At 40.4% G+C, this 72,089-nt stretch overlaps 2 protein-coding genes across 2 annotated transcripts; both read right to left on the bottom strand.

Moving 5' to 3' along the window:
* Nucleotides 1–37,789: 37,789 nt before the first annotated feature.
* Nucleotides 37,790–38,919, bottom strand: LOC138885605 (uncharacterized). Its single transcript, XM_070166568.1, has 2 exons — nucleotides 38,072–38,919; nucleotides 37,790–37,883 (listed from the first exon to the last, which is right to left on the bottom strand). Exons 1-2 carry the CDS (start codon nucleotides 38,917–38,919, stop codon nucleotides 37,790–37,792), a joined length of 942 nt encoding a protein of 313 aa, XP_070022669.1.
* Nucleotides 38,920–39,006: 87 nt separating this feature from the next.
* Nucleotides 39,007–39,825, bottom strand: LOC138885606 (uncharacterized). The gene has a single exon (XM_070166570.1). The coding sequence runs from the start codon at nucleotides 39,823–39,825 to the stop codon at nucleotides 39,007–39,009; it is 819 nt and encodes a 272-aa protein (XP_070022671.1).
* Between the last annotated feature and the right edge of the window lie 32,264 nt (nucleotides 39,826–72,089).

Raw genomic sequence — 72,089 nt, forward strand, 5'->3', positions numbered from 1 at the left:
CATAGTTTCACAGACGGTCTAAGAATACTACATACAAAGTCTGAAAGGTAAGAGATACACTATTTCTGAAATAAGTAAAGGAAACAGGATAAAGGAAAGATAGGAGGTGACGCCAAGTCCCGCGGACGTCTGCAGGACTACCTCGGGTCGCCTGTGTGGGCTTAAGCCAGCACCCTCACTGCGGTCCAAGAGCTCCGGTACCAGTATCTGCACACAGTACAGAGTGTAGTATCAGCATAACCGACCCCATGTGCTGGTAAGTGCCTAGCCTAACCTCGACGAAGTAGTGACGAGGCTAGGACCAAAATACCAAATAAACCTGTGCAGTTAAATCATATATAGCGGAAAAATAGAAGCAAATAATTACAATTAACGAAGGGAGGGGGAAAACATGCTTTGGAAAATAACAGATAACAATAGAAAATCAAGAGGAATATAAAGAAACCAACATCCAATTACTAACAAGGATAAGGAAAACAAATGCAGAATTCACTTTTATTTCACATCTTGTTGCAGGCGTGCAACCCGATCCCATTTCATGTATCTCGTTGCAGGCGTGCAACTCGATCCCATTTCATATATCTCATTGCAGGCGTGCAACCCGCTCCCATTTCATATATCTCGTTGCAGGCATGCAACCCGCTCCCATTTCATATATCTCATTGCAGGCGTGCAACCCGCTCCTATTTCATATATTTTCGTGGCGGTGTGCCACCCGATACCAGTTACAAATCAACAAATAACACAAAAGAAACCCGGCAAGGGAACACGAGCAATATAACTGTGAACACCTATTTTTGACCACACTCAAATTTTATACTAGTTTATTATAAATATTTCTTTTAGGTCTAATCTTAATATTTTAAAACTTTTATCTTACTTTTAATATGTTTTACTTTAGAAAAAAGGGTGAAAAGAAAAGTTAAAATAAAATAAATAATAAACTAACGGAAGAACAAGAATCAGTAAATTAAGAAAGATACAAAATAATATCCCTTTTACCCATGATCTCCTCAACTGCCCCGCGATCTCTCCTCCTAACTCCCATTTTTCCACTTCCTCATGTTAGTAACTTTCCCACTTCCTCATATTAGTAACTTCCCCACTTCCTCATGTTAGTGGTCATGTCCCAATCCCCACTTCCTCATGTTAGTGCTCACTCCCTCACGTCTCACATCATGCACACACACACACAATCACTGGCACACACACACGATCACATATATTTTTTAAAGCCATCGACATATCTGGATTCGGAACTCCGACATATGCAAAGATACAGAGCAAAAAATCTAGAGGCCGGATTACAAAGAGATACACAGATAAAGGACTGAAAATTCTCAAACGTTCTGCTTTCTTCTTCTCCAATTTTTCATGAAGACATCACGAAACAAATGACCCATCCCCATTCTAAACGTAGCTCTTCTTCTGGACAGAAGAGGCTCCCCCTCTCCTTTGATTCCCATATAAAAGAAAACACACTAGCACACGCATAGATATAGCAGGAAGTTTGCGGTGTCGTTGAAGGTTCTGTTTGTGTCGACCAATTTCCGGCTGCGATTCCGGCAGAAGTCCGCAGTTCCTGTTGCTCTGTTGCTTGTTCCACGTTTGCTGAAAGAAGCTGCCAAAGCTTAGTTGTAATCAAATTCATATATTGAAAGAAATTTGGTCATGAGGGCATGGATGGCAAAACTTTGTTAAAGACCGCTATTTTCCTATACTTAATTGCCATTTCGACTAGTAGAGGTAATCATGATTTTCATATTATTGTAATAATGAATGACTACTTTGACTAGATTTGTTTAGTTTCATAGGTGCTAAGTGTAGCATGTTTTTCGATTGGCTATTTTTCCATGCTTAATTTTTTTTTTAAAATTAAAAAAAGTAGTAGAGGTACATCATTATTTGTGATAACTTTGAGTCAATATTACTGATTGAATTTTATTTTGGTCTGTGTTAAGTTTTAGTATTCTTTTTTCTTGGATAGTTCTGCAATCCACTTGAAGATGCTTAAACTTAACTTTTAACTGATAGAGGTAATTATGAGTTACTACCATCTATTTGATTGTAGGCATTGAGCACATTAGGTTTTCTTGGATTTACTTTGCAATCCAATTTTATGTAATCGTGCCTGGATTGCTTAATTGAGTATAAATCTTGTAAAATAATATGAGGCATGCCATGCCAAATAAAATCCCTAAGCCCATGGCCTTCACAAAACTAGTTAGCTTTTATAGAAAATTTGAGGCGTGCCATTTTCAATAAATAGCCCATGGCCCTCATGTAATTAATTTTAACTCTTTATAAATCGAGGTGTGCCATTAGTTGAATTTTCCGTGGCCCTCGCAAACTTGAAAGTGCGTAGTTGCTTTAGGCGCGCTACTTAAATTAACTTTCCTAAACTCTGGTGTGCATTTATGTGACCCAAATCCAAATCTCAACAAATAAAATGTGTCATGGACCGCGGGAGTATTTATGTAGCGTAGCTTACGATGTGTTTTAAATAACTTTGAATTTTTTCTAAAATATTAAAAGCGGCTAAAATAATAGCACCCTTTTGCTTTTGCTTGTAAATTAGCAGCTCATAGTTCTTAGCTTATTATTTGCTATTAGTTGATTGTGCAGTAGTGAGAAATTTAGAGATAAATTGGTGTACCATTATTTTTTTTTGCCACAATTCCCTATTATTCTTGTTTGAAGTTCGCGTATCAAGTTTCAGTGACTCAACTCTGTTTTGCTTGGTCATGTTCGTTATTGGTTTATTAGCACACATTTTGCATGGAAATTCGGGGGTGCATTTCATGTGGCCCGATCATAACAACTTCAAACAATAATAAAATAAACATGTCGCGAATCGCAGGTGCATTTCATGTAGCGTGATTCGCGGTGTGTGCCAAAACGGCAAGTGTACGACAATCGTAACTTGTTCAAGAAATAATTTCATAAATCCTAAAAGCGGTATAAAATAATTAAAAAGTGGTTATAAAAGCTAAAAATGCATAATAGGTTTAAAACGTGTAATAAGTCAGATAATTAGGCTAATTTTAATAGTTTAAGCGACCGTGCTAAAACCACCGAACTCGGGAATGCCTAACACCTTCTCCCAGGTTAATAGAATTCCTTACCCGGATTTCTGTGTTCCCAGACTATAATACAGAGTAAATCCTTTCCTCGATTCGGGATTTGAACTGGTGACTTGGGACACCATAAAATTATCCCAAGTGGCGACTCTGAATCTAATAAAATAATCCCGTTTCGATTGTCACTTAAATTAGAAAAAACTCCCATATATCACCTTCGGGTATAGGAAAAAAGGAGGTGTGACAATAACAACATCCCGGCAAGGGAACAATAATATTTAAACAACATCCCGACAAGGGAACAATAATATCAAAACAAACATCCTGGTAAGGGAACAATAATATGTCAATAACATCCCAGCAAGGGAACAATAATGATAATAGCATGTGAAGCGCAATAAACCACAACGGAGTCATAACAATTACAATACAAGACTCGCGGGCATGCTTGACACTGATGTATAGATACTCGTCACCATGCCTATACGTCGTACTCCACAATTAACACGTAGCAAATAAGACACAACTCCTAATCCCTCAAGCTAAGGTTAGACCAAATACTTACCTCGCTGCCACGAACACAATTCAAGTCTCAATTATTGCTTTACCTCTTGATTCTACCACCAATTCGCTCGTATCTAGCCACAAGTTACTTAATTACATCAATAAACGCTAAATGAATCAATGCTAATGCATGAAAATAAGTTTTTCAAAGTTTTACCCAAAAAGTCAAAAATCGTCCCCCCGGGCCTACATGGTCAAAACCCAAGGTTCGAACCAAAACCCGATTACCAATTCCTCCACGAACCCAACTATATAATTTGATTTGAAATCGGACCTCAAATAGAGGTCCAAATCCCCAACTTTTTGAAAAACCTAGGTTCTACCCAAAACACCCAATTTTTCCCATGAAAATCATTGATTTTGAGTTGAAATCATGTGAAAAGATGTTAAAGATTAAAGAAAACTAGTTAGAAATCACGTAAAATCGATTTGGAGAAGAAGTTGCCTTTGAAAAATCGCCGTAGGGAGTTTATGTTTTGAGAAGATATGAAAAATGGTTGAAAATGCGTCTAAGTGTGAAGTTACAGGTCTTTGATGTCGCAATTGCGACCAGGGTTCGCAATTGCGAACCCTTCAGAATTCTGAGACTTTCGCATTTGCGAAGAAATTTATCGCATTTGTGACCTCCCCTTATTTCTAAGGGGTTCGCATTTGTGAAGCAGGCGTCGCATTTGCGACTGGGCCTTCCGCATTTGCGAGCCCAATGGTTGCATTTGCGATCTGGCCTGCCTAGGCCTTTGTTCGCATTTGCAAGCTCACATTTGTGAAGCATGCAGACCTGATCATACCAGCTGAAAACCTGCCATTTTTCTAAGTCCAAATTCCACCCCGTGGCCTATCCAAAACTCATCCGAGCCTTCGGGGATCCAAACCCAACATGTACACCAACCTAAAAACTTCCTACGGACTTGCTCGTGCATTCAAATTACCAAAATAACATCAACAACTATGAATTTAGCATCAAAATCATGAAATTACTTAAGAACTTCAAATTTTCCAAATTTCTCAAATAAGGTCCGATTCACGTCATTTCAAATCCGTTTCTTACCAATTTTCACAGGCTCAACACAAATCATATATAAGACTGTACCGGTATCTAGAACCAAAATACGGGCCCGATACCAATGGTTTCAAGCATAAATTCTTTTTTTTTTACTTCATAATTAATTCAGCAAAATAAATTCTTTCAAAAATTCATTTCTCGGGCTTGGGACCTCGAAATTTGATTCCGAGCATACGCCCAAGTGCCATATTTTCCTACGGACCCTTCAGGAGCGTCAAATCACGGGTCCGTGTCCGTTTACCCAAAATATTGAAATCAACTTAAATTCCTTTTAAAGTCAAAATTCATCATTTTTCACAGATTTTCACATATTAGCTTTCCGGCTACGCGCCCGGATTAAGCACGCAAATTGAGGTAAGACAAAAAGAGGTTTTTAAGGCCTCGAAACGCATAATTTACTTTTAAAACAAGTGGTTTATCACATTCTCCACCTCTAAAACAAACGTTCGTCCTCGAACGGACAGAAGAAGGAAGTACCTGAGTCGGGGAAAAGATGGGGATAACGGCTCCGCATATCGGACTCAGACTCCCAGGTCGATGCCTCATCGGGCTGACGTCTCCACTGAACACGAACAGAAGGAAAACTCTTTGATCTCAACTAAGGAACATGCCGGTCTAGAATAGCTACCGACTCCTCCTCATAAGACAAGTCCTTGTCCAACTGGACAGTGCTGAAATCTAACAAGTGGGATGGATCACCGTGATACTTCCGAAGCATGGATACATGAAATACTGTATGCATGGCTGATAGGCTCGGCAACAACGCAAGTCTATAAGCCACCTCTCCCACTCGATCAAGAATCTCAAACGGGCCAATGAACCTAGGGCTAAGCTTGCCCTTCTTCCCAAATCTCATCACGCCCTTCATAGGCGACACGCGAAGCAATACTCACTAAATCACAAACCTTGTGGTCGGCATAACTCTTTTGCCTGGACTGAGCTGTACGAAGACTATCCTGACCTTATCCAAGGCATCCTATACTAGATCCGTACCCAACAACCGAGCCTCCCCACGCTCAAACCATCCAACCGGCGACCGACACTGCCTACCATACAAAGCCTTATACAAAGCCATCTAGATACTCGACTAGTAGCTATTGTTGTAGGCAAACTCTACTAAAGGCAAAAACCTATCCCACGAGCCTCCAAAGTCAATGACACAATCTCGGAGCATATCCTCCAAAATCTGAATGGCCCGCTCGGACTGCCTGTCCGTCTGAGGATGAAACGTTGTGCTCAACTCAACCCGTGTGCCCAATTCTCACTGAATTGCTCTCCGAAAATGGGAGGTAAACTGCTTACCTCGATCCGAAATGACAGACTCGGGCACACCATGAAGATGAACAATCTCCCGGATATAGATCTCAGCTAATCTCTCGGAAGAGTAAGAGACTGCCATAGGAATGAACTGTGCTGACTTGGTCAGCCTATCAACAATAACCCACATTGTGTCGAACTTCCTCTGAGTTTGTGGTAGTCCAACAATAAAGTCCATAGTGATCTGCTCCCACTTCTACTCGGGAAGCTCAATCCTCTAAAACAAACCACTAGGCCTCTGATGCTCGTACTTAACCTGCTAACAGTTCGAACACCAAGCCACATATGCAACAATGTCCTTCTTCATTCTCCGCCACCAATAATACTGCCGCAAATCCTGATACATTTTAGCGGCGCCCAGATGAATAGAGTACCGGGAACTATGGGCCTCCTCTAAAATCAACTATTGGAATCCATCCACATTAGGTACACAAATTCGACCCTGCAATATCAAAACTCCATCATCACCTAAGGTAACCTGCTTGGCACCTTCGTGTTGCACCGTGTCTCTAAGTACCCACAAATGGGGATCATCATACTGCCGATCACATATACGCTCCAATAAGGAAGAATGAGAGACTGTGCAAGATAACACACGGCTAGGCTCAGAAACATCCAACCTCACAAACTGATTTACCAATGCCTGAACATCCAAAACAAGAGGTCTCTCACAGACTGGAATATAAGCAAGACTGCCCATACTGGCTGACTTCCTACTCAAAGCATCGGCCACCACATTGGCCTTTCCTGGATGATATAAGATGGTGATATCATAGTCCTTTAATAGCTCCAACCACCTTCTCTGCCTCAAATTTAGCTCCTTCTGCTTGAACAAATACTGCAAACTCTTATGATTCGTGAACACCTCACAAGCCACGCCATACAAATAATGCCTCCAAATCTTCAACGCGTGAACGATGGCTGCTAACTCCAAATCATGAACTGGATAGTTCTTTTCATGAATCTTCAACTACCGTGAAGCATAGGCAATGACCTTGCCACCCTGCATTAACACCGCACCAAGTCCAATACGAGATGCATCACAATAAACTGTTTGAGGCCCTAAACCTGTGGGAAAAACCAACACTGGTGTCGTAGTCAGAGCTATCTTGAGCTTCTAAAAGCTCGCCTCACACTCGTCCGACCATCTGAACTGGGCACCCTTCTGGGTCAACCTGGTCATCGGGGCTGCAATAGACGAAAACCCCTCTATAAACCGACGATAGTAGCCTGCCAAACCTAAGAAACTCCGGATCTTTGTAGCTGATGTTGGTCTAGGTCAGTTTTTGACTGCCTCGTTCTTATTTGGATCAACTTGAATACCCTATGCTGATACAACATGACCTAGGAATGCAACTGAACTCAACCAGAACTCGCACTTCAAAAACATGGCATACAATTGACTATCCCTCAAAGTCTGAAGAATCACTCTAAGATGTTGCTCATGCTCCTCCCAGTTACGGGAATAGATCAAAATATCATCAATGAAGACTATCACGAACGAATCCAAGGCCTAAACACTCGGTTCATCAAATCCATAAAAGCTGCTGGGGCATTTGTCAACCCGAATGACATCACTAGGAATTCATAATGCTTGTACCGAGTGCAGAAAGCTGTCTTAGGGACATAGGATTCCCTAATGCTCAACTGATGGTAGCCAGATATAAATCTTCAAAAATACCTTCGCACCCTGAAGCTGATCAAACAAATCATCAATCCTTGGCAACAGATACTTATTCTTGATTGTAACCTTTTTTAATTGCTGATAATCAATACACATTCTCATCGATCCGTCCTTCTTCTTAACAAACAACACCAGCACAGCCCAAGGAGAAACACTAGGTCTAATGAAACCCTTTTCAAGCAAGTCTTGCAACTGCTCCTTCAACTCTTTCAACTCAGGCGGGGCCATACGATACGGCGGGATAGAAATGGGCTAAGTGCATGGTGCCAAATCAATGCAAATGTCAATATCCCTGTCGGGTGGAATACCTAACAGGTATAAAGAAAATACCTATGGAAACTCACGAACAACAGGCACAAAATCAATAGAAGAAACCTCAACACTAGAATCACGAACATAGGCCAAATAGGCCAAACACCCCTTCTCGACCATACGCCGAGCCTTTACATAAGAGATAACACTATGGGTAGAATGAACAGGAGTCCCTCTCCACTCTAAACGAGGCAAACTCGGCGAGGCTAAGGTCACAATCTTGGCATGACAGTCCAAGATAGGGTGGTAGGGTGATAACCAGTCCATCCCCAATATGACATCAAAATCAAACATGTCCATAATAAGCAAATCTACACGAGTCTCAAGACCCCCAATCACAACTATACATGAACGATGGACTCGATCTACCATAATAGAATCACCTATCGGTGTAGACACATAAATAGGAGCACTCAAAGAATCACTAGGCATGACCAGATATGGTGCAAAATAAGACGACACATAGGAGTATTTAGATCCTGGATCAAATAAAACCGAAGCATCTCTGCTACGAACCAGGTCAGTACCTGTGATAACTGCATCGGAAGCCTCAGCCTCAAGCATGGCTGGAAGAGCATAACATCGGGGCTGGGCCCCACCACCCTGAACTACATCTCTAGGACCACCTGCTGCTGGCTGGCCTCTACCTCTAGTGGCCTGAGTTCCACCTCTAATACCTCTACCTCCACCTCTAGCACCTCTACCCCCACCCCTAGCTGGCGGAGTGGGCGGTGGAACACCTGGTTCCTGAACCATAGTATGAGAACCCTGCTGCTGAGAATTGCTCGGTGCTCGAGGGCAATATCTAGCAATGTGCCTCGTGTCGCCACAAGTAAAACAATCCCTCGGCTGTTGGGGCTGACGACCCTGGAAACTCTAAAGCGGTGGTGCACTAATAGGAGCTGGTGGTGCACTGTAGGACTGCTGATCAGAATACTACATATAAGAACCACGACCACCTGAAGCACCATGAGAAATCTAAAGTGCTGACTGAAAAGGCCTAAGAAGATGGCTCTACCATACGAATCCCTGCCTCCAGACGAAGTACCACTGAATCTGCCTGAGTGATGAGGCTTCTTGTCAGACCCCTGACCACCTCCCTACGATAGAACCATCTCAACTCTCCTGGCCACATTGGCCGCCTCTTGAAAAGAAATTTCACTCCCCGTCTCCTTGGCAATCTGAAGTCAAATAGGCTGGATAAGTCCCTCAATGAACCTCCTCACCTTCTCTCTCGGTGGGAAGTATGATAAGAGCATGACGAGCCAAGTCGATGAATCTGGTCTCATACTGAGTAACGGTTATAGAACCCTACTGGAGACACTCAAACTCCCTCCGATAGGCCTCTCTGAGTGATGGGGAGAAAATTCTCTAGAAATAGTTGAGTAAACTGCTCCTAAGTCAAAGCTGGTGATTCGGCTGGTGTAGCCAAGCAATAATCTCTCCACCAAGTCTTGGCGGATCCGGACAAGCGAAAAGTAGCAAAATCGACCCCATTGGTCTCCATAATCCCCATGTTCCTAAGAACCTCATGACAACTGTCTAGATAATCCTAGGGATCCTTAGAAGATGCACCGCTGAAAGTAGTAGTGAAGAGCTTAGTTAACCTATCCAATCTCCCCAAAGCATCGGTAGACATAGCTGCTCCATCACCGGTCTAAGCTACCACACCCGGATGAACTGCTCTAACTGGCTGAGCGACTAGAGTCTGAAACTGCGGAGCCACCTGCTACAGAGTGCGAGTAGCAGGAGTCTAAGCTCCTCCTCCAGCCTGAGAGATGGTTGGGGCTACAGGAAGTAAGTCTGCCCGGGTGACACTCTCCATAAGGCCCACTAGATGGACCAGAGCATCCTGGAGTACGGGAGTAGCAATAAACCCCTTTGGGACCTGATCTGGGCCCACCGGAACTGCTGGGGCTGGAACCTCATCATCAAAGTCAACCTAAGGCTTCGCCGCTAGTGCTGCTGCTTTGGGCTGAGCTATGCCCCTACCTCGGCCTCTAGCATGGCCTCGGCCTCACCCTCTGCCCCTGAGTAGAAATCCATTTAGCACTGAGAAACCAAACCGCACGACAGGAAAGAATAAATGTGAAGTTTTTCCTAACTCTGTAGCCTCTGGGGGATAAATATAGACGTCTTCGTATCGATCCCTCAGACTCTACTAACCTTGTCTGTGAACTGTGAGATCCATGTAACCTAGAGCTCTGATACCAACTTGTCACGACCCGGATTTCACGCCCTCAGGAGTCGTTATGGCACCTACTAATGTGAGCTAGGTAAGCTGACTGTTTGAACTAATTACCTTTTTACCCTTTTATATTCTTTAACAATTATAAAGCAATAACGTGTAGACAATGGAATTTACAACAACAACAACAACAACGACCCAGTATAATCCCACAAGTGGGGTCTAAGGAGGGTAATATGTACGCAGACCTTACCCCTACCCCGAAGGGTAGAGAGGCTGTTTCTAGGAGACCCTCGGCTCAATAAAAGCAACAGGAGCCGATATATTAGTACCATAAAAATCCATAATAAATAACATCAATATAAGAGATATGAAATACAGAATACGAAATACGAAATACGAAATAGATGGCTAGTATAGTAAAACTAGCAGGTAAAGCCCTGCATCAATAGACGACCAATGACATTCTTCGTCTAACTCCTAACTAGCTAGTCTCACTCTATTGTGCTGTAGAAATATTCACAACTTTCCCCTAACCTACAACCTTAATGCTCGACCTCCATAATTCCCTGTCAAGGGCCATGTCCTCAGTAATCCTAAGTTGTGCCATGTCCTGTCTGATCACCTCTCCCTAATACTTCTTAGGTCGCCCTCTACCTCTCCGCATGCCCACTACAGCCAGTCACTCACACATCCTCACCGGTGCATCAGTGCTCCTCTTCTGAATGTGTCCAAACCATCTGAGTCTTACTTCCCGCATCTTGTCCTCCATGGGGGCCACGCCCACCTTCTCTCGAATATCTTCATTCCTAATCTTATCCATCCTTATATGCCCGCACATCCACCTCAACATCCTCATCTCTGCTACTTTCATCTTCTGGATGTGTGAGTTCTTTACCGGCCAACATTCAATTCCATATAACATGGCAGGCCTAACCACTGCTCTATAAAACTTACCTTTTAGTAACGGTGGCACTTTCTTGTCACACAAGACTCCCGACGCTAACCTCCACTTCATCCACCCCACCCCTATACGGTGTGTGACATCCTCGTCAATCTCCCCGATCCCCTGAATAACCGATCCAAGGTACTTGAAACTACCCCTCTTGGGAATGACTTGAGAGTCAAGCCTCACTTCAACTCCCGCTTCCGTCGGCTCAACTCCAAATTTGCACTCGAGGTATTCCGTCTTCGTCCTGCTCAACTTGAAACCTTTAGACTCAAGAGCATGTCTCCAAATCTCTAGCCTCTCGTTGACGCCGCCTCGTGTCTCGTCAATTAGAATAATGTCATCAGCAAATAGCATGCACCATGGCACCTCCCCTTGAATATGATGAGTCAGTGCATCCATCACCAGGGCAAATAGGAATGGGCTGAGCGCAGACCCTTGGTGCAACCCCGTAATAACTGGAAAGTGTTCAGAGTCGCCTCCTACTGTCCTAACCCGAGTCTTAGCTCCAGCATACATGTCTTTAATCACCCTAATATAGTCAACCGGGACCCCTTTATCCTCTAAGCAGCTCCATAAGACCTCCCTAGGAACCCTATCGTACGCTTTCTCCAGATCAATAAACACCATGTGGAGATCCTTCTTCCTATCCTTGTACTGTTCCACCATCCTCCTAATAAGGTGGATAGCTTCTGTGGTAGATCGCCCCGGCATGAACCCGAACTGGTTGTCTGAAATAGACATCGTCCTTCGCACTCTCTTTTCTACCACTCTCTCCCAAACTTTCATGGTATGACTTAGTAATTTGATGCCCCTATAGTTGTTACAGCTCTGGACATCACCTTTGTTCTTATACAACGGAATTTACAATAAGCGAAAAAACAATAAATTATCTGAATATGTATCTAATACAACTGTTTGAGCATCGACTACCTAGAACTGGTGTCACAGTTTCACACACGGTGTAAGAATACTACATACAAAGTCTGAAAGATAAGAGATACACTATTTCTGAAATAAGTAAAGGAAACAGGATAAAGGAAAGATAGGACACTACAAAAAAACTGGAATTAGCTACGAACGTTATCGCTAATCTGTCGCTAAAACGCTCGTAGCTAGCAGAATCTTTTGATAATCCATCGCTAATCTGTCGCTAAATGAGATTAGCGACGGATTTTTCTGTTTAGCTACAGAATTTGTCCATCTCTAAAACTTGATTTTCTTAGTGGTGGGAGGTGACGCCAAGGCCCACAGACGTCTACAGGACTATCTCGGGTCGCATGTGTGGGCTGAAGACAACACCCTCACTGCGGTCCAAGCGCTCCGGTATCAGTATCTGCACACAGTGTAGAGTGTAGTAACAGCACAACCGACCTCATATGCTGGTAAGTGCCTAGACTAACCTCGGCGAAGTAGTGACAAGGCTAGGACCAGACTACCAAATAAACCTGTTTAGTTAAATTATAAACAACGGAAAAATAAAAGTAGATAATTATAGTTAAAGATGGGAGGGGGAAAACATGCTTCGGGGAATAACACATAACAACAGAATATCAAGAGGAATATAAAGAAACCCAACATCCAATTACCAACAAGGATAAGGAAAACAAATGCAGAATTCACTTTCATTTCACATATTGTTGCAGGCGTGCAACCCGATCCCATTTTATGTATCTCGTTGCAGTCATGCAACCCGATCCTATTTCATATATCTCGTTGCAGGCGTGCAACCCAAACCCATTTCATATATCTCGTTGCAGGCGTGCAACCCGTTCCCATTTCATATATCTAGTTGCAGGCGTGCAACCCGCTCCCATTTCATATATCTCGTTGCAGGCATCCAACCCGCTCCTATTTCATATATCTTGTTGCAGGCATGCAAACCGCTCCCATTTCATATATTTATGTGGCGGCGTACCAACCGAGCCCAGTTACAAATCAACAACAATCACAAAAGAATCCTGGCAAGGGAACAAGAGCAATATAACAACATCCCGGCAAGGGAACAATAATATTTCAACAACATCGCGACAAGGGAACAATAATATAAAAACAAACATCCCGGCAAGGGAACAATAGTGATAATAGTATCTAAAGCGCAATAAACCACAACGGAGTCATAACAATTAAAATACAAGACTCACGGGCATGCTTGACACCGACGTGTAGATACTCGTCACCATGCCTATACGCCGTACTCCACAATTAACATGTAGCAAATAAGACACGACTCTTAATCCCTCAAGCTAAGGTTAGACCAAACACTTACCTTGATGCCACGAACACAATTCAAGTCTCAATTATCGCTTTACCTCTTGATTCCACCACCAATGCGCTCGTATCTAGCCACAAGTTACTTAATTACATCAATAAACGCTAAATGAATCAATGCTAATGCTTGAAAATAAGTTTTCCAAAGTTTTACCCAAAAAGTCAAAAATTGCCCCAGGGCCCACATGGTCAAAACCCGAGGTTCGAACCAAAACCCGATTACCCATTCCCCCACAAACCCAAATATATAATTTATTTTGAAATCAGACCTCAAATCGAGGTCCAAATCCCCAATTTTTTGAAAAACCTAAGTTCTACCCAAAGTACCCAATTCCCCCCATCAAAATCATTGATTTTGAGTTTAAATCATGTGAAAAGATGTTAAGGATTAAAGAAAACTAGTTAGAAATCACTTACAATCGATTTGGAGAAGAAGTTGCCTTTGAAAAATCGCCCTAGGTAGTTTATGTTTTGAGAAGATATGAAAAATGGTTGAAAATGCATCTAAGTGTGAAGTTACAGGTCTCTGATGTCGCAATTGCGACCAGGGTTCGCAATTGCGAACTCTTCAAAATTATGAAACTTTCTCATTTGCGAAGAAATTTATTGCATTTGCGACCTCCCCTTATTTTTGAGGGGTTCACATTTGCGAAGCAGGAATCACATTTGCATCTGGGGGCTTCCGCATTTGCGAGCCAAATGGTCGCATTTGCGATCAGGCCTGCCCAGGCCTTTGTTCGCATTTGTGATGGAATTCTCGCATTTGCAAAGCCTGCAGACCTGATCATACCAGCTGAAAACCTACAATTTTCCTAAGTCCAAATTCTGCTCCGTGGCCTATCCAAAACTCACCCGAGCCCTCGGGGCTCCAAACCAAACATGTACACCAACCTAAAAACTTCATACGGACTTGCTTGTACATTCAAAACACCAAAATAACATTAACAACTATGAATTTAGCATCAAAAACATAATATTACTTAAGAACTTCAAATTTTCCAAATTTCTCAAATAAGGTTCGATTCATGTCATTTCAAATCCGTTTCCTACAATTTTCACAGGCTCAACTCAAATCATATATATGACCTGTACCAGGCTCCGAAACTAAAATACAGGCCCGATACCAATGGTTTCAAACATAAATTCTTTTCTTTACTTCATAATTAATTCGGCAAAACAATTTCTTTCAAAAATTCATTTCTCAGGCTTGGGACCTCGGAATTTGATTCCAGACATACGCCCAAGTCCCATATTTTCCTACAGACCATTCGAGACCGTCAAATCACGGGTCTGGGTCCGTTTACTCAAAATGTTGACCAAAATCAACTTAAATTCCTTTTAAAGTCAAAATTCATCATATTTCACAGATTTTCACATATTGGCTTTCCGGCTACGTGCCCGGACTGCGCAAGCAAATAGAGGTGAGAAAGAAAGTGTTTTTAAGGCCTCGAAACACATAATTTACTTTTAAAATAAGTGATGACCTTCTGGGTCATCTCACTTTAATTATATTATTATTGGCCCTAGTAAGTATCAAGTCGGTCCTCGTCACTATGTCTTCGAAGTTAGACTATATACTTACTGGGTACATATTGTTTATGTACTCATACTACGTTTCTGTACTTAATTGTATAAGATCTGAGGCAGGTGCATCTAGTTACCCGCATGATGCACATACTTGATCTTGGACTGAGACTTCACGGTGAGCTGCCCCCTTCCGATCCGTTCAGCAGCATGCCGGAGTTTCTCTTTTGCTGTATCTGTCTGTTCTATTTTAGATAGTAGGATAGTCATCTTTTATATATTCTGCTAGTTACCCACACACTTATGACACTAGATCTTGGCACATATTAGTATACTTGATTTTTGGGTTGTATTTCTATAATTACGGCTTCTTCTAGTTGTTACCATTTGCATGCCTAAAAAATCCATTATTTATCAGATGCATTAACTTTAAGTAAAGTTAAATATTGGGATTGTTGAAATAAAAATGGGAACTCACTAGTTGATTAGTGTTGGCTTGCCTAACAATAGTGTTGGGCACCATCACGACCTATAATGGAATTTGGGTCGTGACATCGTACATGCCATTTTATGATAATCTCCCCTTTCGCATTTCTCCGCCCAGATAATATTTTATCATTCTTCTTGTTGTTTTGATGCTTTATATATATTTGCACAGTATTTTTATGTAGGTATCTTGTCATAGACTCGTCACTACCTCATCGAGGTTAGGTGTAACACCCCGCACATTTGGATTATGTATGAATGAGTTAAGGGAGTAATAAGATTATATTTTGGACATATGAAGTCCTATCGGGGTGATTATGGGTGGAAATAGGTGTTTCAAAATCAAGATGGAAAGTGAGGTGCATAAGATTTGACAAAATCGACTAAGTTTGCAGAAGGTCCGTCTTCCAGAAGAGTTTAGTGAAAATGTGTAAGGAATTTGGAAAACTCAAAGCATGAAAGTTGTAGTCGTTGAAATAGCTTTCCAACGATATATTGTGGAGCCCAAACGGAGTTCTGTGTAAAAGGTTATGCCCATTTTACAGAATGGTGTGCAACCATTGCGGTTTTGCCGCGTTTTTACCACGACCGCAGTGGTGAGGCTGTGTTCCAGCGATTTATCGCGGTCGGGACCGCGGTCACGCCAACTGGGACGTGGTGGATGACTTGGGAAGTCATTTTTAGCCTTATTTCGTCCCCCACAGCCCCAAAACATAAAAACTTGTCGTAGAAAGGAAAGCTCTCAAAAACCCAACTCCATAGGGGTCCCTCCACCACCCAAGGTAAGTTCTAATGGTGATTCTATGTTTATTTCAATTCTCCAACATCCTATTAACATGGGTAAACCATCCATATCATTAGATATTCGATTGGGACATCATTGTTGAGAGAAGAAGCCCTAGAACTCGAATTTAAGAAGATTGAACGCCAAAAAGGTAATATTTTCACCCTCTAATTGATTCTATCATTGAATTAATGGTTATAGACTCTAGTTCATGAGATATGAGTTGATGGGTTTGATATAAAATCATGAACGGTTATAGGTTTGGGTTGTTGATTGGTTATTATTGGTTATGGGTGTTAATTACCTTATGGGTGATAAAGAATAATGTTGATTATAACCATTTGAGACTTTAGAATTTATTTAGGAGCAAGACAATGGGTTATTGGGTGTAGAAACACCACTAATAAGGACTATGAAGCTTTATGCCACCAAGTGTTTGAGAAAATGCCTAAGTGACCAAAATATGAGTATTATTGCTAATATGGAATCCCTTTGACTTGTATTGATACAGATTGAAGTTGAAAGGGGTGGCGAATGTTGTAATGCTCAAGAGCAGGAAGTTAAGGTATGTGAGGCTAACTATCTATATTTGGGAATGTTAATGATTCTCCATACACTACGTTTCTTTTACGACGTATCGATTGCCTCAGAAATATAGTTAAGCCTAGTTCCTTGAATAGTTGTAGAGCTTCTATTCTCTAGCTTCATAACTCGTTCATGACTTTCATTCTGAACGTTGTGAGTTCAGTTCGTATTCAATATAGACTTGGGTTCGATGTACCTACATCTCAGTATAGCTTACACATCATATCATAAACAGTTGAAGTTTCAATGTTCATAATCAGTTCAAGAATACATGTCTCATTCTAGTCCTATTCATTATTCTAGTATTATGTAACTTAGTATGATTCAGTATTCCAGTATTATGTAACTTAGTATGATTCGGTATTCCAGTATTATGTATCTCAATATGATTCAGTATTCCAGTATTATATAACTCAGTGTGATCCAGTATTCCAGTATCATGTAACTCAGCGTGATTCAGTACTTCACTATCATGTATTGCAGTATGATTCTCAGTTCTTGATTTTTAATCCCTGAATGTTGAACACCTGTATTTGGGCCTGAGGCCGTAGTTTATATGCTTTATGCATACTTGGGCCTGAGGCCGTAGTTTATGCTTTACGCATGTTTGGGCCTGAGGCCGTAGTTATGTATACGTATACTTGGGCCTGAGGCCGTAGCTTGTGGACATATATATTGGGCCTGAGGCTGTAGCTTATTCAGATAGATAGGTTGTTCATCATTCAGAAGAGGGAGTATTCATATCCTTACTTTCTTTGTTCAATTCAGTTATCAGTTATCATTTTAGTTACCAGTTATCAGTTTAGTTATCAGTTATCAGTTCAATTATCAATTCTTAGTTTAGTTTCAATTTCAGCATTTATAATTCTTTCTTTCAGTTGATTTACATACCAATGCAATTCAAATGTACTGACGTCACTTTTGCCCGGGCCTGCATCTCACAATGCAGGTAATGATTTACAGGTTGACGATTCAGAGCGCTAGGACTCTCGTATCAGCTGTTTGATGATCCCCAGTTCTTTCGGGGCATTATCATTACTTTACAGCCTTTCAGTATTCACAGATAGTTAGTGTTCTTACTACTTCAAAAGAGGTTTCATAGACTAGAGTAACAGTTAGACAGAGTCACAGGCTTTTCATATTAAGCTATGTTGGCTACAAATATGTTTTAGAATTGTATTAGTATTTCCGCACTTTGATTTATATCATCCAGACTTTTAATATATCAGCATGTGTTAGTTTATCTTCCGTATTTAGTATGTTATGATACCACATGTTGATTCAGCCAGCCAGTTGGTTTGCTCGGTAACATATAGTCAGGCACTGAATGTCTTGTTACATCTAGGCCCAGGTTTGGGGCATGACAAAGCTTGGTATCAGAGCACTAGGCTCAAGAGTCCTAGGGAGTCTATGAAGTCGTGTCCAGTGGAGTTTCCTTTATATGTGTGTGCCGGCCACTCATATAAATGGTTAACTGCCAAGACATCCAGGATTGTCTCATTTCTTTCTTCTCTAGATCATGCCATGAATCTTATAGCAAAATGTAACCTTCTCTTCATATCGAATTCCAAACGTATTGGATTCCCAAGCGACGCGCACGAGAAACGTAAGGTCAGAGGATAATTGCCCATTGGGGTATAATCATGGAGTACAGGTTGGTAAATATGAGACTTTAGAGGATGTTAAAAGTGGGATGCAATGGATAGTATTACAGATTAGAGCATAACCTTATCAGAAAGTACAAAAGTAGTTATCATATCTTATGGTTATCAGTTTACCTCAAATACCAGTTATACAGTCTTTCAGTTAGCAAGTTTATGGTTATTCAGTATGCCAGTATTCAGTTAGATATTTACCAAATATCCAATTTTCAGTGTATCAAAATTCTAGGTGACTTGTGAGTATGCAGTGATACCTATGGGTGCTAAAAGAAAATGTAAGTAACAATGGTTATAGCGAAATCTTTCGCCTATTTTAGGTCTGGATTAAGACAAATACTCACCGGAGGATGCATGAAGTGATTTATCAGATGATGGTATACTTTCAAAGATAAGTTTGTGCATGGTAGTGTATTCGTATGTGTTTTACCTCCTAGAACAACTTCATTTAATTCTTGTAAATGGAGCCTAAAGTTGGATGATGATAGTTCAGATGTCAGACCCTAACATTGGTCACTATAGTTTTGGACAAAAAAGAGCTTAAGGGAAATATAGCTAAGAATAATATGATGTACAAAATGAGAAGCAAGAGCAAGCAATATTGAATTTTAGGGAATGATTTTAAGTTGTTTAGATTTATACAATTCAGAACTAGAAGTACCACATTAGTAAGTTACTATAAGAAGTGGCTATTATTACGAGATAAAAGGTATGACAGTTTCCCTTCAAATGATGTGAATATTTGTTTAGGCCGAAGGTTTATAGTCTGAAGTGATTTTGAAGTATATAGAAAGTTTGGGGGTTAGATATTCCAATTTCGTTTAAGATATATGAACTTTCCCTATGTGTGATATATGTACAGAGTTCAAAAAAAAGGATACTATACGACCCCATAACAAGGTCGGATGATGAGGGAAGTTAGAATAACCTTATGCTTCACTTTAGTTATTCAAAGCAGAACATGAACACATGACACTAGCAGGTAGTTAGTAATAAAATAGTGAGTATGTTTGAGTAGATACAATGAATTAGCACTTTCAGCAGAGCTAGTAGAAGTACAATTTGATTCACTTAGCTAGGTTAACTCTAGTGAGTGGATGACAGTTTGAAATACCGAACGTGTGGTAGAACCAAAAGAGTTTAAGTTAAACTTGAAGTACAGTAGAAGAAAGGGAAATCATCTAGGTAGTGATAGAGCAAACTCTAGAAGAATTACCTTTAAGAGTTATCGAAAAGAGGTTTCCTTAAGATTGACAGTGTGGGTAGAGTTAAATCATTACGATTATGTATGATAGTTATGAAGACATAAGATTTCCGTTTATGTAAATAATTTAGTTTTTCCTAGTAAGAAAGATTTCTCAAAGGTAACTTGGGAGATGAGTCGTCATTGACGTAGAGTGCAAAGAGTTGCAGAAGATAAAAAGTTGTTAGAATTCCAAAAACAAAAGGAAGGATCCACAAGTACAAGACATTTGGTCTAAGGGGTAATGTGAAAACCATCAGTAAGTCCAACTGGAGATCTGAAACTCGAATAGTAGCATGGGATATGAAAAAGAAAATCAGTTTGGTAATGAGGGAATATTGTATAATTACCACAAGGAATATGCCTAGCATGTGTAAGAAACACAAGGTGAGTAGAATGATCACCGAGCTTAGTTATTAATGAAAAAGTGATCACGGAAAAGCTACAAAATCATGCCAGTTATGTACCACGAGGGTAGTGCCATTGCACGCGACTCTAACCTTTGGAGTATAGACTTAGCTCGCAATAATTCTATAAGTGTTTTTAGGAAGTTCTTAAGAATATAAAGTGTGGGAATTATAACTCATGATTTAGGTAGATACGAGAACTCTGGTAAAAGAAGTTCACCAGCCAAGATAGGAGTTCGACTTCGAACTCTAAAGATGATGGAGTTATTGTCTAGAATACGACTTGTTCCCCCCTTAATAGCTATTGAGAAGGAGAAACAATTTGATGATCCCTATGTGTTGTAGTTGAAAGAGGAGATTCACAAGTATAAGATGATAGCTTTTGAATAAGGGGGAGATGATAGTACTTTGAGGTACTAGGACATATTGTGTGTCCCAGACATAGATGGACTTAAAGAGAGAAGATCATGTTAAAAGCCCATAATTCTAGGTATTGTTTCCATCCAGGTTCCCAAATATGCATCATGACCAAGGACATTTATTGGTTGAACGACATGAAAAAGAACGTCGTAAACTGTATGGCCAGGTAGAGCATTTTATTTAAACAGTTGAGGATATGTCCTTGATGTTAAAAGTAATTGGGATGTTCACATACATCTCATGACCTTGCTAATAATAACACCTACCATTTCAGTACCAAGATGGAACCGTGCGAAACTCTGTATGGGAGAAGGTGTAGATCACCAATTGGTTGGTTCAAGTTGGTGATTGTGTGTTTCTGAAAGTTTCGCCTATGAAAGACATTATGATATTTAGAAATAAGGGAAAGCATAGTCTCTACTATATTGGTACACATAGAATCTTGCGAAGGATTGGTCAATTAGCTTATGAGTTGGAGTTGCCACCAGAATTAGTGGTGGTACAACCAGTATTTCACGTGTCATGTTATAACATTCAAGTTTCCAGCACTCAAATACTCATGTCAGTTTAGTACTCAGATACTCATGCCAGTTCGGTAATCAGATACTTATGTCAGTTCAGTACTCAGATACTCATGTCAGTTCAGTACTCAGATACTCATGTCAGTTCAATACTCATATATTCAAGTCAGTTCAATACTCAGCTACTCATGTCAGTCCAATACTTAAATATTCATACTAGCTTAGTACTCTGATATTGATGTTAGTTCAATTCTCAAATATTCGTTCCAGTTTAATATTCGAATATCCATGTTAGTTCTGTATTCATGTATCCATGGCAGAAGAATATTCATTCAATGCAACACTCATTAATTTCAGTATATCAATAGTTCAGTAATCATGTATTCATTCAGTTTAGTATGCAAGTGTTAATGAAAGTTCATGTTTGCACCAGACCAGTTTAAGGTCCGGAGTTAGCAGAAGTTACAGTCAGGACAATCATTCGAGGACGAATAATCCCAAAAGGGAGATAATGTAACACCCCGCACATTTAGATTAGGTATGAATAAGTTAAAGGAATAGTAAGGTTATATTTTGGACATATGAAGTCCTATCAGGATGATTATGGGTGAAAATAGTTGTTTCAAAATCAAGATGGAAAGTGAGGTGCATAAGATTTGAAAAAATCGACTAAGTTTACAGAAGGTCCATCTTCCAGCAGAGTTTAGTAAACCTGTCTAAGGAATTTTCGAAAACTCAAAGCGTGAAAGTTGTAGGGCTTTGGAATAGCTTTCCAACGATATATTGTGAAGCCCAAACAGAGCTTTGTGTAAAATATTATGCCCGTTTTACAGAATAGTATGCAACCACCGCGGTTCTGCCGCATTTTTACCGCGACCGCGGTGGTGAGGCAGTGTTCCAGCGATTTACCGTGGTCGGTACCGTGGTCACACCAACTGGTATGCGGTGGACGACTTGGGAAGTCATTTTTTTAGCCTTATTTCGTCCCCCACAAACCCAAAACATAAAAACTTGCCCTAGAAAGGAAAGCTCTCAAAAACCCAACTCCTTAAGGGTCCCTCCACCACCCAAGGTAAGTTCTAATGGTGATTCTATGTTTATTTCAATTCTCCAGCATCTTATTAATATGGGTAAACCATCCATATCATTAGATATTCGATTGGGACATCATTGTTGAGAGAAGAAATCCTAGAACTCGAATTCAAGAAGATTGAACGTCAAGAAGGTAATATCCTCACCCTATAATTGATTCTATCATTGAATTAATGGTTATAGACTCTAGTTCATGAGATATGAGTTGATGGGTTTGATAGAAAATCATGAACGGTTATAGGTTTGGGATATTGATTGGTTATTATTGGTTATGGGTGTTGATTACCTTATGGGTGAGAAAGAATAATGTTGATTATAACCATTTAAGACTTTAGAATTTATTTAGGAGCAAGAGAATGGCTTATTGGGTGTATAAACACCATTAATAAGGACTATTAAGCTTTATGCCACCAAGTGTTTGAGAAAATGCCTAAGTGACCAAAACATGAGTATTATTGCTAATATGGAATCCCTTTGACTTGTATTGATATAGATTGAAGTTGAAAGGGGTGGCGAATGTTGTATTATGCTCAAGAGTAGGAAGTTAAGGTATGTGAGGCTAACTCTCTATGTTTGGGAATGTTAATGATTCTCCCTACACTACGTTTCTTTTACGACGTATCGATTGCCTCAGAAATATTGTTAAGCCTAGTTCCTTGAATAGTTGTAGAGCTTCTATTCTCTAGCTTCATAACTCGTTCATGACTTTCATTCTGAACGTTGTGAGCTCAGTTCGTATTCAATATAGACTTGGGTTCGATGTCACTAAGTCTCAGTATAGCTTACTCAGCATATCATAAATAGTTGAAGTTTCAATGTTCATAATCAGTTCAAGAATACATGTCTCATTCGAGTCCTATTCAGTATTCCAGTATTATGTAAATCAGTATGATTCAGTATTCCAGTATTATGTAACTCAGTATGATTCGGTATTCCAGTATTATGTATCTCAGTATGATTCAGTATTCCAGTATTATATAACTCAGTGTGATCCAGTATTCCAGTATCATGTAACTCAGCGTGAATCAGTACTTCACTATCATATATTGCAGTATGATTCTCAGTTCTTGATTTTTAATCCCTGAATGTTGAACACCTGTATTTGGGCCTGAGGCCGTAGTTTATATGCTTTATGCATACTTGGGCCTGAGGCCGTAGTTTATGCTTTACGCATGTTTGGGCTTGAGGCCGTAGTTTATGCTTTATGCATTTTGGGCATGAGGCCATAGTTATATATACGTATACTTTGGCCTGAGGCCGTAGCTTGTGCACATATATATTGGGTCTGAGGCCATAGCTTATTCAGATAAACAAGTTGTTCATCATTCAGAAGAGGGAGTATTCATATCCTTACTTCCTTTGTTCAATTCAGTTATCAGTTATCATTTTAGTTACCAGTTATCTGTTCAGTTATCAGTTATCAGTTTAATTATCAATTCTCAGTTATCAGTTTAGTTTCAGTTTTAGCATTTATAATTCTTTCGTTCAGTTGCTTTACATACCAGTGCAATTCAAATGCACTAACGTCCCTTTTGCCTGGGACTACATCTCACAATGCAGGTAATGATTTACAGGTTGACGATTCAGAGTGCTAGGACTCTCGTATCAACTGTTTGGTGATCCCCAGTTCTTTCGGGGAATTATCATTACTTTACAGCTTTTTAGTATTTACAGATAGTTAGTGTTTTCAGTACTTCAATAGAGGCTTCATAAACTAGAGTAATAGTTAGACAGAGTCACAGGCTTTTCATATTAAGCTATGTTGGCTACAAATATGTTTTAGAATTATATTAGTATTTACGCACTTTGATTTATATCATCCAGACTTTCAGTATATCAGCATGTGTTAGTTTATCTTCCGCATTTAGTATATTATGATACCACATGTTGATTCAGTCAGCCAGTTGGTTCGCTCGGTCACATGTAGTCAGGTACCGAGTGCCGTGTTGCGTCCAGGCCCAGGTTTGGGGCGTGACATTAGGCTCGACAATTATGGAGTACATTAGGTCGGTTGTACTCATACTACACTTCTGCACTTCTTGTGCAAATACTGGTATCGATCCCAACGGTGCTTAGTGGCGCGTCGGCTCAGATCACTTTCATACGGAGACTCGAGATAGAGTTGCTGGCGCTTGCAGTCCTTGAAGTCCCCTTCCATATCCCACCTTTACTGTTTATCTTTTTCGAACAGTTGTATTTATTTCAGACTATGTTTGTAACCTCTAGTTGCTCATGTACTCGTGACTCCGGATTTCTGGGAGTAGTTAGAATCACATTGTTTATATTTGCATTGTGTTATATTTGGAGTTTATTTCTCGTTTATTGTCATTACTTGAGTTAATTGCCAAAACAAATTGGTTAATTACTTTATTAATGTCGGTTTGCCTAGCAAGTAGATGTTAGGCGCCATCATGGTCCCGAGGTTGGGAATTCCGGGTCATGATACATTTTCATGTCGGTTTCATTAGTATTAGTCTCGTATTTTCTTTTCTCATATCCGAAGAATTTTTTTACTTTATGTAGTTTCTTTAGCTTCGATTATTATATCATTTTTGCTTGCTATGGTTACTACTTGTTGTTTCTGCTTCTTTTTAGTTTTTTATTCTTTTGAGCTGGGGGTCTACCGAAAAAACCTCTGTGCCTTAGCAAGGTAGGGGTAAGGTCTGCAGACACGTTATCCTTTCTAGACCCCACTTTATGAGATTGCACTGAGTTTGTTGTTGTTGATGATGATGATATACATATATATATATATATATATATATATATATATATATATGTGTGTGTGTGTGTGTGTGTGTGTATATTGATCATATATAGTTATATACATATACATACATATATTATATATGGATTATACATATATTTTACATTCATCGACTATTTTAAATTTAAGCCCTTGGGTGAGCGGCTATTGACTCTATGACCTAAATTGCTCATGTACCATGAAAGATTGAACTAAAATGATGTTCTTTACTTTACTTCTAAAACTTCATCCTAAAGTGAGGGTCTTTGCTGGTATAATATTTAAGAAAAATCATAAGATCAAACCAAATGAAAAAATGGAGTCAATCGACTGCAAAAAAAAACTTTTGGTTGGTTTGACTTGACTTGATTTTATGTTGAGTTGAATAATGATATCAATAAATATATATATATATATATAACTTTATTTGGTGTTAATAAAAAAACATTTGAACCAAAATCAAATATCCAAACCCAACCGATAATGTGTGTGTAATTTGAATCCACTAATCATTAACAAAAATATAAAAAAAATACTAGGTCTATTTTATGTTGATAATTTGAGACTCATAAATAAGCAAACATAATAGATTATTTGAAAATTTAGTCCAATAATGTTTCCTACTGTTAATGGTGCTTTATAAACCTCTTTGTGAACCGCTAATGGTTCTAACAACGCTTTGAGAATGTAACGATCGGGCCGGCCATTTTTTGATAATTTGCGTCACGTTCCGCGGATTAAGGTCTCAAGAAGCTTCATATTATATGTTATGACTTGCGTGTGTAGTCGAGTTCGATTTTCGGATGATTTGGGATTAATTTGGAAGAGTGATTCTTGATTTAGAAGCTTAAGTAGTAAGAGTTGACCGGAGTTTTGACTTTTGTGTAGACGACTCCAAAATAGTATTTTGATGATCCAAATCGCGTTTTATGGTAATTTTGGACTTAGGCATGCGTACGGATTTGGATTTAGAGGTCAATAGGGTAATTTGAAGCATTTCGGCGAAAATTGAAAAATTGAAGTTTTGACAGGTTGAGAGGTTCGACCGGGAGTTGAATTTGGTAATATCAGGGTTGAAATGCTATTCCAAGAGTTAGATTATCTCTTTTATGTCATTTGGAACTTGCATGCAAAATTTGGCGTCATTACGGGTTGATTTTATATGTTTCGACACGAGTTTTATAAGATAGAAGATTTGGAAATTCTTTAGTTTGATTCATGGTGTGATTCATAGTTTCGACGTTGTTTGAACTGATTTGGGACCTCTAGCGGGTCCACATTAGGTTATGGAACTTGTTGGTATGTTTCGACGGGGTCCCAGGACTCCGGGCGTGTACTACAGGCCATTTCCTCATGTTTTGGATGGCTGATATGATATCTGGCGTCCCCTTATATGCGATCGCGAAGTTCAAGCGGCGTTCACGTAGGCTATTTTGGTGGATGGACTTTTTCCTATTCGCGTTGGCATGTTTCTGCTCGCGATCGCGTACGTGTGTACCATCCTTCATCGCGTTCGCATTCATAGTTTTGCGTTCAAGTAGCACAGCCTTGGCAGCTGGTATTTCCCTCATTCGTGATCGCATGTATTCGTTCGCGATTGCGTACTGCATTTTTTGGTGCAGTAGTTTTTCCCTTCTGCGCATTCGCATGAATTTGTTCCCAATCGAGTGGTACATCTTTGGGCAGTAGTCATTTCTTCTTCGCGATCGCAATTGCATTTCCGCGATCGCGGTGTGTAAATCGCTGGGCAGTAGAATATATTTTCCAAAATTAAGGGTTTGGCCAATTTTATCATATCTTGAGTTGTAGGCCTCGGATTTTAGCGATTTTTCGTGAGTTTTTCAAGCAAATCATTAAGGTAAGTATTCTTCATCCGGAATTTGTTATATTTGATGATTTCATTTTTATTCTTATCATTAAATTAGTGGTTTGAGTTGAGGAAAATGGGAAGTTTTGCAAAAATCTTTCAAAATATAAATGATGATTTGAAGGATGAATTGATGTCGGAAATTGATAATTTTGGTATGGTTGAACTCTTATCAGAATGGGTGTTCGGATTTTGTGAATTTTATCGGGTTCCGAGGTGCAGGCCTTTTGGGTTGACATTTTGGTGTTAATTAAAGATTGAAGCTTTATTATCCGGATTTGTTTCCTATGAGTTTTATTTATGATTTGAAGTTATTTTAGCTAGATTTGAGACGTCCAGAGGTTGTTTCACTAGAGAAGGTCATTTTAGAGTATTAGTCTAGCTTCTTTGAGGTAAGTATGTTACCTAACTTTGTGTGGGGGAAACTACCCCTTAGGATTTGAGTAATTTGTGCTAATTGTGTCGTGTGAAGGCTATGTATGCAAGGATGACGAGTGCGTGCTCGGGCTTATTTGTGGAAAATTGACCGTTTAGGGCTCTTAGGTTCTTATGTTCATTAAATATGAAGTTGTTTTGTCATGTTAAATCCCCCATTTACTTAATCCACCCTTACATGTCTTATTTGGAATTAATTACTTCATCTTCTACCCTTATTGCAGATTAAACTCTTACGTGCCTTAATTGAAGTTATTAGCATCTCTTCCGTAATTTGCTTAACCTTGATTGAAATTACTATTATCTTTTCTGTAATTGCTTAGCCTTAATTGAAGTTTATTATTCCTTCCACTGTTGACGCATTCTTATTTGGGATCATTGATTCATGCTATCTCTATTTTCGTCGAGTTGTACTTTTGTGGAGTCATTGTTACACATTATCTCTCCCTTTTTGAGCTATTCTTGTTGAGACCATTATTCCTTGTTGTGTCTTTCTTGTGAGATCGTTCTTCTAGTTTCTTTGTGTTCTAACGTCCTTATGATGATTTACTTGTCATATTCGCATGTTATTGTTGTTATTGTTGCTTATGTACGTTGTGGTTGAGCCGTGGGCTCCTTTTTGTGAAATTCTATTATTGTTTGGTTTCTCTAGCAAATTGTGATTTTGGACACTTGAGGTGCGACTTGTGATACATTATGATATTGATACGCATGCAGTGGTATAAGATCTGGATGTTGAAACGCATGCGGTGAGATAAGGTTGGCTTGATATATGTGGCTAGTAGGGAAACTATTGGAAGCCATGGGTGTGATAAGGTGGGATAAAATGTGGGATGCTATTTCGGGGAAAATGATTTTCAAAACTAAATATATAGGCTCTCGCGGTGGTATAAGGAAAGATTGCGATTCATTTTGTGATTTGAGACTACGAGGCGGTACCTCGATAGTGACTCATGTTGGCATTTCCCCATTCTTTTGTACTTGTCTTTGATCGTTGTTTCCTTAGCATACTATTAATTTTCTTTCTCGGTGTTGCACTATTTGCTTTATTCTGTGTAGCTAACCTTGTTATACTATTCATTGTTTCAATTTCATTACTGTCTTTATTACACTATACATTTTGTGGTGATCGTTCCTTATGTGCCATTCATTGTCTCTACTCTTACTAGTCTACTTGAATTGTGGTAGAACACTTGCACAAGAATACACGTAAATAAATCACCTATATTGGTATAAGAAGATGGATCCTGATGTTTTGACCATTTACATGTACTCCCGTGTACTTGCCCCATGTGTGAGACTTATTCTGTTGGCACGTAAGTTATCCATGCAGTCATGAGTCATTATTATTGTGGTCACATGAGTGGTCCTTGTGGATCATAGATATTGTCACTCCTTTGGCACATGAGACATTTGTGCTGTTATGAAGTGTAATGTGGGCACAAGATGCCAAGTGATTAGGGTTCACGAATTGGGACCCGTGATTTGTGATTTTGAGGTTTGGTACCTCGTGGAAATTATTGGATAAACCTGGTGTGAAAGCGGTTGCTCCTATTGAGTTGTCACTTGTTTTCCTTTATTTGGTTTCACCGGATTTGAACTGTGTTCAGCTTACAAAAATGTGTTATTACCAGTTGTGTCTCGTTGCCAACTGTTGCTTTTAGTTCCTATCACAAAACATTTTATTATTATTATCATCTTGTCAAGCTTTAAATTAATATTGTACCATGTTAGTTCTACATTTATACTTGTTCAGTTTGTTTAGTCCAGTGGTGTCTTAACCGTTCTTCGTCACTACTCCACCGAGGTTAGTTTTGATACTTACTAGATACCGTTGTGATTGACTCATGCTATACTTCTGCACATTTTTTGTACAAATCCAGGTGCCTAGGATGTCATTGTTTATTAGCTAGCTGGTCAAGCAATGCTGCGGAGACTCAAGGTAAACCGGTCGTCGCGTTCGCAGACCTCGGAGTCACCTTCTAAAAATTCCTGTTGTACTGTTTATTTCTTTTCCAAAACAGTTGTATTTAGGGATTTTCTAGCAAACTCTTTAGAGCATATGACTTGTACTACTGATTTTAGGATTGTAAGTTTTATATAGAGGTTTCTATTTCATATTTAATTGTTGTTTGTTAAATTTTGCTATTAATTCAGTAAGTGTTAGACTCACCTAGTCCCTAATACTAGCTGTCATCACGACATCCTGATGTCTCCCAAACTCACACTACAAATATAGGTTGTGAGGCGGTCGATGCAATAATAAAAACCCAATGCGAGTCAGGGTCGAATCCATAGGGAGTTAGATTTTGGATTAGGGATACACCTAGTGTGACTATATGATGTGCCCAAGATTGCACTTCCACATATTTGGTTTTTCTTTCTACTTCAAATGACTATGCTAATGTTTGCAATTGAAAGGTAAGAGAACGACATTTTTGTTTTGCTTGTTTTTCAAGTTGGTAAAAGATCTAGGGTCGTGACTTCCACCTAGGTAGTTACCTAACGAGTTGTAAACTTTAGGGCAAGTTTGATTGGTTGGGAATGTAATATAGCAATCACACGCAATTACCCGCTCAATACCTATCGGTAGTTAGAGTGATTTTGCCCAATTTAGCTTTCTCAAGTCCAAATGGGTATTGCACAAAATAAGTGATAAATGCTCAAGTCGGGTCTTACTATATCTAGATTCAACCTTTTAATTGGGGCTATCAATTTTTTGAGTTCACCCCAATTCCTTGTTAACCAAGTTTTCCTAGACTTAGTCTCTCTTTCTCAAGTAGAGACTAAGTCAATTAGGTATTAATCAATGTTTGCAACCATTAATTCTTGAATTCAAGCAAGAACTAGGCTAAATATCACTAACTCAATCATAAACAAGTCCTAAATCAAATACCCATTAAGTACCCACACTAGGGTTGGGTCACAACCTTAGCTAGAAATTTAGCTACTCATGAAAAATGAAGAAATTAAAGAAGAATCTAACATAAAATCCATAATAGATGATTAAAGGATGAAATCGAATCTTAAAATGTTAAACTACTACAATGCTACCCAATGCAGTAAAGAAAAACGGCTCAGGTGCTCCCTACTTACAAAACTTAACCTAAAAATGACAAAAAGTTCTATTTATTATAAGTAGAAAATATCTTACAAAATTGCCCTTGCTGAGGTTGTGCGACCGCACAATTTCTGTGTGCGATCCGCACATTGAAACTTGGATTGATAGGTTCCAGCTCTGCGGCCGCACAATTATGGGTTACAGCCGCACTCTTTCAACTTTTGTGGACCGCGCATTTATGAGTGGGGTCGTACTCTTGCTTCTGCGGCTGCAAAATTATAGTGTGGTCCGCACTTCTTGACCTTGGGCTTTGGCAATGTGGGACTTCTGTGGACCGCACATTTCTGAGTGCGGTTGCACTCTTGATTATGTGGCCGCACAAAAAAGGTGCGGTCCACATTTCTTCTTGACCTTAAAACCCCATCTCTCTGAACTTTATCTTCTACGGCCGCACCAGAATCGTGCGATCCGCACTTTGCAGAGCATTTCTTTTCTGAGGCTTCCTTCATGATCTGCAGCCACACTCAATATTGTGCGGTCTGCACAATGCCCTCTTAGCCCGGTTTTTTGTCCTTATACAAAATTTCTCCTTCTTGAGTTGATCTTCATCTCTTTAACTCATATTCTAACACTTCTGCAAGCAAGCACATTCATTAGTTTTCGGGAATACCTTTAAGTAATTTTGAGCTAAAACGAAAGTAAAAGAGTAGTCAAAATCCCTACTTATCAACTTCCCCAAACTTAAGCTTTTGTTTGTCCTCAAGCAAATAAGGTAATTCCCACCTCCACAAGGCAAGAATTATTTCAGTTGGCCTACGATAAATCAATAACACATCAATTGGGACCAATAATTACCCACAACACGTATGAATTATCAACAATGCAATGATTTGACTTTTTGAGTACAATAGTTCTAATATGACACTAGAGCATCAAGAGTTGACTTTATTCATCAAGGAAGCTTGCTCTTTCATGTAGGTCATTGTGAATCCCAAACTCCTCCTCTTCTACTCTTCATTAGCATATCTTAATTTACAATATATAACACTCAATTCAAGGATTGCGAAAAGTTAGCTCATCTCTCTCAAAAGAATGTCACAAGTACAGCTTTAAGTGCCATATGCTTTCCCCTCATGTAAATCACCTCTAATGTAAGCTCACTCTTGAAATCATGTAGGGGTTTTTCGAGATGTAATGATGGCTTTTGGATCAAGTTAGGACTTGATGGAATACAATGTGTTCATCTTTGCTTAAGTACTCCATTTTCTCTTTTTGGCTCATACTTTGTCGACTCTTTGAGTCAACTCCTTTTTCCTCGGGGGAACTAGAGAGACGTAACGTCACTCTTTCTTGGTCATGATATTCATTTTTCTCCTTTTCTATTTACTCCATTCAAAAAGAAGCTACTAAACTAATAAGAAGTTATACTACTAAGGAAAACAAACTAAAGAAGCTAATGAAGTAAACTATGAAAAGCAAGACAAATGAATATACAAACCAAAAGGAAATGAATATATACATCAAATGAGAGGGAATAATATATACATAACCAAAGAGAAAATAAAGATAAAAGAAAAAGAGTATAAGAGATATTACAGGCCAATTATCAATGTCAAATCAATCAAAATAGACCACTCCCCTAAATAAAAATAAGCATTGTCCCCAATGCTTAACAAAAATAAGAATAAGGAAGGATAGAGAGTTAAGAGCACTCCTTATTTGGTTTAAGTCTACATGGAATCCTCAGCACCCTCGGGCTCCTCTAACTGTATCTCAGCATCACCTGGTAGAGGGACAACAGGGTTGGTAAGCATCTAGATCATCTCCTCAGCGGTGTGGGCAATGACGTCCAGCTCCTCAAACTGGTCGGTTGCTGCCTCTGATGCATCGGGTACTTTTGGTGCTTCCTGTGTTGTTGGTACTACTGGCTCCATAAGCAGGTCAAGTGGTAGATCTCTTGCAGATGTTATCTTAGTAATCTCTTTTCTCAACCTCTCCACTAACTTCTTCGACGCATGAGACTTCTACATCTTCTTCGCTTGGTTTCCCAACTCATCAATGACTTCCCCATGCACCACCAGGGTCTCCATAATGATCTTCTAATTTTCTAAGATCTTTGAAAATGTTTCCTCCACTAACGGAGGTACTTGAGGTGCTACTAGGGTAGCAGACTATGTTGCAACAACACTGGATATGTTAGATAGCTTTGAAGTAGCTGCCTGCATCCAGTTGTTGAGACTCTCCAATGTCTTGGAGACTCGCAGCGCAGTTTGTGGATAAGTGGATGAGGCTGGCACTGATAATAAAATTGATGGTCTAGAAGAAGAAGGTGGTGGAATGTCTGATATCCCGGTGAAAGGACTAGCTGCTGTGGAAGGCACGACATCTGTGGAAGGCTCAGCAGCTGAATCATTAACTGCTATCGTTGGCTCCTTATACTGGCCAGCAGAGGTAGTTGTACCCTTGATCTTCGGGTTGTCAGCACTCTGCAGGTGGTACCATGAGAAAGGCTTCTTGGCCTTCACTGTTGTATCAAATGTCCTTGGCTCCACCTTTTGATCATTGAAATACTCTGTGAGGAAGTTAGGGTACTGGTATGATCTTTTACCTTTCTAGACAGATAATGTGATGTTGGTTGACATTATGGAGTACCCAGCCATAATAGAAGCCACAAAAATGCACGGATCAATACATCTACACACGAATGTTTACCACCCTTTGGCTTTAAAATTTAGGGTGGCCCGGACTATGGGAACCCCTGTTGTGAGCCAAGGGGTGGTGATGCTAGAGCAGCCGAAATCTTATCTAACCACGGGCGATCTGCATCACCCATAGCAAGCTTTTCTAAATACTGGACTGCCTTTACTTCTTCAAATCCCACATAAGAGTTCAAGGCGCAGGAGTCTAATCGAATTTTCAGATTTCACACCTTTATTATCTTGGTACCCTTCTTTATGTGAGCCACATTGGCATAAAATTCTTTAACCAAGTGCTCATTTGCGTCGATGACACTTTGGGTGAACCATTTCCATCCCTTTCACTCCCAAAACTGTCTAAGGACATTTGGATTGTGAATGTCCAAATCCTTCGTTAGGAACTGTCGCTCAAGTGTGAGTGATCTCTGGGGACACCACTCTCTGAATCTGGTAAAGGCAGTCAAGCTCACAAATTGATCCTCTCATAACTCCTTCTTAGACCTCTCTAGACCTCCCACTGTAGTGTCTCCCCCTCTACCATCATCCGGGAAATCATCATCAGCATCGACATTGATTGGTGCAACCGGGGCATGTAAGGAAGAGGGCTCAAAATCATGGCTACCCTCTTCCAAACCCTCAGAAGAACTAGAAGCGAAAGAGGATTCATCTCTTAAGTGGAATTTACTCGGGACTTGTTCGGGTTGAGATTGGGTATCAGGCATTGCTTGCATAGAGTTATCCTCAAAAACTTCTCTAGATGGGAGATACTCACTGAACTGGGAGGGTTCAGGAACTCTCTTGGCGATTGCATTCTTGCTTATTGCTTTTTGTATGGCTAGTGGTAGGTTACTTCTGCCTCGACCTCGGCCTCGGGAGGGTTCAGTCCTCCCTTTTAATGTATCTCCACTACCACGTAATCTAACCATTGTCTGTAATTCATAGCAATAATAATCAGTTAGAGCTCAGAACAGTGTAAACAGATGCATGACAATTGCAGGAAATCAGACTCAGAAGAGGCAGTGGGGACCGTACAAAAGTGAGTGCGGCCGCAGATTGCCAAGTATGGACCGCACAATTTCACAGTGCGGCCGCACAGCTTGTTGTGCGGACCGCACAATTTTGAGTGTGGCCGCACAATTCCAGGTTTAGACTATTGGGTCTCTGATCATTCAACAGTGCAGACCGCACAATTTCACTGCGGTCCGCATAATTTCACTATGGACCGCATAATTCATGCAAACATATGCCCTAAGTTAGAGAACTGACCGCACAAAAATGTGTGCGGCTGCACAATTTGAATTTTACGTGGCAGCATGCTAGAGTTCATGCAATTTTAATAGATTAAACATGGTGTGCACAAAATTGACAAGATTAGTGGTCTACCTAGTCCCTATTGAACATATACGAAGCTACCCACATGATTTTGAAGCACATATTAAGCACATTTGACATTGTTAGGCCTAAAAATAACTAAACTAATCAAAGTAAACAAAACTAAAATTAAGAAGAATGAACGAAAATCTAACATGGATTTAGCATACTAGTAGTGAATGATGCAGGTGAGAATCTAACTTGATGAATTGAGGGAAGATATAGAACTAATGGGATATGCAGTGTGTTTGCTTAGGGTTCTAGAGCTCAGTGTGTGAAAAGTGTGAATAGTGCATTTAGGTCATATTTATGGGTTGACCCAGTTGGTCAAAATGAAGCTGAGTGCAGCCGCACAATTTTGAGTGTGCTCCGCACTCTTTACTTGAACCTGTGAAGAAGCTCTGCGGTCCGCACAAAAGTGAGGGCGGCCTCAGAATTTGTGTGGACCACACAATTTTGTGCACGGGCGCAAATTGTTAATGAAATTTGACAGGCCAATCTTCGTAGAGCATCCACTTCCAGTTATGCGACCACACACAGAATTGTGAGACTGCAGAGTGATTGTGTGGTCCGCATAATTCTGGTACGGTCTGCACTTTTGTGACACTTAGCCAATTTTTCTTGCACAGTCCCTGCAATGCACACCCCTTCCTACATATACTTCAAAACTAGTTAGCACAAAACAAGGCCTATCTAATGAAGAAGAATCAAGAAAATAAAAAAAATACACATGGCTTGCCTCCCAAGAAGCTCCTAATTTTAACGTCGCGACACGACGCAGATTACCAATCATTTGAAATGAAGAACCGCCACAATGTGGCCATCATCAACCTTGCCAAGATAATATTTAAGCCAGTGCCCATTGACTCTAAACACCTCACCATTCTTGCTTTTCAAATTCAAAGCACCAAACGGGGTTACATTCACCACTTCAAATGGGCCACTCCATTTTGAATTCAACTTGCCCGGAAACATCCGTAACCGGGAATTGAACAATGGCACAAGATCACCCTCTTTAAACTCTTTGTTGTAGATGTACTTGTCATGAAGGTACTTCATCTTCTCCTTGTAAAGGGACGAGCTTGTGTAGGCATGATACCGAAATTCATCTAGCTTATTCAATTGTGCCACCCTTATGTTTGCGGCAACATCCCACTTAAGGTTCAACTTCTTCAAAGACCACATCGCCTTATGATCAAGTTCCACAAGAATATGACATGCCTTCCCAGATATCAATCGATATGGAGACATCCCAATCTATGTTTTGTATGCCGTCCTATAAGCCCAAAGGGCATCATCAAATTTTCTTGACCAATCTGTCCGGTTGGCATTCACAGGCTTTGACAAAATACTTTTGATCTCCCGGTTGGAGACTTCAACTTGTCTGCTTGCTTGAGGATGGTAGGGGGATGAGACTTTGCGAGTGACACCATACTTGGTGAGTAAGGTATCAAAAGCCTTGTTGCAAAAATGCGATCCCCCATCACTAATAATGGCCATAAGAGTACTGAATCTTGTAAATATGTTCTTCTTCAAAAATGCCACTACACTTTGAGCTTCGTTGTTGGGTAAAGCCACGGCTTCAACCCATTTTGACACATAGTCCACAGTTACCAAAATGTAAGTGCTCCCACAAGAGCTCACGAACGGTCCCATGAAATCAATAATCCACACATCAAAGATGTCAATTTCCAAGATGGTGGTGAGGGGCATCTCATTCTTCTTATAAATCACATCGGCCCGTTGACATTCATCACAATGCTTGACTAGATCACTAGCATCCTTGTAGAGAGTAGGCTAATAGAATCCACAACTTTAACACTTTTGTTGCCGTTCTCGCTCCACCATGGGGACCACCATACGGTGAAGAGTGGCAAGCCTCAATAATTCTCATTTGTTCTACCTCCGGCACACATCATCGGATCACACCATGGGTATATATCTGGAAAAGATACGGCTCATCCCAATAGTAGTAAGGGCAATCCTGTTTGAGCTTCTTCCTTTGGTTTGAAGAGAACTCATTCGATACAATACCGCTCACAAGATAATTGGCTAAATAGGCAAACCAAGGCATCCCGATCATTGAAATGGCTAGCAATTGCTCGTCGATGAAGGAATCATTGATCTCAAGGCCGTCATGTGGCCTCCGCTCCTCCTCTAAACGAGACAAGTGGTCCGCCGCTTGATTTTCACTACCCTTGCGGTCTTGAATCTCTAGATAAAACTCTTGCAATAGAAGCACCCACCGCATCAACCTTGCCTTAGAATCTTTCTTGCTCATTTAATACCGAAGCATCGCATGGTCGGTGTGAACAATCGCCTTTGTACCAATGAAATACAGGCGAAACTTCTCCATAGCAAAAACAATAGCAAGTAGCTCCTTTTTGGTCAGTGTGTAGTTGACTTGGGCATAATTCATGGTCATGCTAGCATAGTAGACCGGATGGAAGATTTTGTTGATACAGTGCCCCAAACCTGCTCCAACCGCCAGATCACTAGCATCACAGATGAGCTCAAAAGGTAAGCTCCAATCCGGTGCGGTGATAATAGGAGTAGTAGTCAACTTGAACTTGAGTAATTCGAATGCCTTCATACAATCTTCGTTGAAATGTAACTTGGCATCCTTCTCCAAAAGTTTACACAAAGGGTTTACCACCTTGGAAAAATCCTTGATGAATCGGCGATAGAACCCCGCATGACCCAAGAAGCTCCTCACTCCCTTCACAGAAAGTAGGAGGAGGGAATTTGGAGATCAACTCAATTTTAACCTTGTCGACCTCAATACCGTGCTTTGGAATTTTGTGGCTGAGGACTATGCCTTACTCGACCATGAAGTGACATTTCTCCCAATTCAATACCAAGTTCATCTCCTCATATCTTGCCAAGAACTTATCAAAATTATTCAAGCAATTGTCAAAAGAATTCCCAAAAACAGAAAAGTCATCCATGAAGACCTCAAGAATATCCTCCACCATGTCAGTGAAAATAGCTATCATACACCTTTGAAAAGTCGTCGGTGCATTACACAACCCAAATGACATCCTTGAGAATGTAAAATTACCATAAGGACATGTGAAAGTGGTCTTCTCTTGGTCCTCCGGAGCAATAAGAATTTGATTGTAGCCGGAATATCCATCAAGGAAATAATAGAAAGCACGGTCGGCCAACCTATCTAGCATTTGATCAAGGAAGGGAAGTGGAAAATGATCATTTCTTGTAACTTTGTTGAGCTTGCGATAGCCCATGCATACTCTCCACCCGGTCACCGTTCTTGTAGGAATCAACTCATTCTTGTCATTGGTAACCATAGTCATGCCCCCTTTCTTTGGAACACATTGCACCGGCGAAGTCCATGAACTATCGGAAATGTGGTAAACAACCCCGGCATCCAACACCTCTTGCATTGCTTCATTTAGCCTCCTTTGATGTTCAATGAAAGGTTTGGCACCCTCCTCCAAAATAATCTTATGCATACAAAAGGCGGGGCTTATACCTCGGATATCCACCAATGTCCATCCAATTGCTCTTTTCCTCCTTTATAGCACCCACAATGTGGACTCTACATGCATGTTAGTTAAAGAAGAGGAAACAATAACCGGTAAAGTTGAGATGGACCAAGGAATTCATACCTGAGATGCGGAGGCAATGGCTTTAACTCCAATGTGGGAGGCTATTGGAGGAGTCTTCCGGTTCTCAAGATCCAAGGATAACTTGCGGGGTTCATAAGTGTACGACTCCATTACTTACAATGCATTCACACATTCCACATAGATATCATTCTCCTCATCATCATCAAGGTTGAGAAACACGGCTTCCATTTTGTCCTCAACATTCATTGTGGCACTAGCATCATCAACAATCACATCGATCACCAAATCCATGAACAAACAAACTTTATTGCTATTCTGTTGCCTCATAGATTTGCACACATAGAAGACCACCTTTTCATCACCCACCCGGAAAGTGAGGTCACCGGCTTCCACATCAACAAGAGCCTTCCCCGTAGCATGAAAAGGTCCATCCAAAATAATAGGCATCTCATAGTCCACTTCATAATCAAGAATCATAAAGTCTGCCGGAAGGATGAACTTGTCAACATGAACCAACACATCATCAATAATACTCAATGGCCTCTTCATTTTACGATCCGCCATTTGCAATCTCATGGATATGGGTCTTGGTTTCCCAATTCCCAAATTTTTGATCACCGAATAGGGCATCAAGTTGAAACTTCCCCCAAGATCACATAAAGTTTTGGCAAAGTCGGCACTCCCAATAGTGCAAGGGATTGTGAAAGCGCCCAGAACTTCCAATTTCGAAGCCATTGAGTGCACAATAGCACTCACTTGATGTATCATCTTAATAGTCTCACAATTCATCGATCTTTTCTTGGTCACCAAGTCATTCATGAACTTTTCATAGCCCAACATTTGCTCTAAATCCTCAACCAACGGTACATTGATAGACAATCTCCTCATCATGTCAATAAACGTTTTGAATTGGTTCTCGCTATTTTGCTTTGTAAGCCTTTGAGGGTTTGGAGAGGGAGACCTTGTCATTGGTGCCTTAGCCTTTGGCACTACCGGTTCTGGCATGTCAATTACGTATTCCCTAGACGGGTTCACTTCTTCTTATGTCTCTTATACATTTTCATCAATGTCAATTCTTACTTCTTCATTGGCTTAAACCACATTGCTTGGAGTTTCATTTTCTTGCACCAACACATCATCATCCACAATTCTTCTTTGATTTGAGGTGTTTGCCTCCCCACCTTTTCCACTTCTAGTAGTCACGGCCATAGCATGTCCCATGTTGTTCCCACCCTTCGGGTTTACCACTGTATCACTAGGTAGTGTCCCCTTAGGATGAGTGATCAAAGCTTGCGAGATTTGGCCCAATTGAACTTCCAGATTGCAAATTGAAGTGTTGTGGGAGGCTAATTGAGCATCGGAGTTGGCGTTCTTCTCCATCATTTGTTTAAACATATTCTCTATTTGGCCCATTTCATTGTTAGAAGAACTCAGACCTTGGGAAGGATACGGAGTTGGGTTGCTTGATTGTTGAAACATTGGGGGCCTTTGAAATCCCGACCCCCGATTCCCTTGGTTATTATTGTTCCAACTCACTTGGTTGTTGCCTCCACAATTGCTTTGATTGTTGCCACCCCAATTGCCTTGGTTTCCTTGATTATTCCAATTGTCTTGATTATTGTTATTTTCCCAATTGCCTTGATTGTTGTTACCACAACTCCAATTGCCTTTTCGGCCTTGGTTGTTCCAATTTCCTTGATTTCCTTGAGACTGCCATTGTTGTTGATTTTGTCCGTGAGCATTGTTTCTTTGGCCTTGATAATTGTTGACATATTGCACTTCTTTTTCTTGCTCATTGTACGAATCACCTTGGTCATACCCACTATCATCTTGCTTGAATTGTTCCAGATGGCTTTGCATTTGTTGACCTTCTTGTAGCCTCTTGTTCATCATTATATTCACACCTTCCATCTCATTCACTTGTTTCGGCCCTTAAACTTGTTGAAGCTGAGCTTTGGCCAATTGAATCATTGTAGTTGTCAACTCGAAAATAGCTTGCCCATGATCATGTAGTTCCTTGTGTAGGTGAATGACATTTGGGTCACCTTGAGGAACATTGGCTCTACTTTGCCATGCCGATGAGGTATCCGCCATCTCGTCCAAAATTTCATAAACTTCGGCATAATGCGTACTCATGAAGTTTCCACCAGCGAGTTGATTTACCACACATTGATTTGTTGTGTTGATCCCCCTGTAGAAGGTTTGTTGGATCATGGCCTCAGTCATATAATTATTCAGGCACTCTTTAACCATGGTACGATATCTTTCCCAAATCTCGTGCTATGGCTCATCGGGCTCTTGCTTGAACGCAAGAATCTCATTGTGAAGTGTAGACATATGTCCTAGAGAGAAAAATTTGGCAATGAATTTTTTCGCCAACTCATCCCATGTATGGATGGAATGATTGGACAATCTCTCTAACCAATCCAATGTCTTTCCCCATAGAGCAAGAGGCGGTCGGCCTCGCTTATTTGCTTGAAGTTCGGAAAGAACCTCATCTCCTTGATCATCGTCCACTTCCTCCCCCAATGGCACATTCCCGATGGGCTCCTTGTTGAGAGTCATTCTCGTACCTATAATCAATTCAAAAACAAAGTTAGTAACTCGAAAGGAAAATAAGAAAAATTATACAAAAACCTAGATACATAGCTAAATCCATTTAATTCCCCGGCAACGGAGCCAAAAGTTGATGTCGCCCAAACTCACACCACAAATATAGTTTGTGATGCGGTCGAAGTAATAATAAAAAACCAACGCGAGTCGGGGTCGAATCCATAGGGAGTTAGATTTTGGATTAGGTATCGCCTAGTGTGATTGTATGATGTGCCCAAGATTGCTCTTCTACATATTTGGTTGTTTCTTTCTACTTCTAATGACTGTGCTAATGTTTGCAATTGAAAAGCTAAGAGAACGATATTTTTGGCTTTTAGTGTTTTTAAAGTTGGTAAAAGATCTAGGGACGTGACTTCCACCTAGGTGGTTACCTAACGGGTTGTAAACTCTAGGGCAAGTTTGATTAGTCAGGGTTGTAATATAGCAATCACACGCAATTACCCACTCGATACCTCTCTCTAGTTAGAGTGATTTTCTCCAATTTGGCTTTCTCAAGTCCAAATGGGTATTGTACAAAACAAGTGATAAATGCTCAAGTCGGGTCATACTATCTCTAGATTCAATTGGGGCTATCAATTTTTTGAGTTCACCACAATTCCTTGTTAGTCAAGTTTTCCTAGATTTAGTCTCTCTTTCTCAAGTAGAGACTAAGCCAATTAGGCATGAATCAATGTTTGCAACCATTAATTCTTGAATTCAAGCGAGAACTAGGCTAAATATCACTAACCCAATCACAAACAAGCCCTAAATCAAACACCCATTAAGTACCCACACTAGGGTTGGGTCACAACCTAGTTAGAAATTTAGCTACTCATGAAAAATGAAGAAATTAAAGAAGAATCTAAGATAAAATCCATAAGAGATGATTAAGGGAAGAAAATCTATGTAAAAATGTTAAACTACTACATTGTTTCCTAATACAGTAAAGAAAAATGGCTCAGGTGCTCCATACTTACAAAACAGAACCTAAAAATGACAAAAGGTTCTATTTATACTAAGCTGAAAATATCTTACAAAATTGCCCTTGCGGAGGTTGTGAGGCCGCACAATTATGTATGTGATCAGCACATTGAGACTTGGCTTGACAGGTTTCAGTTTTGCGGCCGCACAATTCTGGGTTGCGGCCGCACTCCTTCAACTTTTGCGGACCGCACATTTATGAGTGCAGCCGCACTCTTGCTTCTGCGGTCGCACAATTATAGTGTGGTCCGCACTTCTTGACCTTGGGATTTGGCAATGTAGGACTTCTACGGATCGCACATTTTTGAGTGTGGTCGCGCTCTTGATTATGCGGCCGCACAAAAATGGTGTGGTCCGCATTTCTTCTTGACCTTAAAATCCCATCTCTCTGAACTCTATCTTCTGGGGCCATACCAGAATTGTGCGGTCCGCACTTTGTAGAGCATTTCTTGTCTGAGGCTTCCTTCATTGTTACGCCCCTGTTTTTGTATGTGAAAGTACGCCATAAGTAAATTAGTATAAGCTCGAAAATGAGATATTACATTCCGCATTTTCGTACGTTAAAGTTTCGTCATAAGCTAATCACGTAAGTTCAGGAATGAGATTATTTTGAGATTATAAGCATTATGCTATTTCAAACAAGTGATGAGTAAATTCGTGAAGGTGAGAGGGTAAGCAAATCAAAGAAAATAAATTTTCGTCAAAGTTTGACATGTTGGGATAAAATATAGCCCGAGATAAAATACCCAGTATTTATTGACTAGTGCCATACAAGGTACCACATGACCATGATAGTAAGGTCTATAAGGTGTGTTAAAAGTAAGTAGTATTTTAAGTAATTTGAGATAATTTTTAATTATATGGGTAATTGATTAATTATTGAACTAATGAGGGATTACCAAGTTAATTAATAATTAATGGATGATGAATTAAAGTCTTTGGATAAAGACTAAGATATTAACGTGGCAGCCACATACATGAGTCATTAAGTGACTCTTGAACAACTTTGCAAGGTGGCACTCTTTAAAGAGATAATTGAAAAATGGCTTCTTAAATTTAAGATTTGCAAAGATATGGAATTCACAAAAAGCCTTAAGACTCTAACGTTGTTGCTTCAGTAAGCATCTTACCAAATTGTGATCAAATTCACAAAATGATTATATGGAATTTGCTACAAAAATTCATACGAGATTTCATAAGGTAATGGGAAAATGCATAATACCCCCTGACCTATACCCGGATTTCCAACTATACACTTTATCTTTGCGGGAATCCTATTACCCCCCTAAACTATTTTTAAATGGAATAAATACTACCCTAAAACTAGACTACCAAACTCTTGGAAAGTGGTGAAGTATACGCGATGTCACATGTATTTTTAGTATTTTTTATTCTTTCTTCTGTTTCTTATCCTTTTTTCTTATTTCTCATTTTTTTGGTTATTTTATTCTCTTTCTTTTTGTTTTGGTCATTGGCGGCATAAAATGGTGGCCGTCGAAATTTCAAGAATACCATTTTTTTCCGGCGATTTGTTTTTCCAGCCACAGGTTTTTATCCCGATCTGAGTATGTTTTACTTTGCTTATGAATAGATCTTTTGAGAGTTTAATTTGTGTGTGAAAAGGATAGAAAGAGGAAAAATAAAAATAGAATAAATGGAAAAAAAGGTAAGATAAAGTCACCAGAGAATGAATATCCACCGGAATTAGAGAAGAAACGAAAAAAGAAGTAAAAGAAAAAGACAAAGAAAAAGGAAAAGGAAAAGGAAAAGGGAAAAGTAAGAAAAAATGGTAAAAAAGCAACAACAAAAATTTGAAAATCATTTTTTCTTGCTTCTCACTCTCCCAAAAGAGAGTAAAATACAAACACTCTGCCACGTCAGCTTTAATGGTGCAAATAATTCTACTTTAAGAGCTTAGGGGGGTAATAAAAATCCCGCAAAGGTAGTATGCAGTTGGGATTCCGGGTATAGGTCAGAGATATTTTCCTTAAGGTAATAGCAACGGAATTTTGCGATTCTAAGAGAGTACGGTGCAATCTTCATCAAGAATATCATATGGATTTTTCCCTACTCCGATCTTGTTGTCACCTGTTTTGTCGAAATTAATGTGTGTAGAGGGATTGTCAAGAGAATCAACTCAGGTATGTTAAGGCTATCTCTTCTTTCTTTTTGGCATGATCTATACGACACAAACTAAATGAGCAAATGCACACTCTTCATAAATGACTCTATTCATAGAAATACTAGAGATGTTTATGTTCTTGATTCCCCATGTGTCATATTATTCTATCATTTGTTCATGGGTCTCAGAAAATATGTAAGTTGATAAAGGTTATTTCATGATATTAATCAAAGTCATAATGGTCTTATGACAATCCAAAAGATTTTATTGATGTACTTTCTCATGCATTGCATTCATGTATACAGTGAAATTGGAGGGTCCAATTTCTCATCATTAAGGTACTTCAAAAGATCACCTCAAAGGCTCGAGGCTGCGGCCGAGTATCCTCCCTTGAGGGTCGTCGACACTCGACCTTAGGGTAGTAATGATCACAGCTATAGTAGAAATGGGGAGTTACCAAGGTACACGGCTAGGACTGACAGAGCCTAGTGGACTACTCTAAACCCGAATCAGGGCGTCATCTAGTTGTGTCATCTCCATATCTTTGTAATTAATGCATTTTGTACTATGTTGGGATTCTCCTCGTATATAAAAGGGATCCTTGTCATTTTGTAAGGCCCATATTGCTTCAGTTTCTCCATACAAAATATACAAGAACATTCTCTCTACTTTCTAACATATTCTCTTGATATTACTGCTTCCATTTATTATCCTCATTATTGTTCATCATTTATTGCTTATCATTGGCCATAAAAAGCCTTCATTGATTCTATTATAACTGTTAGACATACTCTGATCACCTTCGATAGCTCACAATCGAGCTCCGGAATCGACCTCGAGACCCCCGAATTGACAAGCTCGAGGCCCCGATCGTTAACCTACCGGTTTGGTTATCACCTTATCCTTAACTCTTATTTCGTTTCTAAGTCTTATACACATAGCATCAACTGTTTAACAACTAGCATAAAAATAGATCACGTATTTTTAGAGTCCCATAATCAAATTTAATTGTTATTACCATTTTCACGGTAAACAGTTTGGCACACGCCGTGGGGCTAAAAATAATAGTGATTATTTTCTTGCTAGTTTCATTACACAATGCAAGTTGTCTTTCACAACTTTTCTTGTCCAAGATCTTTAATTTCAGGTCGAAATGCCTAGCTCAGTAAATCGAGTGGAAAACGACAATCTTGAAAACCACGGAGAGAATGGTGTGGCTGCTTCAAGTGTTGGTGTGCCACTACGGGAACCTTGAGAATGCACCAGGACTGATTCTGGCGGATGTAGTTTCGCGCGACGCCCAACAGGTCGATATAAGCTCACACACCAATAGGAGTGTGCACCAAGGAGATCAACAAGAAGCTCAGAAAACCCAACCTAGGGAAGAATAGGAGGTTAGCCTTCATGTTATTTTTGAAATGTTGCAGGCACAACAGCTGGCTATTGCTCAGCTGCAAAGCCACCAAAAAACTCCTAGCCCGGTAGCGTCGGGGACAGCTCCCCCAGCCGAACAGGTACCAGAGAGATCGAACAATAAAGGGTCGATGACCGATCCCGTCATCGTAAAAATGCTCGAGGACCTCACCAGAAGGATCGAATCGGGCGAGAAAATGATAGAAGCCAGCAACAAAAAAGGCGAGACCTACAACTCCAGGGTCGACCAAATTTCGGGCGCACCCCCGATCTAGAAGGGGTAGATTCGAAGAAGTTCAAACAAAGGCCATTCCCAGAGGAGGTGACTCCAAAACCCATCCCAAAGAAGTTCAGAATGCTAGACCTTCCAAAATACAATGGAACCTTGGATCCCAACGAGCATGTCACAGCCTACACTTGTGCGGTAAAGGGCAACGACCTAAGGGACGACGTGATCGAGTCTGTACTGCTGAAGAAATTTGGGGAAACACTTTCTAAAGGGGCAATGATGTGGTATCGCAACCTGGCCTCAAATTCTGCAGACTCATTTGCCATGCTGGCAGATTCCTTCATAAAGGCACATGCTGGAGCAATCAAGGAGGCCACGAGGAAATCTGACGTCTTCAAAATTAAGGAAAGGGAGAACGAGATGCTGCGAGAATTTGTATCTCGCTTTCAAATGGAACGAATGGAACTACCATCGATCTCCAATGACTTGGCAGTGCAAGCCTTCACTCAAGGTCTGAATGAACGAAGCTCGGTGGCTTCAAAGTAGTTGAAATAGAATTTGGTCGAGTATCCTGTTGTGACCTGGTCAGACGTCCATAACTGATACTAGTCGAAGATCATGGTTGAAGAAGACCAGTTGGGAGCCCCCTCGGGCTCAGTATACCCAAGCAAGATCCTGGTGAAGGAGCCAAAGCCAAACAAAGAAAGATATCAGACATACACCAAAGATAGAAGGAATGCCCCGAGGCGCAACCCACCTCGTAAATATTGAAGTATAGACCGAGGACAGAATCCTTGGGTAACAGAGCTGGGTTTGATAGGAACGCAGAGCCAACAAAGGCACCATGCTTATCAGAATACAACTTCAATGTCAATGTATCGGACAACGTGTTCGCCATCAGTAAAATCACAGACGCCAGATGGCCTAGGCCTGTACAATTGGATCCTTCACAAAGGAACCATAACTTATTATGCGAATTTCACAACACACATGGACACAAGATCGAGGATTGTTGGTAACTCCGGGAGGAAGTGACCCGGTTACTCGACAATGGTCACCTTCGGGAATTCCTCAGCGACTGAGCCAAAAATCAGTTTCGAGAAAGAGAAACAACCAAAAAGAACAAAGCAGACGAGCCACAACATGTCATCCACACGATCTTTTGAGACAACTGCCACTAGCCAAAACACCAAAGTCTCCACCAGCAGAGGGACTAAGAAATAAACCAATGATAAGATAGAAATCATGAGACACGCCCTCAGTTATATCCGAATAAAGGACTGTACCGCGTCCTGCAAACGAATGCCAAGGTTCAAAAGCGCCATCACCACTAAGGTGTAACCATCTCCCTTTTCATTTTATATTTCATGCTAACCTTTGTGCAGGCACCCGACCAAAGCAGTCAAAACGCTAATGCACCTCGAAGACCTTAAGGTTTTAAAGCATCTTTTGTACTCTTTTCCTTCAGCCGAGTTTTTATCCCGAAAAGGGTTTTACCGGCAAGGTTTTAAATAAGGCAACATTTACATGCTACCTAAGGAAGACTCAACAAGTATTTGAGGCTTCTTTTGCAATCAACCTCGAACACTATGGGGCATCCCCCGGAAGGCCATCCACTCGGAAAGATCAAGAAATGCCAAATGGGGTCCCAATAGGAAAATAATGTACCAGGCCAAATGGTCGAGTGAACCGTGTATGTATTGCCGGCCTCCGACGGCGACAACATGTATACTTGTACCAAGTAATTAAAGAATACCTTTTATCTGTAAGGCCCCGTAAATTTCCTACTCAGAACCCCGAATCCCATGGTGCCAAGTTAGGAGCATGTTCGCCGCGGTTCGGACCCCTTTGGATTGAACAATGCATTAAAAAGTCAAGAAATAATGTTTTCTAGAGAAGTGTGATTTTGCGGTCCCATATCAAGTATGCGCACCGCATAGGGGGCATAGTCACCGCAAAGTGAGTAAGTGTGTCAGTCAAATTTGAGGTTAAATATGCGGTCCATTATGCGATCGCATAACCGATATGCGGACCACATAGTCATCGCATAATTTCCTTGGGATTTTGTAAGGAGCAATTCTACGGTGCATTATGCGATCGCAGAATGGTATGCGGACCGCATTTCTGCTTCATACCCAGACGAAATGTTCAGCTTTTGGGAGCACTTTTGCAGTCCATTCTGCGGGCCGCATTTCCACTTTGCGATTGCAAATGCGATCGCAGACCTGACTCGGGGCTCCAACTTTCTAAATTTTATACCCGACCCCTTATCGATATATTCGGTGTTATAGCTCATTTTGAGCATATTTCCTGATGCTTTTAGAGAAAGAGGGGGTCTTAGAGAGAGAAGTGTTTCCCATCAAATTACTCCATGAAACAGATCTTTGAAGATAATCAAGTGCGGGCACCTAAATCTTCATCCCAAGAGGTAAGATTTCATTACCTCAGCTCTTATTCCTATGCTTAGCAATAAGGGACCACTAGTGAAGTAATTCATGGGTATAAGAATGAATTTCTTGCATGCATATCAGTACCATAGAATATTGGGAGGTAGTGAACTAAAAAGAAAGCAATTGGGGTATAAAATGATAGAAATTTCTCTCAAAAAGGGTCTAAGATCACAATGCACCTTTAGTGTTTGATAGTATGCTCATAACAAGCTAGAATCTCAATCTTGTCTCTAATTCTCGGTTTAATTTGTAATTCTTACACAATAGATCGAAGTGCTAAAAGTTCTGGAATTTTGTAAGGAATAAGGAAAGCTTTATTAAGGTATGTATGGCTAAAACCTCGTCTTTTAGAAATTGAGCTTCATCGTAGGTTGTGTGAGTACGGTAAGATTAAATTGAATTGCTGTATTGATTGTTATTTCACTTGACTTGGTATTGCAACCTTATATGCGTAGAAACTATGTCTCAAATTGATCAACGTGCTATTCTTGATAATTTGAAAAGGTGCAAGGACGATGAATCATGTATCGAAATGCTTAGATCTTAGATTGAAATTGAAGTGCGTTGTTGTGCCATTTACATAAAGTCTCATCTACGCCTACAACCTTATTTGCTCTTGTGTGCCATACTCTCTTGAATTACAAACCTAATGTTGAAAATGGGAACAATGTGAAACGTGAATTGTGGAATGTGAAAATTGTGGCCCCAAGTGCCGGTAAACTAATACATGTGTAACCAAAGATTGGAGTGAGATGAATAATGGAAAATGGTAATGCCTCAGTAAGGCAGCCTAGCCGATCGGCCCGTGATCGGATGCCATGATATATACACAAGGCGGTTATCCATTGATGATTGAGACTGGAAAGTGTGAATAGAATATTGGTAACGTCTCCGGGAGACGGCCTAGCCGATCCGGTCGAGATCGGACTCCGCTCAAGATAGAGGTGGTAAAGTGAACGATGTGGAACAGTATGAAATGCCCAATTAAAGGCTATGGAAACATGATGTGAAGGTTGTGTAATTCTTTCATGTTGAGAATGTTGTGATCGTTTAAAGCTTTGGAGTGATACCTGTGATTTCCTTATTTGTGTATGGAAGTTCTTTCTAATTTGATGGTGTTTAGTTATACATACTAGTACTATTCCATGGTACTAACGTCCCTTTTGCCGGGGGCGCTACATTTTTTTAAATGAATGTAGGTGGCTCCATAGAGGATAGTGTCGGTCATGTGTAGCGAAGCATCCCTCTTCTCAAGATCTTGGTGAGCCCCTTTCTCCTTCAAGGGGCTATATTGTATATCTTTGTATTGTGGACTTTCACTTTTGAGGTATAGCCGGGGCCTTGTTGCCGGCGTTGTCAAACTCATCTTTTGTATCTTTGAGGCTCCGTAGACATATGTGTGGGTTATGTACGGGGGTTGGATGGGTCTACGAACCATGTTGTAATTTTAAACTTATGTTGCCTATAAATTGTAACTCTATGGGGATCTTAGAAACTAACTCATCTACGGTTTAATGTGGTGTTTAAAATGAACTATCAATGTAGAATGTATTATCTTTCCCCGTCTAAATGGATAAACAAAAGTATGGTGTCTTTATTCATATCGAGGTAGGTAGGAAGTGTATGGTAAGGCTTGCTCAGTTGGGTTCACTTGCTTGAGCGTCGGTCGTGCCTCCCTAGGTTGGGGCGTGACACTATATAAGCATCTCACACTCCAAAAGAAACTCATTATTTCGTAAAAACGTCTCCTCCATTGAAAACGTCCCGAACACTCGGGGACTGGCGTCAACAATTCAACACATGAATGACCTCCGGGTCGGGACTCCAAACTCATAAGCCCCCAACGAGGCAACATGAAAATTACGAAAAGTCTCCAAGGCCGAAAGTGTCCCGAACACTCGGGGCCTGGCGTCAAAATCTCACAAATCGCACAACCTCAAGGTTGGAATCTCCGAAATCGTAAGCTCTCAATGAGGCAATACCAAGTTTGCAAGTAACGGCTCCTGAGCCAGAATACCCTCGCTGACTCGGGGACTATCGCCAATCACCATTCATTAAAAAACTTGAGGCCATAAGACCCCAAGCGGGCAGACTCGGTCTCGTAAGACCTACATAAGGCAGCTACAGTATATGTAAGACCTCAAGCAAGGCATGAACCATACTTGTACCAAGTATCCAAAAATTGTAAGACCTCGAAGGCATGAAAATTTCGTAAGACCTTACTAAAGGCATAAACCCGATCTGAAAGCTAAGGCTATATATCGAACTTGTAAGACCCCTAAAAGGCATACCCTTGATATAGACGTCTAAACTACTTCACTCGGGATCAAAAATAGCTCCGGCTAAGCACAAATGACTATGGTCATAAGGCTATACCAGCCAAACTAACACGACTCGAGGACGCCTAACCATCGCTACAAAATCACTGGCCTTCAATTACTTCGAAAAGAACCAGTTAAATAGGCTACCCTCAACATAGGCAAAAGAGCTTCGACCTTATCAGCTCCAAATCATAGGCTTCGAGATACTCAACCTCCGAGCCAAACCTCCATAAGTGCTCTATCATCACCACAAAATGACTTGTAATCGAGGTTCTTCCCTAACCATTGGAGAGTCAGGCAAAAATTATTTCAAAAAGTCCTTAACGAGGGAAAAATAAAGCCAATAAAGGGTTGCTTCAACCCAAGGCATAAAAGCCATTGTTGCCAACCCGTATAAAAGGTAACTTCGACCCAAGGCGTAAGAGCCATTGTCGCCAGCCAGCATAAAAGGTCGCTTTGACCCAAGACGTAAGAGCCATTGTCGCCAGCTCGTACAAATACAAAACTTAAGGGTCGAATGAGCTCGAGTCGAAACTCGACTAGGAGATTGAACCCAAAATAGTTAACTAAATATGCCTAAGAGCAAAGCGTACAAGCCATTGTCGCCAGTCTAATGAGCCTCAGGGCCACACACATAAAAAGTCGCTTCTACCCAAGGCGTAGGAGCCATTGTAGCTAGCCCGCACAAATACAAAACTTGAGGGTCGAATGAGCTCAAGTCAAAACCCAACTCGGAGACTGAACCCAAAATAGTTAATAATAAAAGGTCGCATCGACCAAACGCGTAAGAGCTTACGGGCCGGCCTAATGAGCCTCAAGGCCATATCACGAGTCTAAGGATTCCTACCAAATCAAAGGCCAATTGATCTGGTTAAAATCTCAGCAAACAGAAACTTAGAAGATACAAAATCGCGAGGTTTCCCCCTTATACATACATGTAATAAAATACAAGCTCCATTTACAGCAGACTATGAAAAGTTCTATACACAGAGACATGGAAGGAAATAAATGTCCCCCTTGGGGACTATGGCCCGACGGCCCCATCCTCACCATCTTCGGCATCAGACAAAAGGAACTTGGCATTGTACTCCTCCGTCTTGGCTTGCTTGATCTCTTCCGAAAGATCAAAATCCCTGGCGTGAATTTCCTCAAGAGTTTCCCTCCGAGATTTGCACTTCACTTACTCTTTACTACTGCTCGCACGATCAAGGGTTCTCCTCAGCTTAGCTCTAGCAGCGGCAGCGCTCTTCAAATAGGCCACCACTTTCTGGCCTACCCTAGTGCCACTCATTACAGCCTCAGCCCGGGCATTCACCACCTCAGCCTTCACCTTCGAAAGCTCAGACTCGAGCCTTGTGATCATATTTTCTCGGGTAGAATAGTTCGCATAAGCAGTTCGGACTTACATCTCGAGGGTAGAAGCCTTAGCCAAAGCACTCTCCTTGGCCGCAACTGGGGCATCTACATGAGCCCGCAGCTCGTTAAACTCACGTTTGGCCGGGCCAACTTCACCCCAAAGTCGTTCCAACTCCTACATTTTGCTCTCCAACTGAAATATTGAAACATTAGTCTCCGAAAATGAAAGGAGGAGCGTACGTCAACATGAATTATAGGATACCTGTCTTTCGAGGCAGCTCTCGCAGCTCCAACTTCGATCCGCCTCACACCGTAGGGATACCAGCTCGCTTTCCTTTCTCACGCAAAGAAGCTTAAAGGATTTCTCCCTGTCCAAAGCGTTCTGCAACCTAGTCTCATAGCAAAGCAGCTCGGACTTAAGCCTGTCAAAGGCCTGCAAAAGAAAATTCAATAAGAAAGGAAGAGTATGAAACTGGAATAATCTCATGCCGGCTACCGAAGCTTACCATAAAGCCGAGCCGCTGAGCCTCACCAAAGGCCAAGCCAATGTCTGATGGCTTAGTGTCCCCCGAAGCGCCTTTGGTATGAAAAGAAGGATGCACCATGTGCTCCTCGCCCTTTGAAGTACCCTCAGTAGAAATAGGGAATGTTCTTTTGAAAACCAAGGCCTCCGAAACCGGATGATCAGTCGAATTGCCTCTTTTGAACCGCTGAGAAGGACTCGCCCCGCTGCAAGCCTCCTCACACCTCGGAGACCCTTTTTCGTTTATCATCGACCCTCGACCCTGAGGTCGGTAGTCTCTCCTACTCCTATAGAGGACATATCCTCATCTCGGAAAAATTTCCAATACCTGCGGCGGCTAAGTTAGTACGGTAAAAAAAAGTACCATTCTGGGGAAATAAGCCACTAAGCGCCTACCATGATGCTTTGCCACCCATCTTCCTTGAACAGGTCTCACCACCTGAGCTTATCATAGGTCGAACAAGCTGCCAGCTTACGAGACCACTCGGCCAAATCAGGGACCTCATTCGACAACCAAGGAGTCGCTACAAAAAATGAAATAGAAAAATGTCGTTATGGAGCCCGCCTCTAAACAAAGTGATAAAAGTACAGGTAGGCCACTTACGTGTGAAATTCCATTTCTTATGAAAGGGCAGAAACTCTCCGGGGACAATATCAATCGTCCGCACTCGAACGAACTAGCTCATCCATCCCCGGTCCTCGTCCTCTACACCGTTAATGGCAGGGGATCGGGTGGATCGATACTGTAGGGTAATCAAATCGTGATAACATAATGTCCGATATAACCTTACAAGATGGCTAAGGGTGAACTCAAGCCCAGCTCTATCTGCAAAGTACCTTATCATTTGCGCTATCTTCCAAGGGGATGGGTAAGCATGTGCCAAAGTAACTGGGTATCTCCGACATAACTCAAGCACGACCCAGTCAGGGGGACTCGATGTAAAAGTTCGTGTATACACGCTCAAAAATTCCTCGACGTAGGTCATGATGCTCTCCTCAGAGGAAGGTACTTGCAGTACCACTCCCTCTCCCCATCCATAGTCTTTTCTGATAATTTGAAGGTGTTCCTCACATACTGATGAGATGAACCTCGACGCGTGTTCCCAATGTCCTTGAACGTTGGGAGGCCTATCCAATGTAAAGTCTCTCCTGGAGACAAAGCACCTCGTGACCCGCTCGCCGAGCACCGGCAGTGTACCACCGACTGGACACAGAACAGAGGCAGAACTCCCCTCTCCTTGATGGGCGGATGTCGACATAGCAGTCATGGCTACGATAAAATAAGAGGAGGAGGGTATAGATTTGGGCAAGGATTTTGAGTTGAAACATATAGGGACAAAGCGGCGACTGCTCGCCTACCCAGAGGGCCAATTATACCTGGCCACGGTAACATCAATTTTTTCTTGGGAAATGTACTGGCAAGACCACCCTGGGGTCCCTTTATCAGATCGCACGAATGCTGCTATCCCGCAAAATTCACGAGGTGTTGAGACCTCGAGGGTTTCTCGCTATCATGAGCATTGGCCCCAAAGAAGCTGTCAACCTAACTTCAAGCAGAGTAAAGGGACTCGCCTGACTCTTTCTCCTTTCGAGCAGAGTAATCCTTCGACTCTCGCAGTCCCAAGGTTAGCCTCTCAAGATCCTTTACATAGCATTAAAGCTCCTCATGAAGCTTGGAAAGGACATGATCATACATCTCCTTACACTACGACAAAACAAAATAGTTAGAAGAACGAAGAAAAATGCTCGAGACTAAAGGAAATATGCATAAAATAGCTATCACCTGTTGTTGGAACCTCTCCGCTACCTTGACGGCACCGGGAGCATCAAGATCGATGTTCTCACTAACATCGTCGAGAATGTTTCCAGGCGCGCCTCCCCCTTTGAGAGGACCCCCGGCTTTGGCGGTATTCGTATCCTGAGCATCCCTCAGCTCCCCTGACGAGAACTGAGGGCCCGAACTGAAATCACCTATATTATCGATGTCTCCGATGGGCAACTTCTCCCCCTAAAAAGCTCCAGGTACCGACCCTTCAGGACCAGCAGCAATGGTCCCCCCACTGGAAACTGCACCAAATCCGGTCATGGGATACGGGACCACATTGACACCCTCCTCGAGGGTCTTCGATGCACGGGGCCAACCTAAATCGGTCGTTCCCGATTCACTAGCCTCCGATCGAGGTGCATGCAAGGCTCCCGCGCCTAACCTCATTCTCCATACCAACTGTCACTCACCCCCATCATCATCCTCTTCCTCAGCACTAAGGCTTACTCCAGAAGTTGAAGCCACGGTCCTAGTGACGGCTTGAGGCTCGCGTGACTTAAGTTTCTTTGCCACGGGAGGATCGGCAGCCGCCTTACCTTTCCTTTTATTTCCCTTGGTGGAATCCGAAGTCTCCATCTCTCCGCCAGGGGGCAGCCTCATCCACATACTCTTGCCAAGGCCTGCACGAACGCAGTCACCGCAACTTATCAGCACAAGGGATACAGGGAGAAACATAAGGCTAAGACATAGGAGGCAAGGAAACTTAACCATGATTCTTGGCCACCCACCATTTCTTAACTAGGTGGGGCCAAGACCGAACAAGATATGGGAACGAGATATCCAACTTCTCGATCCATCCCGGCAGATTGGAGACCGCTTCGGGATACCATAAGGTAGCTGCAGAAACCAAAAAGAGGTCATTTTTCCAGAAGAAAGGAAAGAAGATCACAAAACATGTCCGAGGAAAAAAATGCTTACATTGTGTGTTCCACTTCTCCGGGAAAGGCATCCTCCCGGCTAGAATAATGTCCGAGGTCTTCACCCGGACAAACCTACTCATCTACCCTCGATCCTTGTCCTCGTCGGTGCTCGAGAAAAATGATTTTTTGGATCGGTGGTGAAGCCTAATCAAACCTCAATAAAATTGAGGGTTGTACAACCTAATCAAATAGTTGAGGGTAAAGGTCTCGCCCTCAACCCCATCGGAGAAATGGCAGAGCAACAAGACTATCCTCCAGAAAGAAGGATAGATTTGACTGAGCGTCACTTGGTATTTGTCACAAAAATTGAGGATAACTAGATCTATCCCCGGGGAAGGGGATTTAGAAGGATCGACCGGACATAAAGTGAACGGTTAAGTACATACCTGAAGGAAACCGACCTTTTAATCTGTTATGTTCTCATCAGGGCTGGGAATCTCCACCTCCACTACCTCCCTCCATCGGCAGACTTCCTTAACCTTCCCTATGTTGGTCAAAACACTAATGTACCGGGATATGTGTTCGCATCGGCCCAGTACAGATGAGGTTTTGTTGATGGTAAAGTCCTTTGACATACCAAGCTCGGTGGGAGTACATTGTCCCAAGGTGGGTATCACTTTGGGTTTCCCTTTAGATGTTCTAGATGAAGAGGTAGCCTCAACTTTACAAGGAACCGTCTTGGAGGTTCTAGCAATGATGATGATGAAATTTCTCTAAGAAAGTAAGAAGAAAGGATGCAAAAGGGGATGGGTCTGGCTTTGCGAATTTGAAGATGTTGACAAAGTAAGAATTATCAAATGATTGATGCATTTATAGGAGCCGAATGGGCAGCGGAAGGGACAAACTAATAGTGGTTCGTGGGCTTCTCGATAGTCGCATTTGACGGCGACCCTTACGCAGTTTTTTGGGCATGACATTTAATGCTCTGATAAGCTGATATCACGACGATGATGCCCTTGGAATAGAAGCTCAAAATAATTTCCTATCGCTTCGTTATAGGAAATGCGGGGACTATCTGTATACGGTGAAATCGGAGGGTCCAATTTCTCGCCATTAAGGCACTTCGAAAGGTCACCTCGAAGGAGCGAGGCCACGGCCGAGTATCCTCCCTCGAGGGCCGTAGACACTCGACCTGAGGGTAGTAATGATCACAGCTAGAGTAGAAATGGGGGGTTCCCAAGGTACATGGCTAGAACTAACAGAGCCCAGTGGACTACCTTAAGCCCGAATCAGGGCGTCATCTAGCTGTCCCATCTTTATATCTTTGTAATTAATGCATTTTGTACTATGTTTGGATTCCCCTCGTATATAAAGGGGATCCTTGTCATTTTGTAAACCTATGTTGCTTCAATTGCTCCACACGAAATATACAAGTACATTCTCTCTATTCTCTAACATATTCTCTTGATATTATTGCTTTCATTTATTATCTTCATTATTGTTCATCATTTATTGTTTATAATTGGCCATAATGAGACTTCGTTAATTTTATTATAACTGTCAGCCACACATCGACCACCTTCGATAGCTCATAGCTGAGCTCTGGAATCGGCCTCGAGGCCCCGAATCGACAAGCTCGTAGCCCCGATCGTTGACCTATCGATTTGATTATCACCTTATCCTTAACTTTTATTTCGTTTCTAAGTCTCATACATATAGCATCAACTTCTTAACAACTGGCATAAAAATAGATCACGTATTTTTAGAGCCCCATAATCAAATTTAATTGTTATTACCATTTTCACGGTAAACAGTTAGTTTACATTTTTACATTTAGATATAAATATTTTCTAAAAATAATTCTAAGTGTTTGGCATTGTATAACAAGTGATAATTCTCTTATATTCCTAATTGCCTTCATATTGTTCTCTATAGGATTCGACTGCGACTCATAGTTGGGTAAATTATATTGCATGCGACCGTGTCCATTTACTTTTTAGTGGTGGATTTGGACGTCACCAAAATTGGCTCCGTTGTCGGGGAACAATTTGGCGTAATTTAGGTTGTTTGAGAAATAAGCGTAAGTGCTTTGTTCCAAACTTGTGAATATTAGTGTAATTAATTTTTCTTACCTTGGTCTATTTTTCTTGTTTATTTTCTTAGTTTTGAAAAATGGCATCATTTAATGAAAATTGGTCGGATGGTAGTTGTTCATACTTTGATGACCCATGTCCTTATTGTGGAGGACCGCACTCATGGCAAAATTGTATAAATTCTCCCGGGGGTGGATTGTGCGCACAATGTCAAACCCATGAGTGGAGTATTTGTGATAAGTGTGGTCGTCAAAATGGTCATTGGGAGTATTGTGCTTATTTGTCTTTCCCTTCCCCAAGCCCCCGCTATGATGATTCTACTTTTTGTGATAAAAATGATAGGGTTATGGAAGTGGAAGAAGTTGAGCATGGTCAAAATGGAGAGTTCAAGCTCATGTTAGAATGCTTAATTGAGAGAGGAAACAAAGAACAAAGTGCCTTGGAGGAGCTTTTGGAAAATAGTCTCCAAAATGACTTGGCACTTGAAAGGTTGAACTTGCAAATGGAAGAAATGCTTGAAGCTTTAGAGGTCCAAAATGCCTCGGAATTTAATGATAGCCAAAAATCTTCCATGGAGGTTGAAGCCAAAAATCCTTCTTTGGCACTTGATCAAAACCAAGAAGAACTCTCCAATGCACAAAATGAGAAGATGATGCTCATGTTGGAGACCATTCTTGCAAATGAGGATAAGCACAACTTTGCACTCGAGGACTTGAAGCAAGTCTTGACTCAAATAATGATAATATCTGCACTTTGGAAAGTCAAATGAAAATATTGGTTGAGGTTCACTATGCCCACCAACTTGAGAGTGTGGAAAGAAGTCAAGAAGAGTCCGACTACGAGGAAGAAAGGGAGCTCTACTTTGACTAATCAAGAATTGAACATATGCCAACCAACTCCATGAGTGTTAGTGATTCCAAGAAAAATATGAAATTAGAGTCAACCGGTGTGAATGAAAATATGGTTGAGATTGACTCTAGTTTGGGGGAAAAAGGATGTCAAAATCTCGAAAGAATTGAAATTTGGAGGTTTGATGTCACATTCCAAGCATTTTTCAACATTGGAATTGTGTGGTGATATGGGAATTTAACTACACGAGTCAATGAGGGATTGCTAGGAGGAAAGACAAAGGCCATACATTTTACAGTTTGAGGGAACAAGAAGGCAAAGTGACATTCCTCACATGAAAGCCAAGAAGTGCAAAATGAAGAAATTAATGCTTGGCTTGATCATCTACTGACCACCCCCCGTCGCTCGTGGTCAAAAACTTGATTCCAAGTTGGGTGCCCAATTCATATCATCAAAGTGGCGAGAAAAGTGGTAAAGTGACTTGCGTCATGCCACGACGTTAAATAATGCGCTTGATGGGAGGAAACCAGTCGTTTTTCAAAGAATTTGGTCATTTTTGAAATTTTCCTTTTTAGAATAGTTTATTATATCTAACCAATCTGCCAAGTTTCATAATTTTTGGAGTTGATTTGAGTAGGTTGGAGCGACGGAGAGCATGAAATCCAGAAGCTGAAAATTGCAGGGGCATTAGCCTTCGTATTTGCGAACTTCTGTTCGCATTTGCGAACAAGGTCCATCACAAAACCCAAACTTCTGTCGCATTTGCGATAAATACAGGGCCTACTAAACTTCACAATTGTGAAGGTAGTGCCGCAAATGCGACATCAGAGAGTTTAAACATGTTCCTGCTCCCATTTTGAACAAAAGTAAAGAAAACCTCTAGGGCTCTCAAACCTCTATCTCCCTCAATCTCCTAGCCGTAAAACTCCATTATTTCTCACTCCCAATTGCAAGAATCCAGGTATGAAATCTTAACCGCTTCTTCTTCTTCTTCTTCTTCTTCTTCTTCTTCTTCTCCTCCTCCTCCTTCTTCTTCTCTCAGTTTTCTCTGAAAACCTAGGGTTTCAAATGGGTAACATTCCTCTGCCCGAAAGTGTTTAGAATTTGTTGAAATTGTATGTTGATTTCTGGGTGAGGTTGGTTGAGAGTGTATGTCTTGTTCTTTGCTAAAAAAAATAGGGAAGTCTGAGTAACCAGGGCTTTGTAAAATAGAAATGAATTTTTGTGCTTAATATGTGATCGATAAAAGTCCCGAATGAGATTCTTCGCCGAATCATTGATATTTTTTCAATTCATGGTTATCTATAAAGTCTATTGCATGATTTTGTGTTTAAAAGATGATTGGGTTATCTCGATGTGTGTGTGTATTCAAAAATTGTAGGGCTTAGGACTGATCTCTGAGAAAGGAGAGGCCATGGACGACGATATCGCAATTGCGATGGCCTCTTCGCATTTGTGATGAGGTGGTCGCAATTGCGAAAAATCTCAACTCCAGCCAACTTCGCAATTGCGATCCTTTCAGTGTCATGTGTCTTGCGATAAATTATCCAAAATTGCGATTCCTGATAACTTCGCAATTGCAAAGAATATGTCATAATTGCGATATCATAGAGCAGGTACCTGCAAATCTCAAAATCCTGGAATTTTTTCTAAGGCTAGGTTTCGAGTGTTCGTCATTCCTTTGGCATATTTGACTCATTTTGCAATATTCTTCATAGCCATACCATGTTTTCACTCCTATCATTTGTTGACAGGTACCATAACTGAAAATGAGCTCTACCTCTGAAGAATCTGCAAATGACAACCCCTTGGAAGCTGAGTAGAACTATGACCAACACCGGTTCTTGTCATTGAGTGCCAAGAACGGTACTTTGCTGAACTGGTTTCGAAGAAGTTGCTCCCAGAGAGTGGTATACTGCTGGACAACGTCCCGGAACGCCTTCCTGAGTTCTATCAAAGGCTTGTAAACATGGGATGGAACTATTTTGCCCCTCAACCTTGCTGAGCCAATGAGCAATGGGTGAGGAAATTTTATACGAATCTCCCAACTATCAGGTTAAGGAAGCCAAAGATAAGAATTTGCGGCAAAATGGTGCACTTTGGAGTTGAAGATGTGAATAAAGTGTATCACCTGCCAGACTATGGCATGGCCCCATTCCATGCAAAAGATTGTGCCTCAAGGGAGTGGTTGGTGTCCAAATGAGGGCGGCGCTGTAAAGAGCAAAAAGAGAAATTTGGGGTCTTCTTCTCAGATCGAACAAGGTAGCCAGCCATCATCTACTGCAAGAGGACCATTTGTTGTGCTTACTGAGGAAATGCGGCTAATTCGCAACCTAGTAGTTGTCCTTCCACAGGGACCTGGGGAAACATCTGAGGGACCCACTGCATATATTTCAAAGAAAGAGTTTCAAAAATATCTTGATGATAAAAAAAAGCAGGGGGATCACCTTAAGACAATGGAGAAGGCATACACTGATCTGTCCAAGGCGCATGGTAAGTTGAGCAGTTCTCATGACAATCTGGCAAAGGCACACACCAAGATGAAGAAAAGAGATAAATTCTTTACCCGCATGTGTAAGGGTGTGAAGGGGCTGTGGAAAGTCCTAAAGCCTCAAGACCCAATGCCATTGACCGAGCCGGAACATGATGATGATGCTCCAGTTGATTGGTCCGAGGAAGAAGGAGAGGAGGATGCCTCTGAGTCAGACAGCGAGGAAAGCACCTGATGCAGTATTCAAGAAGCACTTTCCACCATTTTACTCTATTATGTTTAGTTGCATTGGGGACATTGCAACATCTTTAGTTGGGGGTGGCTTCTTGTATAACTATTGTTCTTGTATAATTGTGGATAACTGTGGATATGGCAGATTGTTACTTTGGTTGTTTTCATTTGATGTTATTGTATTTTCATGTGATGTGTTATATTAATATGTTTACTAGCTTCTTGAATTCTTGTGTTTATATATAGTATGTTTAGGTGACTATATCTTTGGTTTTCTTTGTACCACGGTACTTTTCCCGAGAATGCCAATTTTCTTCTTGAACCGGGTAATTGTTAGTAAATTTTTGTCAGCTTTTTCCGATGATGGATAGCTAGGAGACTTTCTTAAGGGAATTAGTCTTGTAGCTTAGATATAGTTTTTGTTAATTTAGGAAGAATAAGTGGTTTGAGTGGGGTATGGGCCCATTGGACAAGTTGTGGCTTGCTTGGTACCAACATGATTTAAACCTCGATATATAAATTTTTAATCCTTCAAAAAGAAAAATGATTGAAGTAAAAATCATTGCCATGAGTTTTAGACTCAATTTTTGGCTCTTTGATTCACTAAATAGCTTCATAGGCTACACGAAACTTCCTTGAGATTCATTGGTTTGAATTGGATTTTGGATTTGTATTCCACTTGAGTTTTCATGTGCCGTGTGTGGTGAGACTTATTGTGAAGTTCTTTTGCATTATTTGTAGTCTAGAACTTGCCCGGTTGGTCTTTCAATGCTAATGTTAATTATGTTTGGTTGTTGGAATGACCTTAGGCATTATTTGTGATCTTTGAAAAAGCCTTTTTAGCCTTTCAAGCTTACCATTGCATAAATATAATCACTAGTTTCCTCCATTTGAGCCTTTAACCTTTTCTTTGGCCACCTCATTACAAACCTTTACCATTTTGTAATAATTCCCTCTTTTGCACCCGCCCTTCCTTGGATATTGAGACTGAGGTTAAAAGCTTAAGTTTGGGGGTGTTGGTATCAAGTTGGAAAATCGATAAGGTTGTACATTGAGTGGAGAAACATATACCTCAAAGTGTCCTTATGAAATTACTCAAGCTCCAAAAGAAAATAGCTTAAAAAAATATGTAGATATATAAATATGGAGTCTTGAGAAAATAAGAGAGATACTTTAAGGTTTAGGGAAGCAAAGTGCAAATAGGCGGCGAATTAAAATAAGGGCAAGCCTATGGCACTATTTTTGTGCATCTGAATATCTTTGTGAGAGTGAGAGCTTATTCTGTCCACTTGATATCTCATTTATGTTTTGAATTGCAAATTATAAGTGTGGGATTCTCTCTTAAGTGTAAGGGCACATAAGATTTGAGTTGTGAATTTAATCCCATTTCCAATTGGTAGGAATGAACGAGGGAAGATAAATTTGATAGAGAGACAAATTTTGAAGCTTTAGTGTCATGACTTGATTTGCTACTTTGATTTGCATAGCGTTTGAGCACTTGAAGAGTAATAAAGTTCATGAGAAGTGTTCGGTAATTCATATGCTTTGGATTAATTGTTGGTACCAATCGAAGTCATGTGTTTGTGCTTACAATAGACCTTTTTGGCTTGGCATGATAAGGATGCAATATTGAGTTAAATACTTGAGAAGAGATTTTGTCGCTTTCATTGCTTGAGGACAAGCACTAGTTTAAGTTTGGGGGTTTGATGAGTTGGTATTTTACCAACTTATGTTGTCTTTAAGCCTATATTTTTGCTATGTTTGAGTGATAAAATCATGTGCTTAATATCATTTACTTCTATATTAAGGGGTTCTATGTGATTTAAAAGTGATATTGAAGAAACCAAGTGAAACGAGTCAAAAAGAAGCTGAAAAGAAGAAAATCTGGAAAATGCCCTCAGTTGTCGCAAATGCGACACAATTCTGGGAAATGCGAAGAAAGCAGAGATGGGAATTGCGAGTAGTCCATCGCAATTGCGAAGAAAGACCATTCAAGTTGTGCTCGCAAATGCGAAGAAGACTTCGCAAATCTTGATCGCAAATGCGAAGGTCAACAGTATAGTCATAGTTCGCAATTGCGAACTTTTGTTTGCAAATGCAAAAATCGTGCTTCAGTTCTGGGCAATTATGTCATTGCACATTTTTTTGCCCCAAACCCTTTAATACCCAAACCAGCTCATTTGTAAAATATCTTTGGCTTATTTTCAGTTCTAAAGACTAGAGAGAACAAGTTTTGGAAGCTAGGGTTTGCACACACACTTTGGTCTTGAAGATTTGAAGCTTTTGGTTGAGAATTTCTTACCCATTTATGTTAATTTCTTCATTTCCTTGCTTTGTATTGTATATCTAAGTATGTAGTCTTTTATTCAACACTTTGAATCTTGTCTATGAAAATAATCATATTTAAAGAGTGGATTAAATACCTTGTTGTGCTTATGTAATGAATGATTTTTCATCTTTTATGAAGTGAGTTATTGTTACTTTAATTATTCTTATTCTTTAATGTTTCCAAAGGGATTAGCTAACCCTAGGACTCGTCTATTAACTTCGAATTAATTTTGGAAAAGATTATTCGGGGTTGGGAAAGATTAATTAACAAGAACTTGATGCTTTAACCCTCATTTTATAGATTCTACCTAGAGATGAGATTGAACTACTTGTAGCCATATCCGGGTGTGCTTAATCTCTTAATTAATTTAGGGATAATTCAATTGGGAAGTCTTGTTAGTCTTTGGAAGAAGCTACTACAGAATTATTACATGTGGCTAATTAACATAAACTCGCTCATATTTATAAAATCGTGAAATACATTGGATAGTTACTTGAGTGTAATTCTCCATGTATCCATACTTGTAGCCATTGATTATTTTACTTGCTTTCTAGGTTAGTTTACATTTTTGCATTTAGATATAAACATTTTCTAAAATCACTTCTAAGTGTTTAGCATTGCATAACAAGTGATAATTCTCTTACATTCCTAATCGCCTACATATTGTTCTCTGCGGGATTCGACCCCGACTCATAGTTGGGTAAATTATATTGCATGCGACCATGTCCATTTACTTTTTAGTGGTGGATTTGGACGTCATAAGTGCACCACACTTATAAGCAGGAGGCTACAGGGCATTTACTATCACTCTTTCTTCTTACTCTAGATCGTGTGGTAGAGCTCATTTATAAGAATTCAAACTCGTAGCTTCTATTTTATCTGCAATATGACGATACCTCCAGTTGGTAAGAGATTGAATGCGGCTATGGAAGAGTTGAGCCAGAGGAACTCGATTTTTCATGATGCTTATTATGAGAAAATGTAAGGTCTTCAGTAGATCATGTGTGTACTAAGACGTGTAAGCCTCTTGATAAGGATACTTAAGGCAAGAATATCTATCCAACCCTATGGTGAAAGGCAATGAGATATTCAGAAGATAGATACAAGTCTCACCAAGTAAAAGAAGCAAGGTAAAGAAGGGTACGAGGTGCCCAGTTAATGAAGACTATCATTATTTACCATTCAGGATGGGAGATATAAGCATTTTGAGTTACCTTCAACGGTAGCAGAGGTATGTACAATTGGCCACACACATCTCATTTATTCCATATGGAAGCAAACAGAAGTATTATAAGAAAAGGACGGATATCAGGATCCGGGTGGGGTTAGAGTGACCCAAAAAGGGTGGATGGAATATTTGTGTTAGTTGACATTTCCGAAGGATATTGCAAATGTGATAATAGATATCCTTGTGAGACACCCAGATGGTGCACTCTAAAATAGTATAGCTAGATATGAGTACTACAAATATAGGCACTGGAAGCCTTGAAGGGATAAATATTACCTTAGTGTGGCTCCTGTCCCTAGTGGAGAAAGAATGTTAGGCAATTCGAAGAGCCAATGGATGGAGCAAGGGGAGCTAAAAGCAAAAGAATGTCTTGTACGAGTGTTCAGAATAAAGTAATAGACATAGATGTGAGCGGGAAATAAGAAGAGAGTTAATGAAGCATTATGAGTAAGATGTGATACATGAATGACAACGGCAGGTCAAGAAAATGACAGTATTACAGAGTCTATAGTCAAGTGAAGGAAAAGACGAAATGTGACAGGCCTTGAGGCGACAAAAGAATATAGGCCATAAAGTCATATTCTCAATTCGAGAAATAAGTTCATGACGCTAACGTGATTACCAGAAGAAAAAGTTAGACCCCTAAGTAATAGAAATCAATATGGACTGGTGAACAAGATAAACTAAACATGAATTAAGGACTGAGTGATTTGATAATGGTCGGCATTATGAGAATTTCATATTGCATTCCATCGATAATGGAATGAACAATAAAAGAAGATTCATAAAAAATTCAGAGAAAGGTCATTCAAGAAGACGCTTCCCTAAAACAAGCAATGTGAGCAAAGTTAAGCTTAAGGGACTGTATGTTCCAGTTATACTAAGTGTCACCGTCGTGAGTAAGGAATTTTGTTATCCTTGGTACATAAGGATTACCACAAGGCGAGTAAGGGTTATCGATGATGTGAAAGGACGCCAAAGATGAAGAGGTAAAACATCTATAAGTAGGTCGTCGTAACTCCAACTCTTAGTACTCCTCTAAAAGGGAGAATATTTAGTGGTGTGGAATTAAGTCAGAATTTAGTGGTTTCAGTAATTATATGGAATGGTAAAGGAAGAATATAAAAAAATGAAAAAGGGATGAGATTGCACTTATTCAAAGCCTACAGATATGATATGATTCAAGAACATTATGCAAGTATGACGTCAAGGAGAGGAAGTAAGGGTTCCGGCCCGGGATGGTTTTGATAAATAAGAAACCAGTGTGAGAGGCAAGTTAAGACAAAAGGAATAACCAAGAAAGATTACGTAGAATATTGATATGAGAATGGGCCAACAAGTATTTAGCAGTTGATTCAGGAAGAGCCTATTTATGGCTAGACAAGTGGTTACAGACGAATCAGGAGATTGTGCAAGATAAACATAGTAAAACCCAATATAGTGAATTCAACCTCACAGTAATATCATTATAATACTTGAGATATATTCAGATAGGAGTCGGGGTAGTTAAAGGTACCATATGAATGTTACGGGAATAAAAGATAGTGCCACTAGAAAGACAGTCAAAATATCAGCTCAAAAGCAACCATACAAGCATAAGGCGTGGAGGTAAGTAACTACGGATAATTATAGGCAAGGAAGGACATCAAAAGGTCCATCGAGTATACGATGTAATAAGCTCACAACTTTACAAGAGTCATAGGGTCCTCCCTAAGTACTACAATGAAAGACTAGCTGAGGAAATAAGGAAGAAGGCTTCAACCTAAGCACAGTGACTTAAAGAGGAAATGGTGGTGTAACAATAGTCTCACTACAAAATTGTATGCACTCCAAAATAAAGTGGCACCTACCATGAGCGGGGAGTGAAACCAAAAGTAATATTCGAGACCATATGAGTTTCACAAAAAATTTGGCATGTGTGAGAACTCAAATAAGCTAAAGTATACACGTAACAAGGGGCAAAAAGATTAAGAAAAGCAATTGCTTACATTTGAAGAAAACTGATATGGAACGAAAGGAATTATTCGATTAATGATCAACTGTAGAAGACTCTGGTATAAGTTAAAAGAAGGAATTGGGTCCAGATCATAGACAAAGGATTGAATCATTAGAAGATTGTATCGTGGTTTTCCATAGCGTCCATGAAAGGCTAAAGTAATAACTAAATACCATGAGCCACAAATCGGAAGATAGATTAAGCCTAAATAAAGGTTGATCAGAAGAAAGAGGAAACTAAAGAGTTACATCAACCAAGTAAATCAGAAGTTTGATTATTGGCCCCAGAAAATTATAGAAATAATGATTGAGAACATTGAAGGATCATCCTTAATATAAGAGGCACAAGAGAATAGTACAACAAAACCACCATATTCCATAACGGCTCTACAATAGAGCTAGTTAGAAGAGTACCAGTATGGAGCTACCACCAGATTATGTATGCACCAGAGGTGCAAGTATTCTAAGAGAGTTTCAAGTTGTGGATGTGAAGTATACCTATGTGGAAGGGAGGTCATGAAAAAGATAGAAGATATGATGCGAGACTTTAAGATAAGTAAGGTAAAGGTGGACAACGTATGAAATACTCAAATACAGAAGGTTGTGAATAGTCCTTACTTCGTATAGAAGGCTAGAAGTACGGGGATTCAATATCTAGGAATGATAGAGACATCGTCGGTATACCTTCCAGCCTATGGTTTCTAGGTATCGAGAGGCCTAGTCAAGAGAGTAAAGAAGAGTTAGAGACAATGTGATGTCTCGCTTGATGTTCCAGAATAACATAAGGAAATCTATGGTGCAAACAAGTTCAAGGATGGTTACGAATAGTACAAATAGATATGTGTAAGTTCCAAGATAAAGTATAGTAAAGCAACAGAGTTTTAGGAAGACAAGAGTAAGGATAGGAAAGGGTGAACGAGAAGGTGACGAGAATGGATAAGTCCTCGGGATTAAGCCCATGAAAAAAAGAGAGCTAATGGTTTCTCTAAGTTATAGAAAGTTCAGTATAACCTGAATGAACTCAAAGGAGTCTAAGATTAATAGCATTTAGAAAGAAATGAAATGTTGCCCTGATAATGGAATGAGAGTATAATTATGATAAATAAAGGATGACGTTTGGGCCTTCGATTGAGCAGTGATTTGAAGGAAAAAAAAAGGCGGATTTCATGAATTGTACAGGAGTAGAATACCCACGTAAGTTGAATCACACTAGGATGCTATAAAATGCGGTTATGGAAGTATGGTATCGCCCCAAGTGGATCAGTCTAGTTACTTCAGATGTTCCCAGATGTTCCCCGATGAGCCGTGAGCCCTAGCGGCAGAGTTGCATAAGAGATCAAGTTATCAGTGATAGAGGATAGATCAACTTTAAGGTGAATCAAAAATGGTTGGACAAAAGTCATAATGTATGAGGTGAGATTAGGTTGTCATTCTTAAGATGAATTGTAATGAAGAAGCATTAAAGGACATAGATTTATACATGTAGGATAAGCAAAGAGAGTGACCTAGAGTTTGGTAGCAGACCTCAGTAATGATAAATCAAAGTAAGAGATATGGCAGTAAAGTTATACGGATGGATAAACGGATCTATAAAATAAGGTATAACAATATTTGTAAGTTCAACAAAGCACCGAGCGAAGAACTTCAGTTTACCTATAGATGCCCAGAGGGACATCTTGTCAAGTTCTGTATATGTTTACAAAGTGGGTCTTAGAGATTGGCCAAAAGTTGGAGGAAAAAGGGGAGAAGAGTCGCATAGGAACACTTACAAGGTCAAAGTCATACAGGATGGATGATAGAAGGTAACAAAAGTTACGAGATTGGAAGGATTCTGACCATAAGTCATGGTGCGAGAAAGAGGCCTATATGCTGCATGTATAAAACTCCGAACCCTTAAGTGCGTTCATAACATAATCCACTCTCGATCATTAATCGAATAATTTCTTTCATTCCATATTAGCTTTCTTTTAGCATAAGCTGTTACTTTTCCTGGTTTTTCTACCCCCTTGTTACGTCCATACTTATCTTATCTGAGTGCCCACACATGCCAGAGTTTTCATACAACTCACATGATCTCAAATATTACTTTTAATTTTACTTTCCGTTTATTAGCCACTGTAGGTGCCACTTTCCTTTGGAGTGCTTACAATGTTGTTGCGAGATTGTGGTTACACGACCATTTCCTCCTTAGGTCGTTGTGCTTAGGTTGAAGCCTTCTTCCTTATTTCCTCAGCTAGTCTTTCGTTGTAGTACTTAGGGAGAACCCTTGTCTCTCGTAAAGCTAGGAGCTTATTAAGGACCTTTTTGATGTCCTCCCTTGCCTATAATCATTTGTAGTTGCTTACCTCTGTACCATTGTGCTTGTAGGGTTACTTCTGAACTGATATTTTGACTGCCTTCCCAGTGTCACTTTCTTTTATCCCCGTAACACTCATACGGTACTTTTAACTACCTCGACTCCTATTTGAATATACCTCAAGTATTATAATGACATTACTATGAGGCTGAATTTTCCATGTCGGGGTTTACTACATTTATCTTGCATGAGTTACTGATTTGTCTGTAACTTCTTATCTAACCATAGCTAGGCTCTTCCTGAATCAACTACTAACTACTTGTCGGCCTCGTTCCCGTATCAATATTCCGCGTAATCTTTCTTGGGTTATTTTTTTGTCTTAACTTACGTCTTGCACTAGCTCCTTATTAATCAATAATACTTCCTCTGCTTTACGTCATATTTGCATAATGCTCTGGTATCGTAGGTATATGTAGGCTTTGAGTATGTGATGACTACATTTTGAGGCCTTAAAAACCTCTTTAGGCATCACCTCGATTTGCATGCGCAGTCCGGGCGCGTAGCCGGAAAGCCATTATGTGAAAATCTATGAAAAATGATGAATTTTGACTATAAAATGAATTAAGTTGACTTTGGTCAACATTTTGGGTAAACGGACTCGGACCCTTGATTTAACAGTCTTGGAGGGTCCGCAGAAAAATATGGGACTTGGGCGTACGCCCGGAATCAAATTCCAAGGTCCCAAGCCCGAGAAATGAATTTTCAAAGAAAATTGTTTTCTGGAATATTTACGAGTTTTAGAAAATTAAATGTGTTTAAAACTTGATAGTATCAGGCCCGTATTTTGGTTCTGGAGCCCGTTACAGGTCTTATATGTGATTTAAGATAAGTCTGTGAAGTTTTGTAAGAAATGGATTTGAAACGACGTGAATCAGGTCGTATTTGAGAAAAATGGAAAGTTTGAAGTTCTTAAGAAATTTCATGATTTTGATACTAAATTCATAGTTGTTGATGTTATTTTAGCGATTTGAATGCACGAGCGAGTTCGTTTGATGTTTTTAGGTTGGTGTGCATATTTGGTTTGGAACCCCGAGGGCTCGGGTGAGTTTTGGATAGGCCACGTGGTGGATTTTGGACTTGGAAAATTGCAGGTTTTTTTAGCTGGTGTGATCAGGCCTGCAGGCTTCGCACCTGGCTTGCAAATGCGAAGGCTGAGTCGCAAATGCGTATAGCCTAGGCCAGCCCTTATCTCGCATTTGCGAGATACCCTTCGCAAATTTGAAGTTTTCATTTAATGCCTGAAGCCATAAATGTGACTTATATATCGCAAATGCGACATCTTGTTCGCAAATGCGAAAGTCTCAGAAATCCTGAAGGGTTCACAATTGCGAACCCTGGTAGCAATTGCGACATCAGAGACCTGTAAGTTCATAACTTAGATGCATTTTCAACTATTTTTCATATGTTTTCAAAACATAAACTCCCTAGGGCGATTTTTCAAAGGCAACTTCTCTTCATAATCAATTGTAAGTCAATTCTAACTCGTTTTCTTCAATCATTAACATCTTTTCACATGATTTCAACTCAAAATCAATGATTTTCATGGGGAAATTGGGTGTTTTGGGTATAACCTAGGTTTTTCAAAAATTGGGGATTTGGACCTCGGTTTGAGGTCCGATTTCAAAACAAATTATATATTTGGGTTCGTGGGGGAATGGGTAATAGGGTTTTGGTTCGAACCTCGGGTTTTGACCATGTGGACCCGGGGGCGATTTTTGACTTTTTGGGTAAAACTTTAGAAATCTCATTTTCATGCATTAGGATTGATTCATTTAGCATTTATTGATGTAATTAAGTAACTTGTGGCTAGATATGAGCGAATTGGTGGTGGAATCACGAGGTAAAGCGATAGTAGAGGCTTGAATTCTGTTAGTGGTATCGAGGTAAGTGTTTGGTCTAACCTTAGCTTGAGGGATTAGGAGTTGTGTCTTATTTGCTACGTGTTAATTGTGGAGTACGACGTATAGGCATGGTGATGAGTATCTATACGTCGGTGTCAAGCATGCCCGTGAGTCTTGTATTATAATTGTTATGACTCCGTTGTGGTTTATTGCGCTTCAAATGTTATTATCATTATTGTTCCCTTGCCGGGATGTTATTATCATTATTGTTCCCTTGTCGGGATGTTGTCTTGATATTATTGTTCCCTTGTCGGGATGTTGTTGAAATATAATTGTTCCCTTGCCGGGATTCTTTTGTGATTGTTGTTGGTTTGTAAATGGGATAGGGTGGCACGCCGCCATGGAAATATATGAAATAGGAGAGGGTTGTACGTCTGCAACAAAATATATGAAATGGGAGTGGGTTGCACGCCTACAACGAGATATATGAAATGGAAGCGGGTTGCACGCCTACAACAAGATATGTGAAATAGGAGCGGGTTGCACGCCTGCAACAGGATATGTGAAATGGGAGCGGGTTGCACGCCTGCAATGAGATATGTGAAATAGGATCGGGTTGTACGCCTGCAACGAGATATATGAAATGGGATCGGGTTGCACGCCTGTAATGAGATACATGAAATGGGATCAGGTTGCACGCCTGCAACGAGATGTGAAATGAAAGTGAACTCTGCATTTGTTTTCCCTATCCTTGTTAGTAATTGGATTTTGGTTTCTTTATATTCCTCTTGATATTCTGTTGTTATTTGTTACTCGCCGCAGCATGTTTCCCCCGCCCAATTTTAATTGTGATTATCTGCTTCTATTTCTGTTGTATATGATTTAACTGCACAAGTTTATTTGGTAGTCTGGTCCTAGCCTCGTCACTACTTCGCCGAGGTTAGGCTGGGCGCTTACCAGCACATGGGGTCGGTTGTGCTGATACTACACTCTGCACTCTTTGGTGTAGATCCCAGTGTTGTAGAATTCGGACCGTAGTGAGATTGATGTTTCTTGTTCATCAGGCGACCGAGGTAGTCCTGCAGGCGTATGCAGGCCTTGGCGTCACCTCTTATATTTCTTTTATCATGTTTCCTTTACTTATTTTAGAAATAGTGTATCTTTTATTTCTTTCAAACCTTTATTTGTAGTACTCTTAGACTGTTTGTGAAGCTATTACTCCAATTCTGGGTAGTCTTGTTTAAACAGTTGTATTGGTTATACTCAGTAATTCTAGTATTTTTTCTTCCGCTTGATATAAATTTTGTTGTCTTTAAGTTATTTCTCATAATTTCTTGTAAAGGATTAAAATGGGAAAAAGGTAATTTATTCAAACAGTCGGCTTGCCTAACTCACACTAGTAGGAGCCATCACAACTCCCGAGGATGGAAAATCCGGGTCGTGACAGAGTAAGTGCAATCTCATCCCTTTTTCATTTTATCGCATTCTTCCTTTATCATTTCATATTTCCCCCATTTAGGGGAGTACTAAGACTTGGAGCTATGACGACCTGCCTATAGATGTTTTTCCTCTTCATCTTTGACGTCCTTTCACATTATTGATGACCCTTACTTGCCGTGTGGTAATCCTTCTGTACCAAGGATAACAAAATTCCTTATTTGAAAGAGTGGCACTTAGTGTAACTAGCACACATAGTCCCTTAAGCTTAACTATGCTCATATTGCTTCCTAGGAAGCGTCTTTCTGGATGACCATTCTCTAAATTTCTCATGAATCTTCTTCTTTTGTCCATTTTATTATCGCCGGAACAAAATCTGAAACTCTGATGTCGAGTATTATCCAATCATTTAGTCCTTAATTCATGTTTAGTTTATCTTGTTCACCAGCCCATACTGATTTCTATTATTCTAGGGTCTAACTTTTCCTTCCGATAGTTGCGTTGTAATCACGAACTTATTTTTCGAAGTGAGGATATGACTTTATGACCTATATTCTTTTGTTGTCTCAAAGTCTGTCACCTCTAGTCTTTTCCTTTACTTGACTATAGACTCTGTAATACCGCCATTTCTTAGACCTACCGTTGTCATCCAT

Source organism: Nicotiana sylvestris, chromosome 2, assembly GCF_000393655.2.
Source record: "Nicotiana sylvestris chromosome 2, ASM39365v2, whole genome shotgun sequence".
NCBI classification, from domain to species: Eukaryota; Viridiplantae; Streptophyta; class Magnoliopsida; order Solanales; family Solanaceae; genus Nicotiana; species Nicotiana sylvestris.

Bases quoted from the DNA above. Each gene is read 5' to 3' on its own strand.
- LOC138885605 (XM_070166568.1), bottom strand. From the start codon at position 38,919: ATGCCAGAACCGGTAGTGCCAAAGGCTAAGGCACCAATGACAAGGTCT. The intron at 37,884-38,071 runs GTAAGTAATGGA...ACATGCATGTAG, and splicing joins GTGGAATGTGTGAATGCATT to AGTCCACATTGTGGGTGCTA.
- LOC138885606 (XM_070166570.1), bottom strand. From the start codon at position 39,825: ATGGAAGGTGTGAATATAATGATGAACAAGAGGCTACAAGAAGGTCAA.